We start from the raw sequence: 68,458 nt of genomic DNA, 5'->3' as shown, positions 1-68,458 counted from the left end.
CGCAACTTTGTTATATATATATACAAGTATATATATGTATATAAAGTTGGCGCCACTTCCTGCATACTGTGGAGTTAGATTTATTTTTATAAATCGAATCCCCAGGACGAACTCAAGTCGTCCAGGACGAACTCGTTAACCATGGTTATTGTTGGAAGCCTATAAATAGAGCTTGATGTTTTCATTTGAAAACAACTACACACTTTGTAAGTGCACACACTATACACATTCTCGAGAGTTAAATTAGAAGATCGTATTTATCGAGAGTTTGTAATAGAGTGATTGTAGTCTCTGCAGCCGACACTTGTGTTGGAATTTGTAGCACCCGAGGATTATTTCTAATACAAGAATATTCCCCGACTTGCTGGAGTTATTTATTTACGATTGATTTAACATGGACTGAAACAGATTATCCGCAATTAAATTAAATCGAAGAAATTGGTACGACGTATTCAACCCCCCCTTCTACGTCTGATTGGACCTAACAATTGGTATCAGAGCTTAGCTGATCGATATACAGATCTGAGATCCGTAACCAATCTGAAAAGCTAGCTGTCCGTACAATCGTAATTTTATCTGATAACAATGTCGACGCACAGTTAGGAATCAAAGTACCTCCATTTGACAAGGATGACTACAACAACTGGAAGATGAAGATGTTGCTGTACATCAGAGTTGCTAATCCCATGTTCATTGGGATTCTGGAAAATGGTCCATTTGTGCCTATGAAGATTATTCCTGAATCTGTTGAAAATGGTGTTCGTATTCCACAGAAGTCTGTTCCAAAAGAGAAAAGTGAATACACTGACACTGATAAGGAATATGTTGCACAAGATCATAATCTGCAACTCATAATTGTTGAATCAATGACCAAGACAATGACACATCTGATACTAAGTCTGAAAACTTCAAACAGATGTGGGATACTATTGAGGCATTGATGGAGGGATCTGAAGAAGTCAGGGAAAACAGATACGATATGCTAATTGCCAGATATGAAGCATTTCAGGCAATACCTGGAGAGAACATTCTCAAATCTACGAGAGGTTCATGTTGTTACTGAATGAACTCACCCTGCATGGAAAAGACTTATCCACAGAAAGAGATAAACAGAAAGTTCTCATTTGTGATGCCACCCCATCTAGTTGTTAAGACAGAGACCATCCGGGAAAGAAGCGACTTCAGGACTATGACTTTGGAAAAGCTGTTTGGAAAACTGAAGACGTTTGAGATGGAACTTGAACAGAGAAAGATCATATATGGTGGTGGATCAACAGAATCCAAGAGTATGGCCTTACAGAAGACCACTGCACTGATTGCTGATCAACCATACTTTGGTTATCAACAATTAGTTGAATATGGTATCAATGATCACACTGTTGCTCAGAGTGATTGTTCATCCATCAAAGCTGACTATCCTTCTACCATTACTGAGATTGTAGAAGCTGAAGTTGATGAAGTTTCTGAAGAACCGGAGGATGAGTTCTACACTCAAGAAGAGCTGGAGCAGCTGGAAGATAAGTCAATGGCTTATATGGCTGCAAGGTTCAAGCATATCAAGTTCAGGAAGAACCCCCGGTACAAGAAAACTTCAGGGAACAAGTTCAGGGTAAAGGAGGATACTCAGGCTCAGGGTCAAAGACTACTGGCAGTTTCAAACCAAACATGTACGACAAGAGCAAGGTCAGATGCTACAACTGCAATGACTTAGGGCACTTTGCAACAGAGTGCAGGAAACCCAAAGCTGCTCCTGTCAGAAGCAACTCATATGATAAGAAGAATTCTTATGAGGATCTGAAGAAAGAGAATGAGAAGCTGAAAGCTAAGTTGGAAGCAATGGTGGCCAAGCACAAAGGAAGGGCTTACATTGCTGAGGGAAAAAGCTGGGATGACACAGATTCTGATGATGAACCTGTCCAAAGCAATTATGCATTTGCATTAATGGCTGACACTGTCGAGGAATCTCCATCTCAGGTATCTCCTGAAATTTCTGTTGATGACATGACTACTGCTGATTATAAAAAGACTATAAATGAACTAGGTCAAGAGATGTATAACTTGCACACTAGTTTATTAGCTTCAGAATCAGATAACAGTAGTCTTTCTCTAAAGATAGCTAAACTTGAAGAAAGAGTAGATGAATTAGCTTTAGAGAAACTCATAAACACTAACCTTAAGATAGAATTGAATATCTAGAGAATAAGGAGAAGTGTAGTGCAGAAATTGAGGAGTCCCTTAGGTCTCAGATTGCTGACCTAGAAACTAAGCTTAGGGCCTATCAGAATTCTGCCTTTCTACAGAAAGAGATCTGGATAGTCAAAGGGTTGATAAGAAGGTTGCTATTGGCCTTGACTATAGTTCTTTGGAAAGAGCTAAAAGAAAGAAAAGAAAAGAGAATGAAGGCATATTTGTTTCAGCAGGAACTGAGAATGCTCCTGAAGGAACAAATATACCTAAAATTCTAAAGAACACCAAGACCCCTATCTTTAGAATGGCACAAACAGAACCTCTGATAGAAGAAGACCTTGTCATCAAGGAAGAGTTGAAAAATGAGGAAGTTGTTAAGCCTCAAGTAAAACAGGAATCACAAGATGTACCTTCTAATTCCCATGTCAGAGATGACTCCGATAAAACTGGATTAGGAAGTACTAGTTCCAACAAAAAGAAGAACAACAGAAATGGCAAGTTAGATCCTAAGAACACCAATTCTAGGAATTCTAATGCTAGAAAGGTTTTGTAATAACTGCAATTCTACTAATCATCTTACTCATGCATGTAAAGTGATTAAAGTAGATAATTCTGTTCTAGCATGCCAAACATTGTTAACATGAATGCTGTTCATTTGCCATGTGGTAGAGTAGGTTGCATGCAATGTGCTATGAATATGATGTCTGCATGCTTTACCATGTTGAATGCATCTTTTTTCTGCACCATCTGCCATGAATATGAATATGCCTGCACCTTCTGTTGCCCCTGTGGCAAAGACTGCTAGTCCTTCTAAGAAGAAGGAAACTCCTAACTCCAAGTCTAAAAGCACTTCTGCTAAGACTAAAAGGAGAAGAGTCCAGTCACCCCTGAACAAGCACATGTTAAACAAGTTCCTGTTGATAATCCTGTTTCTACTAAATCACCTGGACCCAAGAACGTCTGGGTACCAAAGAAAGTTTAATCCATTTGTGAATGCAGGGCACAGGAAAGAAAAGAAAAGTTGTGTGGGTTCTTGATAGTGGTTGTTCAAGACACATGACTGGTGAAAAGTCCCTGCTCACAGATGTGGTGATGAGAACCGGCCCAATTGTAATCTTTGGAGATGACAGCAAAGGTTTTACAACGGGATATGGTAAGCTGAAAGTTGGAAATGTCATAATTGAAGACATCTCTCTGGTGGAAGGACTCAAGCATAATTTATTAAGTATCAGTCAGTTCTGTGACAAAGGATACGACGTAATTTTTCAGAAGGAAGTTTGCTTAATCCAGAACCGGAAGAACAAGGATCTTACACTCCGTGGTGTAAGAAAATCAAGTTTGTTTATAGCCGACATAGACTCAGCAAGTAAGGGGGAGGTCAAGTGTTTCTACACCAAGGCCTCTGCTGATGATAGTTGGTTATGGCATCGGAAGCTCTCACACTTGAACTTTAAGACTATGAACTCTTTAGTCAAAAGGGAACTTGTGAGAGGATTGCCACAGAAAGAATTCTGTCAAGAAGGACTCTGTGATGCATGTGAAAAAGGGAAGTCAAAGAAAGCATCACACAGGAGCAAAGGCATGACTGATATTGGTTCACCCCTTCAACTGATTCATATGGATCTGTTTGGACCAGTCAACATTCCTTCTATATCAAGGAAAAGATATGCTCTTGTGATCGTCGATGACTACTCAAAATACACATGGGTATTATTCTTACATTCAAAGGATGAAGCAGCACTCGTCATCATTGATCATATCAAGAAGATTGAAAAGGAAGCAGATCTGCCAGTAAGGGCAATCAGATCAGATAATGGAACAGAATTTCGTAATGCTGTTCTTAATGACTTCTGTACTGATAAGGGCATTTCTCGTCAGTATTCAGCTCCAAGGACTCCACAACAAAATGGTGTCGTAGAAAGGAAGAACAGAACCTTGATTGAAGCAGCAAGGACTATGATTAGTCAATCAAGACTTCCAATCTATTTCTGGGCTGAAGCTGTAAGCACTGCTTGCTACACTCAAAATCGTACCCTGATTAACAAAGATTTGGATAAGACTCCTTATGAAGTAATGGCCAACAGAAAACCATCACTGAGTTACTTTCATGTGTTTGGTGCAAATGCTTTGTGTTAAAAGAAGAGCATTTGGGAAAGTTTGATGCCAAAGCTGAAGAAGGCATTTTTCTGGGCTATTCTTTGGAGTCTAAGGCCTACAGGGTTTATCTGATCAATGACGACAAGCTGATTGAAAGCATCAATGTAAGATTTGATGATACCAGACTCCCAAGTCTTCAAAAGGAAAATGAATCTGATTCTCTGGAATTTGAGAATTTAGAAGACATCTACTTAGGAGAAGATGAACCTGAAGCTGATATAAGAGATCCTAATGCAAATGAAGAAAATGCTGATCCTGAACCATCTGGAGGAAGTATTGGCAACAATACAAATGATCATCATGGTCACAGTGGTCAAAGTGGAGGATCAACAAATAGAATCTACATCAGCTCAGGGGGAGTAAGTCAAAGTGGATCCACTAGTCATCACACTCAACACAACTATGATTTTGGTGAATCATCAAGATTGAATCTGCCAAGACAAAGGGTATGGAGTAGAGACCATCCTGTTGAACAAATCATTGGTGATCCAGACACAGGAGTGCAGACTAGAAGAGCAACTCAGAATGAATGTAACTTTGCTGGATTCTTGTCTCAGACAGAACCAAAGAAAGTTGAAGAGGCTCTAAGTGATCCAGATTGGGTATCTGCAATGCAGGAAGAACTCAATCAATTCGAAAGGCAGAAAGTTTGGAAGCTGGTGCCAAGACCTAAAGGAAAATCTATAGTTGGCACCAGATGGGTTTTTAGAAACAAACTGTATGAAGATGGTATTGTTACGAGGAACAAGGCAAGACTGGTTGCAAAGGGATATTCACAAGAAGAAGGAATTGATTATGATGAAACCTACGCTCCAGTTGCTAGGCTTGAAGCAATCAGGATGTTCTTAGCATTTGCTGCACACTCCAACTTCAAAGTATATCAGATGGATGTGAAAAGTGCATTCCTGAATGGTGATCTGGAAGAGGAAGTCTATGTTGAACAACCCCCTGGGTTTGAAGACAAAGAATTTGAAGACTTCGTTTACTTTCTCTTCAAAGCACTCTATGGCCTGAAGCAAGCCCCTCGAACCTGGTATGACACTCTTTCCAAGTTCTTACTTGAAAATGGTTTCACCAGAGGTATCATCGATAAAACTCTTTTCCATAAAAAGCATAAGGATGATATAATTCTTGTACAAGTATATGTCGATGACATTATATTTGGTTCTACTAATGATCTTTTGTGTGAAAGATTTGCTAAGTTAATGCAGAGCAAGTATGAGATGAGCATGATGGGAGAATTGTCCTTCTTCCTAGGACTTCAAGTCATTCAGAAGCCTGACGGTATTTTTATCTGCCAATCTAAATACATCAAGGATCTTCTGAAGAAATATGGAATGGAAGAAGCATCTACTGCCAAAACCCCTATGCCAACTGCTGTCAAACTTGATCAGGACAAATCTGGTAAGTCAGTTGACATCACGAAGTATCGAGGTATGATTGGCTCTCTCTTATACTTAACTGCTAGTAGACCAGATATCATGTTCGCAACTTGTTTATGTGCTAGATTCCAGGCTGATCCTAAAGAGTCACATCTTATAGCTGTTAAGCGTATTTTTAGGTATCTTAAGGGAACCCCCAATCTAGGGATTTGGTACCCTAAAGATACAGGTTTTAATCTGGTTGGCTATACAGATTCTGACTTTGCAGGATGTAAGATTGATAGGAAAAGTACTTCAGGAAGCTGTCAGTTTCTTGGACGAAGGTTGGTGTCATGGTATAGCAAGAAGCAACACTCCGTGTCTACGTCTACAGCGGAAGCTGAATACATAGCTGCTGGAAGCTGCTGTGCTCAAATCTTGTGGATGAGGAATCAACTACAAGATTATGGACTCATGTTGGATAAAATTCCGATTCTGTGTGATAACACGAGTGCCATTGCCATTGCCAACAATCCTGTTCAACACTCCAGGACAAAGCATATTGATATCAGGTATCATTTCCTTCGCGAGCATGTCATGAATGGAACAGTAGAGTTACACTTCGTACCTACTGATCAACAAATTGCAGACATCTTCACTAAACCACTAGACGAATCCACTTTCTCTAGACTGGTTGGTGAACTTGGGATGTTAAATATGTCTAATTAATTAGACAAGAAATAACTGCAATTTGTTCGTAAGATTCACAAGTTTTAAAATGTACATATTTTCAGGACTTGTGAATTTACAAAGTGCATCCAGTATTTTACATATTTATCTGATAATTAGTTTTAATTGTTTGCCATGATTTATATGATTTGCATGATTTTATGTGATTATGTGATTAAATGCTAAATGGTAGATATTTAGAATTAATATTTTTGAATTAATTAAATGCTTATATTCAGTTAATGAATATTAGTGTTTATTTAATTCATATTTTAATTATATTTGATTAATGGATTTGAAGCAATTCAAATTATTTTAAGTTGACCATTAATTAAATTTTAATTAAAATATTTGCAGCATAAATAATTTAGATTTTGGTTGACTAATTTTAATTTGGTCCAACTTGATTTAAATTATTTGTGAATTCTTTCAACAGCTTATCGGATTATTTTGTTTTGATCAAAATAATTTGATAAAATGACTGAATTTTCGCTCTATTATCTATTGAAGCGCAAAGTTTGACTTCCTAGTCAAAACTTGCGCCTCTAAATGATTTAATTGAGCTGTTTGTGACTTGGAGTTAGATTATTTATCATTTTCACATACTAGGTACACTGGTAATACATACCTAGCGCAACGTTTGACCCGGTCAAACCTTGCGCCAAGTATGTATAGCCACTGTACATATGTGTGTAGTTTAGAATTTCGTCCAAGTCACCTAAGGGCATCTCTGTCATTTCCTTTCTCGCGCTTTGAGTGTTCGCTGTGTACACTATGGAGGGCAGTTTTGTCTTTTCAAAACTTGCGCCTCGGTACACTGTATGTGTATATGTGCACGACTTGTATCTTTTTCCTTCATCTCTTCAGCCATATACATACACAGATATATACACTCCACAAAACCTCTCATCTGCCATTTTCAAACACGAACTCGAGATTGTTTAATCGAACAAAACACCACCAAGATCTTGTCCATTTGTTGTTCTGAAACCAGTTTTGTGATCCCACTGACTAGGGCTTTAATTTGAACCGAACATCTTTACGATCCATTAACGTTTTTCGTAAGGGTTTTTTCGAACCTCTTGAACTTCTTGGACTGAGTTGTACGTGTTTTTGGCATCGATAATTTGCGAAACCGATACCATTATTCTTAGAATTTCAAGAAGTATAACATACTGTAATTTCATCAAAATCTGAAATTCTTGAATTTAGGGTTTTTCGGAGCGTTATTAATTAATTATTTTCGTGACAAAAAGTGAATATTTGTTCGTGTTTATTCGTGAAACGAAATTTATAATCATTTTTAATTTTAATTAAAAATGGCTGCAAATTTTGATATTCCGAAGACAAATTTCACAATTGTTGAGAATAATAATTTAATTACGCAAGCGAATTATCGACGCTGGGTTCGATATATGTCAGAATTTTCTTTTGCTAGGTTTGCTATGACAGAATCAGTTAACCTTAACAAATCTATTCTACGAGAGTTTTTGTCTTCTCTTTCTGTTGTAAATGCAGGACAAGTACTTGGACTTACTTGCACAATTCAGGGACGTACACTTTCTATCACTGAGAATACCCTGAACACTGCACTCCAGCTACCTACAGAGAATTTTGAAGCTGTTCCTGACAGAGCTGAACGAACTAATTTTTTCTATGCTATCCACTGTCAGAGGGAGCCAAATGGTGATCTTCCAGCGAAGATGTATGTAAAGCACCTGCCTAGGGAATGGAATTTCTTCTTTAATTCCATCTCCCATGTATTTGCCCCTAAAACTGGAGGATTCCATGGGATTACCAACTTCAATCAGGAGATTGGGATTGCCATTGCTCAAAACTCAAGAATCAATCTAGGACATCTGATTATGGGAGCTTTTCAGGACTCTCTGAGGAAGAACAGACATGTACTTCTATATCCTCGTTTCTTCCAGATTGTGCTGAATCAGATGTTGACACCTGCTGAGAGAGCTGTCTATCCAAATATAGACAATGTCATCTGTTCCTTCATGACTACAAGGGTGATATCAATGCTGGAGAATCATCAAGGGTACACCAACAATGAACCAGTGGTGATCACTGAGGCCATGCAAGCATTTCTGAATCAAAATGTGCCTCCACCACCAATTCAACATGTTGCTGCCCCTGTTGTTGCTGAAGAAGTCCCTGAAGAACAAGATGAACCAATCCCTGAGCCACTCATTCAAGAAAACATTCCTGAGGCTCAAAATATTCCTGTAGAGCAAGAAGTGATTGTGGAAGATGCTGCAGATGACTCCTCTGAAGCTAATGATCAATCTGATGGAGAGGATTCACTACAGGACAACTCTACTGACTCTGAGGATGAAGTAAATAGTCCTGTACAATCCACTGTAGCTGCACCAACGGATGATGTAATGGTGGATGTTGATGAACTTTTCTCTAACACTTACAATCCACTGCTACAGTCAGGTATTCCTTCTGACTCTGACAACTTGTCCTTTGATGCACCTGATTGGGTTCAGAATCTTTTGGATTCCAATCAGCTTTCACCACCTCTCACACGTGCCAGTGAATTTGAAATCCCCCAAATTCATAACCAAGGCACCACTTCCCAAACACTTGAAGCAGAAATATCTCAACCCCTCAGCCAACCACTTCAAATAATTGAGAGCGAGGGAGAAAGTGCCTTAGCTGCACCACATAAGGAGATTGTTTCTGAAACTGCAGCTCTGTCTCCTAGTCAGGAAAGGAGAATAGAACCTGAGACAACTGCAGATATGTCTATTTCTTCACCACCTCAGCCAAATACTATTCCAATGCACAGTGAGGTTGCACACACAGTTGAAGAATTGACGGTTGCGAACACTTTGTCGTCCATGTCAGGGATAGACACTGTTGTTTCTGATCCTTTTCAGGGTCAAGTGCCTTCACAGGCTTCTGGGGGAAACTTGGATGAATTGCCACATTCTACATCCTTGTCTACCCCCCTGGGAGGAACATTCCCAGATCCTTCAAAGGACTCTTCACCTCTTGAAGGTGAACGGCAATCTGTTTCTGAGCCCTTCGTATCAGGAAGTGTGCCAGTTACAGAGGACTTGTCACAAAGTCTTTCGCCATCAAAGGCAGTTGTGGGAAACCAGGGTGCTTCGCCAATTCAAGGATCACATCCTTCGAGCCCTGTGTCTACCCACCCTGAGATTCCAACTCAGGATCCATCAAAGGACTCACCACTTTTAAGTGGTCGGCAACTTGTTTCTTATGACTCAGATTCATCTGACGAGGAAACCGAGGACGAAGGCTTACGAACCTTCATTGCACCTTCTGTGACCTCTCTAGAAGAGGCTAAGAAGATTTCACTTGCAGGTACATCTAAGGATGCTGGAACTTCTTTGAGTGAGAGGGAAACACTTACAGAACTAGTTATACAGAAACCCTCTGACCCACTGAGTGTTCTAGCTTTGAGTGAAATGAGAGAAACACCTGCAGAACGTACTAGTGAGAACCCCACTTCCCAACCTACAATTGACTCTGCCATTCCAACTGTATCTGTGACAGAATTTGAAGCTCTGAAATTCAAAGTTCAACACTTAGAAGCTGAGAATCTTGTTCTACGGGAGGAGTTGGTAGAAATCAAAACAACAATGGAGCAAAGGTTGGCTGCCCTGGAGGCTAAGTTGCTGGCATCTCAACCTTCCAGAGAGGATTACTCAACTGAGGGGGAGAGAGCAGCAGAAAAAGCAAAAGGGAAGAGGGTGATAACAGGGGTGTCTGAAGAACTGATTGATTCTGCTCTTAGGCATCAATTCAGTTACACTCATGATGAATACATCCCTGAGTTTGTGGATGACAGGGTGATTAGGATGGTTGGTGCTGAGAATGAAGATCTTGAAGAAGGAGAAATCCCAGACGCTGAAGTCTTTGCTGATGAACTTGCATATCACAATGACATCTTTCCTGCTGAAGAGTTTGAAATTGCAAATCCACAAGACATTGCTAATGTTGCTAGGGATTATGCTGAGCAAAGGAGAGCAAGGGAGAAGTTAGAAAACCAAAGACGGATTCGAAGGGAAAGGAGACTTGCCAACTTACATAAAGATGGAGCTGAATGGGATGCTGCTAGATCTGTGTTTGATTTTCCAGAGGTCACTCAAGACAATGATGATGACGAAGTAAAAGATATCTTTGACTCCTTCAGGAACAACTACAAGGATTTACATGATTATCACGAGGTGTTAAATGATATCATTTCTACTGTGTCTGTTGCTGTTCTTCCCAGGAGAGGATGGATGGTGAACATATCATTTGAGCTACAGAGAGAAGGCCATGGACTCAAGCATGTGTCAAGTCAGTTTCTCAGAGATCTTTCTTTAACTGAGCTGTTTGTGGTAAGAAACAAGATCATCTCAACCGGCAGAAAGCATAATGAAATATTCAGAGATATGGTGGAAGGTTGGATATCTGATATTGGAGTTGAAATTCATGACAAGCCTTCAGTTATCAAGTATTTCAAGGATGGTATGATTCAGAGTATTGGACTCACTGATGAAGCTTTATCAACATACAATCCTCGTATACTGAAATATCTGGAAGCTCAAGTCAGGGAGAAGTGCTCAAGGACTAGCAAGGGAAGACTAACTGCTGAATTGTTATATGCTTATCGTCTGAACTTTGCTGCTCTGAGAGACTTAGACTTATCAGCCATCAATCGTCAACCACCATATCCACTGCCTCCACTCAACCCTGAAATTCCTGAAAATCCAAATGCACCTGTTGTTACTTACAATCCTACATCTGTAATATTCAAGAAGAAGAAAGACTCTGAAGTCACTGCTATACCACTCACAGAGATTGGAAAACTCAATTCCAAAAGAATCACTCGTGCAGTTGCAGCTGTTAAGTGGTCAGTGGTAAAAGAAGACAAGAGTGTGCTCAAAGATTTGATTGATCTTCTGGAAATAAGAAAAGCTGTAGAGACTGTCCACAACACTTCTAGAGTTCGTGCTCATCCATCAAGGATCATTATGAAAATTGAAGGAATGGAGATGAATGTCACTTTTAAGAAGTTGAAGAAGATGGTTCACCTGCAAACTTTAGAGAAGATGAAGAAAAATCTAGAGCAACCTCCACCTGAGAATACACTGGAGCAAGTGGCACTGAGTACCATTACAGCAAGGATTGAAGAGATTGAAAACAAGCTTACTCAGAAGAGAATAGAGGAAGCTGCAAAAAGGAAAGCTGAGCAGAAGCTGCTGAATGCAAGAGCCAAGAAACCAAGGACAGATTAGTTCAGGCTAGAGGAACAAATGGCTGCTTGTATTTACTTTTGAATTCTGGAAATTGTAAGATATAATCCAGACTGTACTTAGTATTATTTCCTGTTTAAATTAGTATGCTTTTTCATTGTGTCAGTTGAGTTATCCTCTTAAAGGATTTGCTTGTCGAACTCTAACAATCAAATAGGGGGAGATTGTAAAGCATAATGTAACGTAAATGTAATTACGATAACTCAACACAACAAAAGACAGGAAACAATACGTAAGTATAATACAGGAATCTACAGGTTGGAGATTCGATACGAACAGACAAAGACAATCAAGATATCTGAGACGAGCATCCGTCCACTGAAAGAAGTTCATTAATATGTTCAAGCCTCAGTGAAGAATAAAGTTCAATGTGTCTGATATCAATATTGCCTGAAGATCAAGTATCAAAGACCAGAAGATTCCAGTATAGTTAATTTGATTATTTATAATCAAATTTATCGAAGCAACATCTAACCCGGAATGACTGATCAAGTATATTATCAAGCAAAGGATTCAAAGGATTATTTCAGTTCGAGTCGTTCGTGAACCAGACCAGTGCACAGGACGTCAGGACGTACGAAAGTATTCAGTGAATTCGATCAACGAATTAATTGATCAAGTCAATCGAGCTGCTCCAGAATATCGTCAAAGAACTTATTAATATACATATGTATATGTATATATATTAATTGTGAATTACTTGAACATAAATAATTCAAGTAATTAATTAAACACAATTAATTCTATATATATATATATATATATATATTTAATAAGTAGTGCAAATGGAAGACTAAGGCAAAATATTCTAAGGCAATGGACTACACAGTGAGATGGGGCGCAACCTTTGACCAAGTCAAAGGTTGCGACTTCAACAGTGTCCAATGCACATATACAAGCACTGGAAATTTGTCTAAGTACGTGGACACCTTACTGGAGGTATATGGGCGCAAACTTTGACTCCAGTCAAAGTTGGCGCCACCCTCATACAGTAAAGCAACCTGAGCGCCACTTCTCACTAATTCTCTAAGTTGTTTACACTGTGAAGGCCACTCCACTAGAGAATGGAGCGCAACATTTGACCAAAAGTCAAATGTTGCGCCTCCTTTCAATACAGTCCCCTCACACACTTTTACTTGAGATTTATTCTAAGTAAAGGGAATGCAGTAATAAGTAAATGGAGCGCAACTTTGTTATATATATATACAAGTATATATATGTATATAAAGTTGGCGCCACTTCCTGCATATTGTGGAGTTAGATTTATTTTTATAAATCGAATCCGTCCAGGACGAACTCAAGTCGTCCAGGACGAACTCGTTAACCATGGTTAGTTGTTGAGAAGCCTATAAATAGAGCTTGATGTTTTCATTTGAAAACAACTACACACTTTGTAAGTGCACACACTATACACGTTCTCGAGAGTTCAATTAGAAGATCGTATTTATCGAGAGTTTGTAATAGAGTGATTGTAGTCTCTGCAGCCGACACTTGTGTTGGAATTTGTAGCACCCGAGGATTATTTCTAATATAAGAATATTCCCCGACTTGCTGGAGTTATTTATTTACGATTGATTTAACATGGACTGAAACAGATTATCCGCAATTAAATTAAATCGAAGAAATTGGTACGACGTATTCAACCCCCCCCTTCTACGTCTGATTGGACCTAACATTTGTAGTTGCATATATGGTTGCATATGCAACCACCGTATTTTTGGACAATATTTTCAAAAAGGTAGTATTTTTGAAAATATTTTAGAGATTTGAAAATAAGATTGGATAAGGTAGTATTTTTGAAAATAAGATTGAAAAAACAATATACAAGATAATTCCCCTTTAAAATTCTTAATTAAATAATATAAAATAGGAGCTCTTCTTCCAATATTTTAATGTTTCTGATAAATTATTCACTTAATAAAAAGGCGGGGATTAGGTGTTATAATTGGTATTTAAATATCTTAATTAAATAGTATAAAATGATGAGATCTTCCTCCAATATTTATATGTTTTAGATGATTTACTTACTTATTGAAATTGGTAATCGATCCTCCTCTGTCTCCGTTTACTTTTCTCGTTTGATATGTCGGAACTGTTCATAACAGGAAGACTACTGATTTACGTCTAATCTAAGAGGGGTGTATTGGATTGGGATTTTAAAGCATTTTTTTGCATTTATGAAATCCAAGGGTATTCGATTGGGATTGTTTGAAATCCATTAAAATCTTGAGGTATTCAATTGGGATTTCAAATTATGCTACAAAATTTGGTGGTATTCAATTGAGATTTTAAATTATACTTTAAAATCCGATGGTATTCAATTGAGATTGTTTAAAATCCATTAAAATCTGATGGTATTCAAATGCTTATGGATTTTTTTGCATTTCATAAAATGATGGATTTTGTGGCATTCTTCAGTGTATTTCAAGTTTTTTGAAATCCCATCAAAATCATGGGATTTTGAAGCATTGTGCTTAAATCCTATCAACTCTGCGACAATATTTGATCAAGAATCCGCACAAAATCAAAATCAGATACAATCCATTAAAATCCATAGACTAAAAACAATCCATTAAAATCCCAATCGAATACACCCCTCTAAGACTAAATATAGTCATGAGTAAATCATGTTTGATCCGTATTTGTGAATACTTTAATACGGTGAAGTTTTTATGTTTAATCCTAATATAAAATGAAAGATATTAACGAACAAAAGTGTGTGCAGGCAAGCGTGATAAATACAAATAAGAAAAGTATTAAGAGACACGGGGAGTAATAATTTTATAGTTATATTAATGTTGTTATTTTTTTTTTTTGACGAAAAGCGAAGAATTTAATAAATAACTGAAACTCAACCAAGACAAACCCTCGAACTGTCAATTACAACCTGATTAAGAAACAAAAAACGAGCAAAACATATAGCCGCTTTGTTTTCAAATCGCTTAACAAATAGAATATTTAAAGTTTTTAAACCAAAAAGTATTACAATCAAATCTCGAACAATCCAACCTACATAAATTATGAACATAGTAGCATCGCAATCGACCTTCACATAAGCAGCGGCATTTGTAGCCCAATGTTCAGAATTATCAGTTACATCAACTGATATTGGATCAACAAATGACCCCAAAACATGAACAATTTTATGTCGTGAAAGGTGATCTCTTATGATATTAACCACCATGCCATATTTGATACAAGCCTTACGGATCACCAAAATATCATGTAACTCCTTCTTAGAAACGTTACCGAAACCCGTAACAAAACACACGGAAACATCAAAACAAATACAAACATCCCAAAAAGATGGGCACGACCTTGATGACAAAGTACTCAACAAGAACTCACCCAAAACGATTAGATCTTGGTTTTATTGATAAAACTGATAAATAAGAGAGAAGATGGAAGAGCGAAGATGATTAATCAGGAGAGGGGATGAAGAGCGGAGAAGTGGCTGTTAGACCTTTGGAGATCGACCCTCAAAACTGCAATCCCTAGGAATACAGGGCAGTTTAAGTATTAATGTTCTTATTTAATACATGAATATTCACTGTTTGTCATGGTACAATCACATCTTATGCCTCTGCATGTGATTTCTCCATATAACATTTTTCTGTTATATTATCTTTTGATTTCAGATTATATAACAAATTACATGAGAGATTTTTATAAAAACTAAATGAAATGCACACTGAATATTATGTAAATTGGAGTCAAAATTAGTGAGTTATAAATGATCAAAGTCGGTCAAGAAGCTTGAATATATCTCACTCATTTTAACTTTATTTACGTGATTCAAAATCTATTTAATGTATTCTTTACAAAAAAAAAAGGAGTAATTAGCACTTTGCACCCGTTAACTTTTGTCCTTTTTGTGATTTGGTCTCGAACTTTGAATTATAGCAATGTACATCCCATAACTTATCAATTTCAATCACATTGCACCCATTTGACTAACTTCTGTCAAAAACTAACGGTCAACGTTAAAGGTAGGAAGTTTTTAATTTGTAATTAACACTTTGTACCCTTCAACTTTTGTTGTTTTTTCGATTAGGTCTCATTTTACAACCTTTTAACGAATTCACGTCAAATATTAACATTTAACGTTAAATGACACCTAATCACAATTCCAGTTAAAATAATTATAAATGCACCTAATCACAATTCCAGTTTGACGGGAAATAGTAACATTAAATGTTAATATTTGACGGAAATTCGTTAAAAGGTTGTAAAATGATTAAATTTTTTATGTTGGGGAATGCATTCTGCCAATATATAAAAATATGAGACTGAATCGAAAAAATGACAAAAGTTGATGGGTGCAAAGTGCTAGTTTCAAAATAAAACTTTAAGCTTTTAACGTTGACCGTTAATTTTTGACGGAAGTTAGTCAAACGGGTGCAATGTGATTGAAATTCATATGTTATGGGATGTACTTGTTGTAATTTAAATTTTGAGACCGAATCGCAAAAACTACCAAAATTACGAGTGCAAAGTGCTAATTTCTCCAAAAAAAAATGAGATATATAATTTATTTTATGGTCAAGGGCCGATCTTCACAAGGACAAGAGGGGTCAGTCGAGCCTGCTTACATTTTTGTCCATAATTTTATGAGGTAATTGCATATCGTACCCCCTAACACTACTAGAAAAACTGCCTATAACAACGGCTAAAACCTGATGTCTGAAATTTTTTTGTCCGATGTCTATGCGGGGGATGTTAAAAGTATATAGCTTAGACATCGGTTTTTAACTGATGTCAAAGGGAAGGTATAACAACGGTTGTACAAACCAACCGATGTTATTAAGATATATAACATCGTCTGGGACTAATTATTTTAATGATATATACTGATGTCTTTGTGATTAAACAACAAATTTATTTTTTAAAATGATTTTGAATACTTTTTTACACATCGGTTTAAAACTATTATGTGATGCTTTTTATATATCCAGATCATAATTTCTTCTATTCATGACATCACCATCTAAAAAATATGCACCACAATAAATTAAACAACAGCCATCGTACCAATTACCAAGTCAAAACTCTACTCATATATATCAAATACCACAAATTAAAGTAGCTCGTAATCCACAAAAATCACAGCTAGCTAGAAGTACAAATCGTTACTATATATTTGTTGCCTTTCTGAAATCATGGCCACCAAACTTGCTGCCTCCAGGTCGATATGCCCTCCCACCATCATAAGATGCAGATGTCTCCTCAATAGTGAGCCAGGAAGGAACTTGTTGTTTGACTTCCTGCATGAGCTGCACAAGAGTCTTGTAATGGGTTATGCCTGTTCTGCCATACTCCAGTTACGAAAGATCTCAAGGCACGTTCCCTTTCTCTCAGTCATCAAAAAGTATATCATACCACAACATGAAGGAAAACTTCAGGTAATATCAAAATTAAGAATAGAAAATCAGATATTTATTGTAGAATTAAAAAGATATTCAAATTCACAATAAGTTAATAAAGTTATTACAATGTAGCAGCCTCCAACGTGAAGTTGTATATTTACATATCAAGACAGAGAAAGAGCATCAAACTTTGAAATTCAAGACAAAAAAATTGCACTTACCATCTAGCCTTTTTCACCATGTATTGTGTTGCTAAAAAGCCATTTCTGCCTAACCAGCTTTCTATTGAATCAGCTCCCCTCTTGGTCTCCACAAAGATCAATGTCAAAGCATGCTACATTATGACAATTAAAGTGCTTGAATATAATTTAAACAGTCACTTGAACTAAAGAGTGAATGAGGACTGGTATTATATATAGGAATAGGTGAGTCTGCACAGAGACATACATGTACCTTGCCATTATGTAGTTTGAGAGGAAATCTGTCGCAAGTCTCTGCACACGGTAAAAATAAACAAGACAAGAAAAGTAGTGAGATGATAGTGGTCGCGCCCAAGAAATATAAATTAATACTAACATAAGCCACTTCTAAACATAACCCGTTGCAGATTTTTACCATAGAGAAACTATACAAGACAATTATGAAAACTGCATTCTTCTAATTATTACACCAAAGTGGATAACATTTTACATAATACAACTGAAAAACACATCTCTGCTGCTGGATTAGCATCTCTGCAGCTGGATTAGCATCTTCAAGAAAAATAAATTACTAGGAAAGCTTAAATTCTCACATGGATTCACCAGAATAACGCAGAGGTTATAAAATAACGAAAGAAGCTCAAACCCAAACACATAAAAACAAATAAGCTCAAACCCAAACACATAAAAACACACATAGAAATAAGTAATACCCAACTGAGTTAACTTGGTGAGTCCAAATCAACCCAATACTCAGCCTTCTTCTTCAATTTCCAACCATTCCATGCTGAGCTCAACTACTTCCTTCCAGACAATCCCCGTCAATGGCCCTGCTTCGAGCACAAAACTTCAACCTCTCCCAAGCACCACTGCAATATTTCGGAGCAACTTCTATCGGACCCGTACAACACGATATCGGCCTATCGCTAGGGGTGAGCAGGAAAAACCGAAACCGCAAAAAAAACCTAAAAAAACCGAAAAACCACACCGAAAAAAACCAAACCGCAAATAAAACCGAAAATAACCGAGATAAAAAACCGAAATTAGTGGTGCGGTTTTATTTTCGGTTTTATACTAAAACCGCACCGAAATTAACCGAACCGATATATATATATATATATATATATATATATATATATAAATAGTAATAAAACATTTTAGTCATTTTAAAATTTCACATCTAATTTTATATGGAGGTTCTTCTTCGTACTTGCATACTTGCTGAGTCACTTAAATAACCGGGCACCCAAATATTTGGAGGAGCGCTTGATCGAAAACTAGGGCTATTGTGATTTGCCACAAAGTAGAAATATTTCTGCTGTTAATCTGCTGATCAAATTTTATTATGAAACTTATTCTACCTTTTTTTTTTTATGTACTTTTTGAACATTTTTTTATTTGAATTTTATGATTAGTTGATTTTGGGTAATTTTATTGACTTGACATCATCTAATTTCTTGTCAAAATACGTATGTTTTAGTTTTTATTGTGTATTAAGGTTTTTTTAGATGAAAGTATGTAATGTTTCCTATATCCTTATATAGAAACAATAGTAAATAGTAACCGAACATATTGTACATGTTCATGAAAATTTTATATTTTTTTTAAAAAATTCATTATGCACAAGAGTAGAAAATAATAGTGGAAAAACCGAAAAAAAACCGCAACCGACTAATGGTTAACCGCAACCGAAAAACCGTTTTAATTGGTGCGGTTACGGTTAATGATGATTAACCGAACCGAACCGCATTCATCGGTTTGGTAACGGTTAATATCCGGAACCGCACCAAACCGCACCATGCACACCCCTACCTATCGCCATCGCCAAGACACAAATACCCTACAGTCCCCTTCAAATCTGGTTAACGTCGCCGCCGTTAATTAACCACCACCACCACCAATAGATAATAAAAACACATATATACACAACAAACACACATAAAAAGCTTCAATTTCTTCCTTCTTCAGATCCCCTTTCAAAACCCTAATTAGCCGACTACTTGTTTCTTTTAAATCGATTATTCTACTGTAGTGAGGGAGATGGTTAGAGAGGGAGAGATGGAAGAGGGAGATGGTGAGAGGTAGTGCTACAGCGGAGAGAGAGAGTTATCGAGAGAGGGGAGACAAAGTGAGAGAATGTCCGAGAGAGAAATAGAAAAGGGGGAGAATTTTTATGATATGTTTTATTTTTTGGTTGAGTCCAACGAGTGTTGTGTAATAAGGGAGAACTGTGCTGTGCTTTTTTTTCTTTTTTTAATACTGATAATAAGATATCAGTTATTTAAGAAATTGATGTCTAAAATATGGTTTAACATCGTGTTAAAAAAAATTGATGTTAAAAAGACATATAACAGCAGTGGTTTTATGAATGATGTTAAAATCCTGATGTTGTATCTAGTTTTTCTAGTAGTGTAACTATCCTTCAAAAACGATATCGTACTCATACTTTGAGAAACTCAACTCGCACCCCCTATCTTTACATTTCAAGAACGATACGCACCCCCCTCCGTTAAATTCCGGTAACTTCCGTTAATTTCCGTTAAAATACTCCCTCCGTTTCAATTTACATGTCCTTTTTGCTTTTCGAGGAGTGAAATTGACTAATTTTTGACCAACTATTTAGAAAATATTTATTTATTATTTTAGGAAATAGAAAGTTACATATTAATATAGACTAGATTTACTTTTTTGATGAATGTTTTTCAAAATTTTTGTTTAATTAAGCTATCCCCAAGTCAAAATGATTTTACATATCAAATTTTTGTTAAATAAAAGTGTATATATTTATAATAAATATCACAAATATTTATTTTTTATATTTAAAATAGCGTATATTTTAAGTACTTAATACACATATTACTAAAAATTTAAAATCATTTGATATGTAAAATCATTTTGACTTGGGGATAGCATAATTGAACAAAAATTTAAAAAAAAATATCATCAAAAAGTAAATCTAGTCTATTTTAATATATAACTTTCTATTTCCTAAAATAATAGATAAATATTTTCTAATAGTTGGTCAAAAATTAGTCAATTTGACTTCTCGAAAAGCAAAAGGGACATGTAAATTGAGACGGAGGGAGTATTTTAACGGAATTTAACGGAGGTGGGTGCATATCGTTCTTGAAATATAAAGATAAGGGGTGCGAGTTGAGTTTATCAAAGTATGAGTACAATATCGTTTTTGAACGATAGTTAGGGGGTGCGATATGCAATTACCTCTAATCAATCAATATACTTATATAAGGGAGAAGCGAGGGGCGTGTAGGAGCGCCTCTCAGATAGCTCCGTTCTATTTTTCCAATTTTCTGAAATTTTCGGATGAAAAATATCAAAAATAAGAGCTACTTTTTCTTTTGTTTCAGATTAATTGATATGGTATATATCTTGGCATTAATTAATCTGATTTTTCTTGAGATTATTTATGGAATATAGTAACTTGCAAGTTTTTTAATCTGATTCTGTTTTATATTAATTGATATGGTATATATCTTGGCATAAATTAATCTTATTCAGTTTCAAATTATTTATGAAATATAGTAACTTGCAAGTTTTTTAATCTGATTTTATTTCAAATTGTTTAATTATGAAAAAGAGTAGCACACAAGTCTCTCTGCACCTATATATAAATACCCGTTGTAGGGTTTTTCTTGAGATTATTCGTGCCTTTTTTTTTCACTCATGAATTATAGTCCAATTTTTAATTTTATATATTAATATTGGTATTGTATCAAGATGTTTGTAATACAAAATTTATTTTATTTTAAAAATATTAATTCTAAACGATTAATATAATTTTTATAGACTGCCACAAATTTATTTTATCTTACAAATATTAATTTTGAATCATTGATATAATTTTTATAGGCCGCCGCAAAGCGCGGCTTCTCAACTAATTATATATATATACTCACAGGATGCATATATTAAAATTGATCTCTTTAAAGTTTCTTTGTGCAATATTAAATTTTTAAGTAGGGATAAAGATATAATAAGTAGGGACAAAAAATAACGAGTGTGACTAGTTTTATGAGGGTAACTAGCTAGTCTTGCCCTAGTTTTTTTGAGTAAAGGATAGTACTAGATTTTGAGAAAAAACATCAAAATACTAGTATTGGAGATAATGTTGTGAAAAGATAAAGATCACATAGTTTGAATATTAATTTTTTTTGTGATATAATTTTGGCATCAAACATTCTAATCAAGAGAACATGACTTATTTATTAGATAAGGATTTAGATGTTCAAAAAAGATAAACAGGACATAACCTTTATTAAATCAGTCAGACTTGGGGGTGATTATTCGGTTTGGTTCATCAAAAACCGTACCGAATAACAAAAAAAAATTTGGTTCAGTTAACCAATCTATATATTTCGATCCTGTTTTCGGTAGCGAAAAATTTGAAATTATTTTTTTAGTTATTCGATTTATACCGCGATTGATCGAAAAATCGAATGGTTAACCCAATTTTCAATATTTAATAATATTTTATTAATATTAATAATATATATCAGTTATTTACAAGGTATTGTATACTACCATCAAGTGTCAATTTTTTTTTTTAAGTCCATAGCCTCCATAACCTTATCCACATCCATGCGGACGTATCGTTTCTTACCCATCTCTCCCAGCATTTTATTCTGGCATATGAACTCAGGTAAGGTGCCATTCACAACATAATGTAGAATATCACGTCCATACATTCCATAGCCCACTAGAGTATCCAAATAAACCACTTGTTCGGAGAAAATAGATGATATGCCTGTTAACTTGCCTTCATCAAGGCTTTTGATTGCCTCATCACATAGAACACCATTCTTATTGAAAGAGAAATCTGTATACATCTTGGTTTTCCCTTTTGCGGACGAATTAAACTGAGCAAGGTTAAGGTTCCATGGTAGGTTATCAGTTTTAAAGTAGGGGGAAAAGCTGACTCGTCCACGCCAAAAGGATTTCGTTTTCATTTGAGCAATTTTTTAGGGGAGGGTCATCGACCACCTCGCCTGGTCCCAAATATAGCTCCGTTTCTTATAGGAGAGGGGAAAACCATCCCCATGTCCCTATTTAATAGGAATCGCATGTCTCCAAGGTCATCCTGAACCTCAGAGAAGACAATGAGATTGTTCATTCCGTAATTCACCATGTATTCAACAGTCGAATTCATATGTCGGGTAACACATGAAATTCTTCGATAAGTCTTTCCTTCCTTGAAATTGTTTGCATGGATTGTGTTAAATAACCCATACGCCTCCAGCTGATTATCCTGCAGCATGATGTACTCTTGCATGCTTATAGTTTCAAAAATGCGCCGGTCAGTAGTCTCAATGTGAGTAAGATCCCATTTGTGTTTCTGAGCCATAATGGCTTGCTCCTCAGTTAAACAAGGAATCGGCCCCATGGCTGCCCAGAGTTTCTCGCCAGCATCATTCCGGACAACAACCCCTATACCACTAGTGTTTCCATTTGGTAATGGAACATGTGAAACCACACAATACACGTTGATTTTAACGAATGTTTTATCAGGAAGCTCCTAGAGATGTTCCATACTTAGAGTGAAAAGAAAGCAGAGAGAAGAAATAAACGAAAATATTTGAGAAGATTGGGATAAGTGTGAGCAAGAAGCGTGAAGTTGGTAGTAGTGTATATAGGACACAAAAGATGGTGGATGGCTCATTTATGCCCTCTAGAGCCGTGCACCATGTCAGTAGACCTGCACTATATCCCCGCCCTGACCAAACCAAATCTTGGATAGTACAGGAGCCTTGCTTTGCATGGGAGACTGATGAAGAAACTGAAGAACCATTGGGAAATAAAGTTTTCGGCGGTTCACTGACATGACTAAAGGAGACTATGGGGGTGTTTGGCTGGGCTTTTAAGCCCAGCTTCTAGCTTATAAGTCAACTTCTACTTATTTCGTAGTGTTTGGGTAAAGAAATTATAAGCACTTCTGGCGACCTATAAGCTGGAGTTTTGGAAGTTAGAAATGCTAGCTTTTTTCTTGACTTATTTTTTTTTTCGAAATTTAACTTCACAACGATGTGTATGATCATTCTAAAAGATAGTTTATAATATTAATTTTATTATTATTTTAGCAATTTTTATACCTAATAAGTCGTGAATTTTAATGAATTTATCCAAACACTTAAACAGCTTATAAGTACAAAATTACTTATCACTTTTAATCAAGAAATCACTTAAAAGCAATAAGTAACTTCTTTTAAGTTAAGCCAAACGGCCCCTGTGTAAAGTCTTCCTTTTATTTTTGAAAAACTGGTCACCTGCAAAAATATAAGGCGTCACGAATAGAAGCCCCTGATTAGATATGGGCCTCCAATTCAATCCATCAAGATGTGGCCTAGAAAGCCCTCATTACAAGCCTGAGAGCTCCTTTCTTTGCGAGCTGATCTACATTTATATTCAGAGTGCTCGGAATGTGTTTAAGAGACACATGCCCATTAAAAAGAGCAGAAGTATCAAAGTCTTGGACCAACATGGGATAATCAATACTCAGACCTTTGTAAATAGAGTTGATAGCCATGATAGAATCAGAACATATGACCACTTTTTGCATGCAAAGATTGTGTAGTAGGATTTCATTCATCACATATAAAATTGCCTCAATTTCCGCCTCATGTGCACTCAACACCGTCACTGGACCTGAGAAAACCAAAATAGTTCCCCTGTGTGTCTCACTATTGAACCTCCAATTCTCCCACAAAGCATACATGTCTAAGATTCATTCCAGGAACCATCTACCATACAAATAATCTCATATGCATTCTTAAGAAAAGTATGGAAATTATGAGTGTCCTGATAATGTTGTAGAGTTAGGGTTTTTATTGGATTTACCTTCCAGAGCAGAGTCCAACCACACGGAAAAATATGAAATATATCATTAATAATCAGTAATTGAAATTCATAATAAAATATGAAATAATGATAATTAAAATTTATGAACTACTGCTCCTATAAATTAGAGCCGCGTGAGGTTTGTAGGTAGAAGGTGAAGGTGTAATAAAAGTGTAACCTTGGGTGATATAGGCCACCTTGGTAATCAGTACGGGTGTCGGTATACAGGTATAGGCATAGGTATATGAATCCATTCCCGCAGTGCCCAGCTTCAAAGTTCAGTTTCCGACAATGCCCACCTTCTTGTTCATCTTCTTATTTTACCGACCTTTTTCATTCTCTCACCTTATTTCATTCTCTCTCCTCCACCCAACCTATCTCCTACATTTCAATTTAAAATAAATCATAATGTATAATTTTTATATTTCATAACAATATTAATTTTATTTTTAAAATATATTTACTGTAATTATATTATTATTACAAATTTTTATTTTTTATTTTAAAATCACTTAATTAATTTAAATTTCCTTATGGACATGTCACTAATTTTTAAAGAGTTTTGAATTTAATGATTATAAAAATAGTATTAATAATTTCTTTTTGAATTTATAATTATAGATTTTTAAATTATTATTATATTAATTTCTTGTGAATTGTCAAATCCAACTTTTGAGTGAGCAGCTTTTCAGTGGGTAGTCTATTTCAACTATTTTTAAAGAAAAATCATTAGCTTTTCAATGTGTTGTCACTTCAAAATTTTTCAGCGTGTTGTCCCTTCATATTATTATTGCTTGTATGAAAATATTCTATAAATAACATCCACCGGAGTTTAGAATCAAATAAACTCATATGGCTTAGTTCATGAAGAATCAACTATCAATTGGTCTTGGTTTTTATGCCATCTTCGAATATATGTATGTCAAAATAGAAAGGGTGTCTGTATTATTTCTGATTGACATCCTGGAATCATCAAAGCCATGAAAAGGGTGGAAAATGACTTTGCCGGTGAATGGGGCATACATCGATTTTGTTTGTTGCATGTACATAGCAATTTTAGTTCTGCTTTTCCAAGTTCACATTTGAAGATGTTGTGTTGGGTGGCTGGTAATTATCTCAGTTACGAAAGTTTGAGATAGCCATGACGCAAATCAGAGAGCTTAATCCTGATGCAGAAAGATGGTTGCGAAAGACGTAGTTCACGATGCCGAGGATATGATGATTGGTTGATGTATTCTAATTATATGTGTTTTTCTCTGGGTGTATTTTATTTCCTATGTAATGAATTTTATTTTAATGTTTAAGTGGTGTATTTTATTTCTATGTAATATATTATGTTTTAGTGTTTATGTGATGCATTTATTTAATATAAGTTTTTAATATTATGCAATATATTTATTTAATGATTTTTATTTTAATATAATTTTAATTTTATTTTAATAAACTTTAAATTTAAATTACAAATAAAAATATAAGGTGGAAGTTAAAATGGGAGTAAATATAAATTGGTTTAGTTAAAATGAGAAAAGAAGTGATGGAATAGGTGAAGAGAGAGTGGAAAAGGGTGAGAGAGTGAAAAATGTGGGTAGATTGGGAATTAAACGAAATGTTGGGTAGTCCGAGAAAGTAAACAACATGTTGGGCGCTGCAGCCTGTAGTAAAGGATTCTAGGTATAACTCGACTGTATTGCTTACTGGACATCTGACAACCCCCCGCCCCCCTCTTTTTTTCTCCTAGGTATAGCTTGACTGTATTGCTTACTGGACATCTGACAACCCCTTTTTTTTCTCCTTTCCCCTCCCCTTCCTCGGTAATCATGAAGTGCACTGTTTTTTGTTACTCTTGTTTCAATCATTATCTTTTGCTCGACTATATGTAGTATTTGGTTGTGGTGAATGATCCCGGAAGGAATGAAATGAAAAATGAATTGTATTATAGACAATTGTTAAGGAATTTTATTCCTTTCTCCATTTCATTTCTTACATCATGTGCTAGATTTGACACCTTTAATTTGAGATGAAATGCTCTATTCTCACATCCTCAATTTCTTCTCAAATCGCATCATAGCAATTTCGCACTTCCTTAAAATTTTTCAAAACTTTCTTCCTATCTCTATTATCTCTATTAGTTTCAAATATTTTTACTCATTGCATTGCATTCCATTCCATCCTCCTCGACCAAACACAATAATAGGGTTTCTCCATTATATTCTGAAAAAGAAGATGAACACCACTTCCCTTTCATCTTTTTCCCTCCCCACCGCTTCCTCCACTTCCTCACCATGTTCAAAATTAAAAGTATTAAATTTTATTTTTAAAATTTGAAACTTAAAAATTCTAAAACATTTTTTTACGAAAGATATTTAACTGGAAAATAATTTGATTTTTCAATACTGATATATCTTACCAGATAGAAACATTTTCAAAAAAATCAGAAAAATCGTCATCCCACCGCGTTAACTTTTGGCATGTTTTTGCAGCGTCCAACCACACGCGCCGCCGGCCACTTTCGGACCCTCACCACTACCAGTATTCCCATCTCCTCTGCTTACCCCACCTCCGAATCCACCCATCTTCTCCACAAGTTGCGTGATCTTTGCACGCGCCATCATCTCCAAGAAGCCATCACTCTATTCCACGACTTCAAAACACTTCATTTACCACAAGCGTATGCCACCTTGTTTCATGCCTGTGCTAACTCCAAAAGCCTCCAGCGCGGCGATGCCTTGTATCACCACATGCTTACGCACAACCCCTTTTGCGCAAATGACATGTATACAGCTAATCATGTGATTAATATGTATGCGAAATGTGGGAGATTGGAATGTGCACGGAAGGTGTTTGATGAGATGTCTGACAGAAATGTTGTTTCTTGGACTGCTATGGTTTCTGGGTATGCTCAACAAGGGAGAGGTGATGACTGTTTTGGGGTTTTTTCGAGTATGGTGTCTGACTGTCGTCCCACTGATTTTGCGTATGCAAGTGTACTTACTGTGTGTGATGGTGATCGTGGTAGGCAGGTACATGTACATGCCTTGAAAACCTCTTATGATAATTATGTTTATGTTGCCAATGCTCTCATTACAATGTACTGGAAGAATTGTTGTAATACTGGTGGTGGTGATGATGATGAAAAGGTTGAGGCTTGGATTGTTTTTGACGGCATGCAGTATAAGAATCTCATTACTTGGAATTCTATGATTGCAGGTTTTCAGCAGAGTGGACATTGGGTTGAAGCTTTGAATTTTTTTTCCTGGATGAGACATGATGGTGTTGGGTTTGATCGTGCAACGCTTCTTGGTGTCATATCTTCCTTATGGGGTAAAAATTGTGATGATGCTAGTTTGGTGTTGCAATGCTGTCTTCAAGTCCACTGTCTGACGATAAAGACGGGATTCGTTTCTGAAATAGGAGTAACAACTGCGTTAACAAAAGCTTACTCCAATCTTGGAGGAGATGTTGCTGAGTGTTACAATCTTTTTCTTGATAGTAGTGGAAATCGAGATGTAGTTTCTTGGACTGGAATAATAACCACATTTTCTGAAAGGAATCCAGAAGAAGCTCTCTTCCTTTTTCAACAATTTTGTCGAGAGGGCTTTTCTCCAGACCGTTATACATACTCCATTGTGTTAAAGGCTTGTGCTGGCTTAGTAACTGATAGACATGCATCCGCTATACATTCAAAGGTTATCAAAGCAGGGTTTGAAGATGACACTGTACTAGCGAATTCATTGATCCATGCATATGCAAGAACTGGATCGATCGTGAGGTCCAAAAGAGTATTTGATGAGATGGATTATCGAGATACAGTTTCTTGGAATTCGATGTTAAAGGCTTATGGCTTGCATGGACAAGCTAAGCAAGCATTGTCCACCTTTGATCAAATGAATGTCCAACCTGATGCAACCACCTTTGTAGCCCTCCTCTCGGCCTGTAGTCATGCTGGATTGGTAGATGAAGGTTCTAAAATTTTTAATACTATGGGCAGTAATTATGGAATAGTTCCTAAACTTGATCACTTTGCATGTATGGTTGATATACTTGGACGGGCTGGTCGTATTCCTGAAGCCGAGAAGGTTATTAAAGAAATGCCTATGGAAGCTGATTCTGTTGTGTGGAGCACTTTGCTTGCGGCATGTCGTAAACATGGTAAAACCGAGCTGGCTAACATGGCTGCCTCAAAACTAATGGAATTGGATCCAAAAAGATCACTAGGATACGTTATGATGTCAAACTTATATTGCTTAACCGGTAGCTTTGGTGAAGCAGGCCTTGTACGAAAGGAAATGAAAGGGCAGGGAGTAAAGAAGGAACCTGGTTTGAGCTGGACTGAGTGTGGTAGTCGAGTCCATGAATTTGCATCTGGAGGTTTAAGACATCCCCAAGGAGATGCTATCCGCAAGAATCTTGAAGAGCTAGTGAAGCAGTTAAAAGGTGTGGGTTATGTCCCTGAGACAGTCTTAGCACTGCATGATGTTGAAGAAGAGCACAAGGAAGAGCAGTTGTATCATCACAGTGAGAAGCTGGCTTTGGTGTTTGCCTTGATGAATAGTGGTCATTCTCAACGCAATGACGGTATTATTAGAATTATCAAGAACATTAGAATTTGTGTCGATTGTCATAACTTTATGAAGTTTGCATCTGGGTTAATCCAAATGGAGATTGTTGTGAGGGATTCCAATCGATTCCACCACTTTCGAGAGAGGGCATGCTCCTGTAATGATTACTGGTAACATAAGTTGATCTACACATCCAAATAATTAGGGTTGTAAATGAAAACAGTCTGAATGATTTATGATCAACCCGATTACAGGCGGCATTACCATCTAGATATCTACTAGGCAAGGGTCAAGGGCTGTTAGCTGCCAGAAACTGTCTTGGAAGAAAATTCAGCTCTTCTTGTGTGTCCCATACTTTAATAGCTGAGCTGGTTGAAAACGAGAGTTTTAGGTCATTTTCGCAGATAAAAATGTTTGCACAGGCGTAAGATTGTGCAAGAGAGGCAGTTTATGTTACTGAAACTCCAAATGGTGCCATGTTTATTTGTTACATGTGCGTAATGAATCAACTCTTAATGGTAAATGGTTAATACTGGTCTACAACTATCCGTCATTCTTTTTGGTTCCTTAGCCATAGTAATTAAAGATATGAAATATTTTTTTTTTTTTCCTACCATCATATGCTACAGTTAGGGTTAGGCACATATACCATTCTATGTTTTAGCGATGATTTACAAGTGCAGTAAATATAGGGTAAATGAACCAGAAATTTTCTGTACTAGAAAAGTTGATAATTGCTTTTACTTTTTCTTTTGCAGTTTGCTAGTAAGGTTTTTGCACTCTTACTTCTTTGTACTTGGACAATTCATGAAACATAGTGTTATTTACCCTGTGTGATAATTGTTTATTGCAGAACGAAAGAGATCCAAAGTTTATGTTTGTTACAATAAGTAACAGCTGCAAAGCTTAAAGTTTGTTACACATATAGCAGCTTTGGAAACTGTTATATACAGTATACAGATTTTACATCTGAGAAGCAGGTATTCTCTTTTCATGTATACTTAAAAACTAACAAAATGATAATAATCCTTAATAAAATACATTATTCTTTATTTATTTGTTTTTTTTGAAAACACACTTACGCACCAATCTTGTCTTCAAACCCTCCGGTAAGGAGAGCAAGGGTGATACCATTGACCAAGAGGTATGTTTCTGTGCAAAGTTAACATGCTTAGGAACACAGTATATGGTAAGCATAAATGGATTAGATGAAATCAGAAACCTTCATATTCTATCCAGAACACTTTATTTATGGAATTCTTGAATGGCAGAAACAGCTCCAGTAATGGCCTCAAATCTTCGCCTTTCCTTCATGATCATCTTGGCAACATCAAGAGCCTGCCGTTCACATTTTGCTCGTGTAGCAGTATCAGTTATAGACTCAAAATCCTCTACATGAGCTACCCCTACAATTCTCCTGTATTTTGAAGATAATCTGGTTAGACTATTGTAACAAACACTATATTTTAGAAGCACTGGAATGCATTTAAGAAAATCACATCAGGTATGTATATTTCGCATTGCAGCTGAAGTTTCTTGTTTGCACCCATAAATCAGTTGGTCCAGAAAAATAGAATCAGAATTCCGTACTATGAAAGATGGAACCATGTTCGATATGAAATATAATTACCGTCTGACCTTATCATTTTGGCAGCAGCAAATCCAAGAGTGTCATGGAGCAAATCTTTTATGTATTTCCGCTTCACAAGCAGCTGAAGCTCTGCATTGTTATAGATTTCTGGAAGGTAAGCTTCTCCAGAGCTATTATTAGAGTCATCCCAGAGAGCAGTAAACTTTTTATCAAACAGAGTCCATATCTCAACTATGGTCCTCAAAATCCACTCTTTGTATAGCTGCACAACACATATAATTTTATTCTGACAACTGAAATCGATCCAGATTGACTCTAAACTCTTGAACCTTATATCTTAGAAACAGAGATGGGATCAACATACTTTTCGATCATTCCCATGGTTTGCATGTCCATCCTGTGCAAAGTATGCCAGAAACAAGTTTCCAATGAAGGCTCCGATATCAAATCCCATTGGCCCATAAAAGGAAAATTCAGGATCTATGACTTGAGTCGAATCACGGGTGACCATGACAGAACCGGTATGGAGATCACCATGAATTAGAGCTTGTGCTCTTTCACAGAACCTGGAGACAGAATAAGTAAGCTAAGCTGGATATCATAATTCACATACAACAAAAGAGAGCTCTGTAGGCCGCATAGTACCTTGATTTTAGTTCAGCAACTTCAAGCTTCAAGATATTATCTTCCCGGACTGCTTGAGCATCACTATCAAGGTAAGGGGAAGTCCAGTAACTATGTTGAGACTCTCTGTAAGGATCAGAGAAGATCACTTGCTCAGTGAGCCTGCACATTTCCACATTTCCACAAAATTTCGCCACTGCAGAAAGGCCAATTGTCAAATCACTGATAACAAGCTTGCCACAAACAAGTTTCTTTCAAATTTTCATGTAGTTCACCTGAACTTCTGTGCTGCGTGGTGGTAAGATGAAGAAGCGACGAGAAGAAAAGAGTCCTCGCCATGAATTCTGACATGTGTTCTGCGAGCAGTGGATACTCAATTCCAGAAATAAGTCCTTTCCTCAAAACTATATGCGGAGGCTCCAAGTAGCGCATACCAATTACACTCATAGTTCTGTCATAGTAATAAACTGTGGGAACTGGGAACATGAGCAGGGCAGAGACGGCCCTGCTCTCTTAGGGCCTCGGCCTCGAAGTAAGAACGTTCCTTCGACATCGACCATGATTCCCCCATACTCCGTACGTAAGGGAGAGCCTACAAGAGACATTTCAAACACGTTAAAGAGAACATTCAAATACTAATACCAGTATAAAACTGAGAATTTGAAATAACACCTCAAATCATGTCATTTGAAATGAAATACATGTTTTCAAACGCAATCTAATTTACCTGCTTGATGACGAGAGAAGCAGAGGGAGTAGCAACAATAAACACGAAATTAAGATTGCCATCACCAACTTCTCTGATTTTCAAGTCATCGAGATTGTATCCCAACTGGGAACGCAGAGCTGGCGTGGCTTTTATATATTCTACTATGTACTTGTGGTCCAGTGGTCGGAACTCGTTGGATGATGACTCCATTGGTGGCTGGTGGCCGGTGGCTGTGGCTTGCGGGTGGGAAGTGTGTGGTGCGATTTATATAAAAACATGCATGGTTGAATGAGTCAGGGTACGAAATGGAGCGGCATGAACCACGTGGGTCCAATGGCTCCGGAAAGCGAAAGGCGGCTGCATGATTCTCTCATAATTTCCAGTAGTGGCCGTGGAATCAGGATTTTCAACTACAAAAACATTGAAGACCAGCCTAGACATTTTTACTTTTACTTTTCTAATAGTTGGCCAGATCATTATAAATATCAGCCTTTAACCCGTGCAAAGCACGGGCGGGTATATAATTAGTAATTTATTATTTATAATTTAAATTTTAACATCATTTTATTAGTATTTTAGTATTAATGAATTGAATTTTAATTAAATTATATTATTCAACTGATTATATTTTCTCTCGTTTACTTGAAAATGGACAAACCCGAATAAATATATATATACATTAGAATTTTAGTACATTTAATCCGAATTTAGTACACGTAGATTTAAAAATAAAAAAAATCAGAAAATTCAAATCTTTTCCAAACATAGCCGATCGTGTAATACCTTTGAAAGATCCGGTAATCCAATCAATCGAATTTCAACGTAATTTTCTAATCCTGGTTTTTTTGACAACAATAAATTTTAAGATTAGAGTTGAAAAGAGTTATGTAATAGTTGGTGTTTATATTGAAATAAAACACGTTAAAGTTAAAAAAGTTATATGAAGATTCTTGTTAAAAATAGATATTCAAAATTGTATACTTATAACATCATTAAAAAAAATTTAATGAAATATTATATGATAATATATTGTTATGAGTGTTTTTAATATTTGAAACTGTTTAATAATGTAAGACTAATAGACTCCATATTTGTAGAATTGTAGTACAAAAGGAGAGTACCAAACCAAAAAATATAACTAAAACCTTGGACTACAAATTATACACATGTTGCCTTATTATAGTATAGTATAGATTTATGTAAAAAAAAAAAATCTCAATTCTAATAGCATATTTCTTCTGGATTATAGTTTTGGAGCGGTTTTGGTCAATTTATAACTTATGACTATAACAGCATCTCCGACTGGCTCTCTTAATGAGCTCTTAATTTCAAATTTAAAAAGCAAGATAAATAATAGAGCTCCAATGGGCTCCTCCTTGAAACTATATAAAAATTTATGAGTTAATTACACTTTGTAACCCCTAAATTTGCTTCAAACGCAGTTTAATACCTGAACTTTAAAATATGACAATATGCACCCTAAATTTAACATTCTCGTGCAAGTTGTAACTCCTGGTTACTATTCCGTCCAAATCTGCCGTTAACTTTAACTGTTTGAGAGGTAACAGTGTGTATATTAGTTTCCAACAGCTACTTTACCCTTTGTGACCCCGCAAAAATTATGTATTATATTTTGAAAATAAATCTGAACACACACAACGATGTAAAAAAATTTTAAAATATATATCTGGATATAGAATCTGAAAATTTATTTATTTTTACATAAACGATGTAACTTATTTTAAAATTTTAAAATAAATACATTTTTTTCAAAGTATTTTAATATTTTTTACATCGTTCTGTGTGTTCAGAAATAATTTTTAAAATATAATACATAAACTTTGAGGGGCCACAGGGGGGTAAAGTAGCTGTTAGAAACTAATATACACACTATTATCTCTAAAACAGTTAAAGTTAACGGCAGATTTGGACGGAATAGTGACTAGGAGTTACAACTTGCACGAGAATGTTAAGTTTAGGGTGCATATTGCCACGTTTTAAAGTTCAGATACTAAACTGCGTTTGGAGCAAACTTAGGGGTTACAAAGTGTAATTAACTCAAAAATTTAATCATCTCTCCTCTATTTTAAAGAGCATGCAGGAGCTCTTAACATTTTTTTCATGAATATAATATTACTTTCCATCCAACTTTACCACTAACATTTCTCTCTTTTTACTTTTCTCTCTCATTTATATGAATAAAATATGAATAAGAAGCAAGTATAAAGAGGAGCGTTGGAGATGAAATCTTTTTCAATGTCCTAACTCACTATAGGACCCAAATATTATATTATATTTTAAAGAGTGATTTAAGAGCCCCACTAGAGATGCTCTAAGTTGGAATTTAAAATATCGTTTCTGTGATTTTGATTTATTAATGACTTATGGGTTATTAAAAGTATAATAATAAAAATAAAAGTGATTTATGGATAATTTATGACTTGTAGGATTTTTTTATAAAAAAATATTAAAAAAAGAGTCAGTGAAAAAAGTATCTTAAACTAACTTTTGGCCTTAAGTCGGATTCTGGCTTAGTTTTGACTTTGACCTCTGATTTATTACGCAAACAAACATTTTTCAATTTAAATCCAAAAATGACTTAAAACCCAGATTTTAAGCCGAGGCAAACAGGCTCTAAGTCCGTCTACTTTATACATAATACTACTTATAAGCAGTGTTGTAAAAGGCGGAAATTGGACGTAATCGATGAAGCACGGAACAAGGATTAATTGGAAATTAATTGAATTGATCGATGATTAATCGGAGATTTAATCAGTTTAGCGAGTTACGTAACATGGATTAATCGATGATTAATCACCGATTTTCAGAACAAAACTTATAAGATGTCCTAAAACGTATTAAAATAAAACGTATCATTTTGAAAAAAGTTCATATCATAACATGTAATTTTAGAATAATTTTTAGAAAAATAAAATTTAAAACATGATTAAATGTTAATATATTACTACATAACAAATTTTATATCTCAAGAACAATAGTATAAATAAGTTTATTAAGATTATTATACTTCTAATAAATAATAAATTTTAAAAATTTATATAGCCTCATGCGTGGCACGGGTGATAAACTAGTATTATCGTAAAATAAATACGTAACTTACTTATATAATTTTTACAATGAAAGTTTATAACATACATATAAATAATAAAAATGTATTATATTCACTATTTTATTCGAGAAACCAAAGCCAAAATATATTGTAGAAGTAAGATAATTATTTGTTCGTAAAAGAGTAATAAGATTAATCACATATTCAATGATGTTGATTAAAAATTGATGGACTACATTGAACCTCTAACTAGAGGTGAACAAAAAACCGAATAAACCGCAAAACTGACCCAACCCACCTCTTATTTCGCCCGATAAACCGAACTGTTCTAAACTGAAAAATAATGAGGTTCGTTTTTTATTAACCCGAATAGGTTGGGTTGGGTTAGGGCTTTTAATATATCAACCTCCACCCAACCCGTTTAAAATAGTCTTTAGAAATATAAATAATTTCAATAACCAAATCAAAACTTTGAAGTAGCTAGACAACTAGTTGGTTATTACAATATAAGCAATATAAGCAAAAGCATTGTCACATGTAAATGTTAAGGAAACAAGTACAAGGAGTTGAACCAACGCTGTACTCCAGTTTTTTTGCAATACAAGATACACTGTCAGTAACTTAAAGATGGAAAATATCAGGAACAAACTAACAAATATGCTGACAGACAACATTTACGGTAGATTTAAACACAACTTTTGTTTTTTTTTATATGTCATCGTAGCTGATTTTTTTTTTTCAAAAATGGCTATTTTTAAGGAAACTCGTAGAAGAAAACTTTTAGAAAATTAAATGCAACAACAGCGAGACAATTGAAAATAAACTCGATCAACCCGACCCGACCCTACCCGACGTACATATAATAGGGTTGGGTCGGAAATATTTTTCAGAGTTAACGGGTTCAGATTTTTATAAACCGATTATATTGAGTTGGGTTGAATTTTTATTACTAACCCGGCCAACCCAACTCATGTTCACCCTTACCTCTAAGCTATTATTTCGAATTCAGCGAACTTATAAAATATTTTGCTTAACCACAATGATCATATTAGTGGGTTATATTTTAAAAATAATATGTTATTATTATTTTATGTTGTTATAAACAACACACATATATTTTAAGGGACCAGGTCCCTGGCATACGGCTGCCAGGGACTGGTTATCCAACACTCCATTTCCTGGCCGTTGGATGCATATCCAGCGGCCAGGATCATATTAAAAAGTTTAATGTGTCCAGCGCTTTTTTAGCGCTGGACAGGGATTCCCACGTCCAGCGCTAAAAAAGCGCTGGACATGGGAATCCCTGTCCAGCGCTAAAAAAGCGCTGGACACATTAAACTTTTAATAAGATCCTGGCCGCTGGATATGCATATCCAACGGCCAGAAAATAGGCTGTTGGTTAAGCGGTCCACAGCAACCGGTTGCTGTGGACCGCTACCCATATTTTAATATGACAAATTGTTTTGCTAGAGATCTCAATCTAATCAAATATAATTAACATAAAAAATTGATAATAATTATAAATGTCAGAATGATAAACTTTATGTATATTACTGTAAATCATATTTTCCTGTAAATTTTTAGCCAAGAAATGCTCAATGTCATCCGGTATTTGAAGGTAAGTTACTGATTTTGTCTCTTTGCTCCCAAGTTAATTCAATTTTTTGTATAATTCTCGTACCAGCTGACGTGGATTAAAAAAACAGATATAAACACCAAATTTATTGACTTTCCCAGGAACACAGACTTTGCAAAAACAGATAAAGCCAAAGGCCACATTAACTGCTCGCCGATCTTCTTTTTCCCGTTGATCGGCCGGCGGAAATGACTACGCCGGAGTTCCTGATACTGCTGCTTTGTATCATTAACCTCTGTCCAAAACTCACATACGCCGGAGTTTCAGAAACTCGCCGGAGCCGATCGCCGGAGACAACTAGTTTATGTTCTCACCTCATCGAACCTTCCGGTTACCCTTGCTCCGAACATTCCGTAATCACTCTCTCTATTTTATTTTCCCAATTTATGTATAAAATGTTATTACTTTTTGAAACTCGTAAATTAGATACGAGCGTGTGCAAAGCAATTATTCTCGCTGTTTTCGAGCCTTTTATAGATAATATTTGTGTACATGATTGAATATAGTGAAAAAGAAAAGGTAGCACAGAAAAAAGGGGGAAATTGTTGTTATTGTTGAATTAGTACTTTTGAAAGAGGTTTCAGCAATTCTGGTTAATTTTTTAGTGAGGGAACTCTTATGTGTGTGTGTATCGATGTATTTCGGTGGTTCATTTCAGCGCAGGTTGGATATTCGAGCAGGCGAGGCTTGTGTTGGTTTATATTTTAGTATATCTAGATGAATTAATAGGTGTGTTGTTTTTGCAGACTAAAACAGAAGATGGATATTTGTTGGGTCTTCAGAGAGTGTCGTCCAGTATCGGAAAATTAGGAGGGCGTAAGGGTCAGCCGGTTCTGCTTATACACGGGCTGTTTATGGTAATGTTTCCTTGATGGTTCTTTTGTACAATTGAAGATATAGATTTTGTTTTAGAAGTAAAATTTATGTGCCTTTTTATCACTTCTATAGTCATTTAAATTAAATTATCGATACTAATAACATGTTATGACTTTTAGTTTAGTGTAAGTGTATTCACTGATCAGGTCCAAGGAGGTAGTAGGCAACCCTAATATAAAGAATTGTGGAATTTGATGTCACGGATTATAATTGAACCACAAATATCTGATACTCTGGAAATGTAAAATGTTGCTAATTTCTAGTAAAGTAAATAAGTTCTCGTAGTGATCAATTAGAAATAGAAAAATCCATTTCTGTCTTTTTAACATCAGTTATGGAATAGGAGCTGGCTTTGTTTAGCAACTGTATGACTAACCAGCTATATGAGAGAGAATTCTGTCCCTGAGCTTGAAAGTTGAAACCAGATGAGAGATCCCTTAAAATAGGACTAGTAAAAAATGTTCTCACATGGGAAGTGAGGAGCCTCTGCCACTGTTTACATTACTGCTTCAGAAAAGTTCAATCACAGCCTTACAACTCATCATCAAGGAGACTTGCAAAGCTCCTTCCACTGCTATTTCTATATATGTCAACTCTATATAAGTAAAAGGACTAAATTATCTGTTATTCAGCTGGTATGATCCTTTAGCCACAAAAAGCCTTTTTCTGATGCAATTTGTAGATTGAAGGATGTTAATTGTGTATGTGATGGAGTAAATTTGTCTGAAATGAAGCTGGTGGAAGCTAAAATTCTACATGAGATGCATTAATACTATTGAAGTAATGTGTGTGCATTTGTGGTTTTGCTTAGGTGTGTATGTTTATAATATGGAGTTGCAGATTTCTACTTAAATTACTTCCATGAATTATTTGAATGTTTTTTTGGTCAAGCTTTATTTCAATGTTTTGAACTGAAGTAGGGTGGTGATTCGTGGTTCCTGAATTCCCCGGATGAATCGTTAGGCTTCATTCTTGCTGATCAAGGTTTTGATGTTTGGGTTGGAAATGTTCGAGGGACACACTGGAGTCATGGTCATGCAACTTTATCAGTGGAAGATAAGGTACAATCATAGAAAAAGGTAGTGCGGTTTTGTTTTGTAATATTGACCAAATTATATATGCATATAGATAGATATATATTGAAAAAGACAATAGAGCTACATGAGTTAGAGACAAACTTCATGTTAACTGACAAATAATGATGAAAAGATGCCGAGTTCATCCCGTCAAATACTTTAATTCTTGACGGGATCCATTGCAGAGTTATCAAATTTTTGTATTGACGTAGTAAACATCGTACAGGAACATGCATAGTGCGTAATTTAAACAAAATACCTTGGCATAGCTGCACGACATGCTCATATAGCAAACTGTAATAGTGTTATTTTTTTAGCACATAATTGTTACACCTTTGTAAATTATGATTTACTAAACAGTGTAATTAAAACCAAGTATCTGTAATATTTATTCATATTTTGTGCACACGTCCCAAATTGCATACTGGTACTTAATGTTCTGCGTATCTACTCATATGGGATACCTACATGTTTTCACTATTCTTGTGACACTGATTCATAGAAAGATATTGTCTTTTGATATCTGACTTCAAGAAAGGCACTTTATGTCTAATGCAGTTATATTGCTGTACTTCTCAAATAAATGCAAGTGCTCTTGACAATATAACAGTGATTTGTACCGACCATATCTTTCAGTCAACTTCTTATGTTTACACAGCAAGTAGTAGTGACAGATTGACACCACTGCATCAGTAGAGTAATAGAAATCATAGGCTTCTAGCGTCTGCTGTTTGATGTGTGTAGGATGTGTTTAATCAGTCATCTTATCAACTTTATCAACCTTTGCTTCATGTGTTAAAAGGAAGTTAAATATAGTATTTTATTCTTGTTCTCTGTCTGGATGTTAGGATTTCTGGGACTGGAGTTGGCAGGAACTAGCTCTTTTCGATCTTGCAGAAATGATCCGTTATGTGAATGCTTTCACAAATTCCAAAGTGTTTGTTGTTGGACATTCACAGGTCACTCTGAGTCTAAGGTCACTTTAAATTTCCCTAATTTAGATGTTGTACTCTCAATCTCAACACTTGCTTGTTTTACACTTACAGGGAACAATTATGTCTTTAGCTGCCTTTACTCAGCCAGGGATTGTAAAAATGGTGGCAGCTGCTGCCCTTCTATGTCCTATATCATATTTGGATCATATCACTTCTCCTTTTGTTCGTGATCTGGTCTTTATGCATCTCGATGGGGTAGCTGAATTTGTTGTATCTGTTTAAAAATAGTTCAGCCTTCTTGTAAATTCTGATGTATTGATATTCTCTTTTCAGATAATGGTTGATCTAGGAATTCATCAACTTAATTTTAAAAGGTCAGATATTCTTATTTGTTTAAATAAGTTTCCAGGCTAACATAGCACTTAAAGGAATTTTGTGTTTCTTAATCTGTTCAGTGATTTTGGCACTAAAGTCATGGATATGATGTGTGACTCAAATATTGACTGCGGTGACTTGCTTGCTTCAATTACAGGTAGGTTCTCTTTCGTTACTCTTAATCTCAATAGCATGGAGTGGACCATTGAGTAAAAGATCCTATAGGCAGGCTTTACGGATTTTGAATCATTTGTGTAAATTCTTTTAAAACTACCAACTACCTAAATGTACAATTGTAGAAAAGCAGCTTTTTGAATGGCAAATTATGTTTTTATATGCAGTACAATTCTCATTCTTCTTTCTATGGTTATGGAGATCACTATCATCATTATTAATGACTTTTTTTGTTTACTTATAAGCCTTCTAGTCCAGATGTAGGCATACCTGTCCTGATCTGTCATCGTGTAGGCCAATTACTGTTGTTCTATATCGGTTGAATGAGGAGATTAGTTGGCATAATTAAAGTCTTCATATATAACAAAGAATTTATTTTCTATCCACTACATTTGCTTACATAAATATACATTCAGGCCTATTATCAAGAGTTCAAATCTAAAGATATTAGTATTTCACATGTCTCCAGGATAGTTTCGCATCAGAGGTCTAGTTATCCAAGTTTTATATATTGCACTTGACTCTTTGTGATACGGAAACTTATATCTTTATAGGGAAAAGTTATATGGACCACAATTTTATTAGAGACCTCGGAGACCATATATGTAATGCACGCATAACATGTGTTGCTTACAAAATATATTTTGTAATGTTCTGCTTGCAGAACATTTATAATCTCCAAAGTCTCTGATATAAGGTAGTCTCCATAGAACTCAACGCTATCTTTATATACAAATTAAGGTTGCACATGGGTGGCCCCTATGTTAATCAGACTCGAGCTAGAAGTGTCCGACATGGATACGTGTCCATGTGTTGGACTCGATAATATATTGAAAAATGTACATGTTTTTGGCCTTAAATAAGTATCCTCGTCCAAGTGTCCATGTCCAAGTGTCGAGTGTCCGGCATGGGTACTTCGAGGCGGAATGAAGAGTCCGACTAACATAGGGTGGCCCTTCTAGGTAGCCATCCAGTGTCGAATTTCTTTTCATATAATTTCTTCCTGTAACCTTACAGCATCGAGTTTCCCACTCTAACTCTAAAGAATATTTTTAGGTTATTTTGCTGATGTTTTTTTAAAAAATAGGATTCACTACTCATGCTCAAATGTGCTACATGAATGTTTTGGCTGATGCTAATTCTTTTGGTTCGAAATTCTAAAATTACTTTGGCAACTCAATTATTTCAGGGAAGAACTGCTGCTTTAATGGCTCTAGGGTGGACTTCTATCTTGATAATGAACCTCACCCGTCATCAGCAAAGAATTTGCAGCATCTTTTCCAGAGTATGTTCCTAATACTTTCTAGCATAATCTGTTACTCTTAAGTCTTAACAGCATTCCCAAGCTACTGAATTAAATGCAAGATCTGTTCTTTCCTCTTCCAATTTCTAAGTTGCTCCTTTAGAAAGCTATAATTATTCAACAGATGACACCCTTTTATGCTTTTCAAAATATATATTCGTATACTTGTGGCTGATTGCTCCGTCACCTGGACTCTCTGGCTTTGCTCTTGGACCTGTGTTGACCAGACCGGACATTACATGGGCGTGGGTATGTGATCTGAGTCGGATCTTTTATATTGATAGCAGACATGCCATCTTACAGACAATCTAAGTTCAAAATGATATACAAGGGCCAAGGCCTTATAACAACTTATTGTAGAGAGTAAGGTCCATGGGTGACTTCTCTAGTGTTATCCTTTGATTTTATGGTTTGGAATTTGGATAAGACCTAGGAAGCACGGACTCAGATACTGCGACATGGGACATGGGTACAGGTACATGAGGATTCGCCAATCATCGAAGAGTCTTGGATACGGGACTTGACAAAAAATTTAAAATAATAACAAATTGGATTTATATATGTCAAACATTAACTTCATTCATAATAATAATAGAACTGTGTTACAATAAGTGGTAACTGGTGATCAAACATAAGATAATTGTAATGCAATTTCTTCCTAGAAGAATGACCATCTTCCTTAGAAAGAACAACCGCCAATTCTGGTTCATCAAGAGAGAGATTTGCACCTCTAGGACACCTGCACTATCTACATGTGACAAAACAATCTCTTCCAACATCCCACATCTTACTTTTTCATTCCATATATGAATGGGTTTTACATACATACCTCCACAAAGGAAAATTGGTATCAATTTCTTCATTTGCAGTGTGACTAATTGCACATGAACTATATATAATACAAACTACTAAAATAAAAATTAAATGTAAACCAAGAGACGCCATCCTATATGACTTTACCTACCCCCTTGATGACATCACCCAAATAGGACCCACCCCGGCCCCCACTTAATCCGTCGTGGGCTTACTAGAGCCTCATCAAGGCTTCAGACAGGCTCCAAACAGCCAGGAGCCTGAACTTGACCCCATCCGGTTCCACTAGGCTACCATATTAGGCCCCACCCAGGCCCCGTATAGGCCCACCTTTGGGTCCATCCCTAGACCCCACAACCCTTCCCATTCCTCTTAGTTGCATTAGTTTGTAGTTTATTTTAGAGATTTGTATTAGAGTAAGACCCTGTCTAATATATATTGGCCAACATGCTTATATAAAGTTCAGTATGGTAGTATATTATTGTAGATCACTGACTTTAACATAGATTCTATTGTTGAATATATAGAAAATGTAAACTACGGTTTATATGTCTCATAAATGATTTAACACTTTAAATTTGAACAAAAAATTAAAGAACACATAATATTTTATTTCACATAAAAACATTACAGATGACATAAAATATTTTTACAAACTGACAAAGATATGAGAAAAAGCTTATATTTATCCGATGATTTGTTATACAAACAAGCTCCTGTATTTATAGGTACAGCAGAGCTAATTAGCGCTAAAAATCAGCAAGCAGATCTCACTATATCTGCCTGGAAATCAGCCTACAGAATCCCCAATTATTAGCCTAAGTCAAGCCTAATACAACTGTACAAATCACTGATTTACAGCTAGTAAATAACAGCTATATACAACTGCTAAATAACAGCTACATTATACTGTAATGATAATTATATTGACACCCCCCCTCAAATTGATGCTGGTAAATCTAGTAGCATCAATTTGCCATTAAGAAACTTGTGCCGTTGACGTGTCAAAGCTTTTGTAAACACATCAGCTGTTTGAAGATTAGTACTAACATGAGGAAGTTCAATAACACCACGAGTAAATGCATCTCTGATATAATGACAATCAACTTCGATGTGTTTTGTTCGTTCATGAAATACTGGATTGGAAGCTATCTGAATGGCACTTTTGTTATCAGCATGGAGTGGAGTAGGATTAATTTGAGAAGCTCCAAGCTCGGAAAGAAGGCCACGTAACCAAACAATTTCAGCACAAGCTGCAGACATGGCTCTATATTCAGCCTCCGTGGAAGATTTTGAGACATGATCTTGCTTTTTACACTTCCAAGTGATCAATGCATCTCCAAGAAAAGTACACCATCCAGTTGTAGATCTTCTAGTATCCGGACATCCAGCCCAATCAGCATCACTATATGCTGTCAAATGAAGATCAGAATTTTTTGGAAAGAATAGACCACGCGTAGGTGACCCAATTAAATATCGAATAATACGCTTCACTGCAACAAGATGAAGATGCCGAGGTGATTGCATGAATCTGCTAACTATATGGACAGCATATGAGATATCAGGCCTAGTAATTGTTAGATAGATGAGGCTACCAACCAATTGTCTATATAAATAAGGATTAGGCAAAAGCTCCCCTTCATCTTTTCGATATTTAACATTCACTTCCATTGGTGTATCAACAGCAGTAGCCTCCTTTAAACCAGCCAACTCAATAAGATCTCTGACATATTTATGCTGATTTAAGAATATACCTTGATCTCGAGAATGAACTTCTAGACCCAAAAAATACTTAAGATCCCCAAGATCCTTCATTTGAAATGTACTATGCAACATATTCTTGAGTTTTGATATGAGCACAGTGTCACTGCCTGTGATGATTATATCATCGACATAGACCAGAAGAAAGACCATACCTTCTTGTGTCTTATGAAAGAAGAGAGATGAATCATATTGGCTTTGTGTAAAAGAGAAGTTGATGAGAGTATGGCGAAACTTATCAAACCATTCTCTAGGAGACTGCCTCAACCCATACAAAGTGCGCCTTAACCTGCAAACTTTATTTGGAGCTATCCATGCCATGCCATGTGGAAGTTTCATGTAAATTTCTTCTTTAAGATCCCCATTCAAAAAAGCATTTTTGACATCCATCTGATGTAAAGGCCAAGATTTAGAGGAAGCAACAGCAAGAATGGTTCTTACAGTGGTCATTTTAGCAACTGGTGCAAATGTCTCTTCATAGTTGATACCATATTCTTGTTTATTGCCAAGTGCAACCAGCCGAGCTTTGTATCGATCTAATGAGCCATCAGACTTGAGTTTCATACTATAAACCCACTTGCTACCAATTGGCTTAACATTTGGAGGCAAGGAAACAACGTCCCAAGTATGATTTTCTGCAAGAGCTTGAAGTTCTGTTTCCATTGCTTGTTGCCAACACTCATGTTCCATAGCCTGTTTATAACAAGTGGGAATAGAGATGGGAGATAAAGTAGTGGACATGGCTACTGGATTTGTATAACCATACCTGTCGGGAGGTTTTGAATTTCTAGAGCTTCTCCGAACAGGAGGTGGATCATTGGAACTCGGTAGAACAGGATCAGGTGCGTCCGAAAGAGTCGCAGGAGCCATAGTGGGAGATGTGCGTCTATGATAAACATGACCTGGTTTAAATCTTTGTGATGGGGCTGATGACTCGGGAAAATGAGGCAATATAGCTATCGATGGGAGTTGTGAAGTCATTTGTGTGCAAAAAAATGACTGATTTTCAAAGAAAATTACATTTCTAGACACACGAATACGACGAGTATTAGGATCATAGCAAAGAAAACCTTTTTGGGTACCACCATATCCTAAAAAAGCACACTTGACAGATTGTGCAGTAAGTTTGTTCCTTTCATGTGGCTGAAGATGAACAAAACAAACACATCCGAAAATATGAAGATCAGAATAATCTGGTGCATCTTCATATAAACGGAGGTAGGGAGATTCATTGTTTAAGGTGGGAGATGGTAATCTGTTTATCAAATAAACAGCAGTAGACAGGGCTTCACACCAAAAATGAGATGGAACACAAGACTCGATGAGGAGAGTTCGAACGACATCAAGAAGATGACGATTCTTTCTCTCGGCCACACCATTTTGTTGTGGAGTTGATGGACAAGATCGTTGTGATATGATTCCATGATTTTGAAGGAAAGATTGAAATTCATTTGATGTATATTCACCACCCGAATCAGATTGCAAAATTCTGATTTTTGCAGAAAATTGTGTCTCGATTAAAGCATGGAAAGTTTGAAATGCTTTAAAGACCTCGCTTTTATATCGAAGGAAATATACCCAAGTATAACGAGAGAAATCGTCTATAAAAGTTACAAAATACTTGTAATGTTGATGAGATACCACTGGTGAAATACCCCATACATCTGTATGCACAAGTTCAAAAGCTTTGGTGGTGTGAGATTTACGTGATGGAAAAGGAAGTGTTTTGCTTTTACCAAGTTTGCAAGATGCACAATGAATATTGTCTGTATTTGAAGAATTCGAAACTTTATTCCCAAGCAAACCAGATTTAAGTAAAATACTAAGAACATGAGAATTTGGATGTCCTAACCGCTTATGCCACACTTGATTATTACAATCAACGGCATTACAAGAGACATAATTTGACACTAGAGAAGGTGATGGGAGTAAAGGAAAGAGACGTCCCACTTTAGGCCCCTTCGCGATCATCTTCCCTGACACTTGATCCTGCACAAAACAACCAGAATTTGAAAATTGAACGGTGCAATTGTTATCAACTAACTGGCCAACAGATATAAGATTAGTAGACAACTTTGGGGACACAAAAACTGTATTCAGAGAGGTTGAAATATCACCAACAGCAGTAATAGGTAAAGAGTTACCATCAGCAGTTTGAATATGAAGATCCCCTTTATACTTTTGAACATTATTTAGAGGTACTGTTGTGCTAGTCATGTGATTTGAAGCAGCGGAATCAAAATACCAAGGCTTATGGGCAGAATTTTTGTTACCTGAAATTCCTAAAGTTGAAAATGCATTAACTATCATCTGCTGGATCATTTCAGGAGTAACAGAGGACTGACCAAAGTTCGGAGCATTTGAGGATCCAACTGAGACATTGTAAGCAGTCTCAGATTTCTTCGGAGGCCGGATTGGACAATCTTTAATAGTATGCCCAGCTTTCTTGCAATAATTGCAGAATTTTTTAGTGCAATTAGTAGCAACATGTCCAAATCCTTTGCAACTGTAGCATTGGATATTACTCATATCTCTTCCACCTCTATGCTTTCCTTGGGCAACATATGCAACAGGAATTGGAGAAGAATTCTGTGATTTCTGATCGATGAAAGTTTGTGTCATGAGCCGTTGTTCTTCTCGAAAAAGCTCACCTATGCAAGTATCGATTGAAGGAATTGGATTTCTATTCATGAGGTTGGACCTGACTGGTTCAAAATCTCCCCGCAATTTCATTAAAAACTGATCACGTTTGCTCGTCTCGTGTACACTTTGGACAGCAACTAGTCCTTCAGCAGAAACACTCTCATACACAATATCAGTGTATTCATTCCACAAATTCTCAAAAGAAGAATAAAACTCTTGAATTGTCATGCTTCCCTGACTTAGTTGTCCCAACTCAAGCTCTAATTGAAAACGTCGGGCGGCGTTGCTTTGATTGTAAACTTTCTTCAAGTAACCCCACATATCTTTAGAAGACTTGTAAGGCCTGAGATTGAGAATCATAGACGGTTCCATGCTCCCGAGAATCCAAGACATTATCTGAGCATCCTTCACCTTCCATTTCGCAAGTTTCTCCTTTTCTTTGGAGTCAGGTGCAGATTCCGTTCCATCAACATAGCCCCATAATTCTTTTCCCTTGACAAGAATCTCAAATTGGAAAGACCAAGCAGAGTAGTTCTTCCCATTAAAACAAACAAGAAAGTTGTTAGATTGCTCCAATGACATGATTCGAAAAGAAACAAGAACCAAGAGATGAATTCCAAGAAAGATGACTAAAAAAAAAACACTGATTATTAAGGTGGACAAGAAGTACAAGAGCAGATTTTCAAATAACCGGCTCTGATACCATGACAAAGATATGAGAAAAAGCTTATATTTCTCCGATGATTTGTTATACAAACAAGCTCCTGTATTTATAGGTACAGCAGAGCTAATTAGCGCTAAAAATCAGCAAGCAGATCTCACTATATCTGCCTGGAAATCAGCCTACAGAATCCCCAATTATTAGCCTAAGTCAAGCCTAATACAACTGTACAAATCACTGATTTACAGCTAGTAAATAACAGCTATATACAACTACTAAATAACAGCTACATTATACTGTAATGATAATTATATTGACACAAACAACCTAAAATAATTATAGGACATAAAATAATTGTGGAATACATCAAAATAATGAGGGACATGTACATAATTTATATTAGTAAATAAATAATTACATTTCGCACAAAATAGTACGGAAGAAATTAAAAATAACATAAAAAAATAGCAAACACAAAATTTTGGGAAGTGATATAAAAAAAGGAAGAATATAAAAATTATAGGTAGCACTATAAATTTTTAAAAAAATATAAATTACATGATATAAAGAATTAATGAATACGAAAAACAAAAAAGAGAAAATTAAATAAATTGAAACAAAAATTTTGACAAAAATTTCAAAAGTTATGTAATAAAAAGGTTACAAATAACATGGTATAACTTAACAATTACAGAACACAAGACGCAAGTAATTACTAAATTTTTAAGTGTTTTGTAATAGTTTTTAATGTTTTTATGTTATGTAATTTTTTTAGGTGTACTTTAAAGTAAAAAATATTGGCATTACAAAAAAAACTATAATATAATTTAAAGAAAAAGATATAGAATATTAAATATTATAAAACTAAATATATATGATATACCAAAAAAGTAGAATATTAAATATAATGTATAGAACACTTAGTTTGTTTTTGTTAACAGATACTTCCTCCGTCCCACCCAATTGTTTACATTGGGTTTGGGCACGGAGGTTAAGAAATATGTATAAAGTAGTGAAAAAGAGGAAGAAAAGTGGGTGAAGTGGTGGGACCCATCGATTTTTAATATATAAAAGAGAGATAGTGGAGTAAAAGTAGTGTGAAAAGGAAGGAAAAGTGATAAAGTGGTGGGACCCGTTAACTATTTTGGGAAAGTTTTGTAATGTAAAGAAATGGATGGGACGTCCAAAAGAGGTAACTGTAAAGAACCTGGTGGGACGGAGGGAGTATGTTTTTCTTATCAATATACAGCTATCCTTCGGGGATTGAGATGTTAATTTATTAAGAGCATCTCCAACAGTGTCCTAAGGAGGTTCTCTAAATATATGATAAACTATTCAATTTCTAGAAAATAGAGAATATATATTGATTGACAACTCCAACAATAATCTCTATTTGTGTTCCCTATTATTATTATTATAATATTAAATTCAAATATTTTTAACCAAAAGATAACAAAAAAAATGTGGGAAAAAGTGTACAAAAGGTGAGAGTTGAATATTTAATCATTAAAAATCAAATGAGGAATGGGTTAGGGATTACCTATCTATGAGGAATGGAATGGGTTAGGGATTACCTATTTATGAGGAATGGAAAATGGATTCTAATGTTTAGGGAATGAGTAAGAACTCTGCTGGAGTGAATTTTTGTGCATATTCCTTAAAATTATAGCTTAGGACATCATATAGCTAATCCGCTGGAGATGCTCTAAGTTACTCATCTAAGCTAGTTCCCCACCAAACCTCATGTATGTGTGTGTGTGTGTGTATTTATATGGTTGTATGTATATATGGATGAGTGGATATATGGTGTATGTATAGAAGATGCATATGAGAGAAAAGAGATAGATGAGGAAAAAAAAGAGATGGACATGCATACAACACCCAGTTTAAAGAGTTGGTGCTTCCTAAAATAGGACGTATATAATCACTTGTATTAGTTTTGTTTTGTAGAAGACGCTATATTTTAAAATGTAAAAGAATTAAAATAGATTGATGTGTACTTAAGTCACTAATATGCTGAGCCCCGTACACCCGTGTCCGATTCTGGATGTACACCCGAATATCCCTAATTACCTAAAATTAGGGATCTGACACTTAATCTCCCCCTGTGTTTGACAGGCGACACAAGTATCAAAGTCCAGCTGTCCAGGTAACATATGGCAAAATATATTAAAAAGTATTATGACATTTTATATGGTTGTGAGAAAAATTAAATTTTCCTTCATCTTTGTTTGGTGACAACATTCGACTTGGTTCTTGGTATTGCTAGATTAGGTTAGTAGGGTTTGAGAGTCATCCTGATCAATTGCGGGAACAAACCCCTCCTAAAACCCTACTTTATAGTGTGGCATTTGGATATTGACAAGTCTAAAATCCCTTTAAGGTTTACCCTTCTCCATTCTTTCATTGGAAATGAGGGTTAGCTACCGGAATGGGTCCCTGCTAAACACTGTTAGCAGGGGCTGGTGACTCGTTGACACCTCCGGCGTGAATAAGTTTCTGTTGGAGAAAAAAAGGGAAATGGAGTGGATATAGGCTAATATATTATGAGTGTGTGTGTTTAAAATTGCCTAATTCCTAAACCTTGGAGGCTTGGACTGTTGGTCTATTTATAGGCCAGGAAATTAGGATTTAAATGGCCGTTACCTTATTAAGGATCCAGATTTTGCGACATGCAATTTTATCCCATAGCTGGCTGGATGGTGCCTCTGTACTATATATGCGATTTTTGAGTTTTGGGAACAATTAAACAATACGCGGGGGACAAATCAGCATGTCACAAGCCTGGGAAGTCTGTATTAGTACACCCACAGGCCACATCCAGGGCGGTTGGTGACAGATGGAAAAGATCACACGTTCTTGTCTGCTTGGCCGAATGTGGTTGAGTTAGTCCGGTGGCAATCGCCGGATGATGCTCATGGATTCTGGGTTGGTCCTGTTAAATTTAAGGGCCTTATTTTATGGGCCTGATTATATTTGGACCATCAAATTATATGGTGTTGACTTAGTTCTGATATGAAACAGTTCATCTTGGACTTACCAAGTGTACTCATGTTGGCTGTGGTATTTTGCGATCAAAGATGGGTATGTTTGGTTTCCTTAGTCGTGAATATTGTTATTGAAGTTATTTTAGTGAAAGTTAAATATTTTACTGCAAATTTTTCTTAGTCCATCTTTTTTATGATTAATGGTATGTGTAACAGTCTTAAAAGTATAAATGTGGTCTCCTCTTTTAAGGTTAAATCTTTTTTTTTTGGCACCACATTTCCTTTGGAAATTGTAAACCTGCTCTCGGCCGCCTTAATTTGTTTAAAGAAAAGAGGATAACATAGCTTATTTGAACTTGCTGGTTCTTCACTCTATTTCCTGCTGCTTATATCTAGTTGTTATGGTAATCTTCATTAACAGTGATACGGAAAGGTACTTTTGCGAAATATGACTATGGATTGATTAAGAACTTGAAGACTTATGGTCAACTTAAAGCCCCAAGTTTCGATTTAAGTCAAATTCCTGCTTCACTTCCAATCTGGATGGGCTATGGAGGAAATGATGCTTTAGCAGATGTGACTGATGTGCAGCGCACTATCCAAGAATTGCAGTCGAAACCAGATATGCTTTACTTGGAAAATTATGGTCACATAGACTTTCTCTTGAGCATATATGCTAAGGGAGATGTCTATGATAACATGATCACATTTTTCAGGTCATATGGAAACTATAGTAGTGCAAGTTCATAATTATCAGTTTTATGCCACCAATTTTATATGTAAATGTTCTGTACATAGACATGCCGATATATTCAGTGCAGTCGTATGCTGTGTTCCTGTATTACTCTCCCACTTCCCTTCCATTGTAACCATTGTTGTACTTCAAGAAGAATGGTGAACTATTATCGAAAAATGTTATTATAAATTTGCAGAAACTATGTAGCTTTAGATTATCTAGAGCTTGTACATATCGAAAAATCGCATATGATGATGAGCAGAAAACTGAACAATCTGATAAGCCATTATGGTCCATCAACCCAGGTTTAGTGGGTTTGGCCAGATCCCATATAATGTATGATCCTTTTAGGTTCATGAAATTGCAACCAACAGATTTGTCTACGCCTCTGCTTCATCCTCACGTCGACCTTGCCGAACACATGCATGCATAATTCTCACAGCCATCGTTGGTAGACGTCATTATCTTTCTAAAGTCGAAGGTGGCCTGGCGTTCCAAGTTCAACTTATTCAAGGCATTTGCCACATTGGCTCCTAAAATCTGGCGGCGTCTGTATCAATATTAGACTTAAATTCTCACACTCAATTGATTCTAATAGTATAATTTAGGTTATTGGTCAACTTTCTTCATAGTCGTGTCACTTGTGTGTTTATAAGTAGCCAAGCGATTTCGCACAAAACATTTCAAATCTCCTCCCTATTACGTACCAAAGTGTTCCTAGCTAGCTAAAAGCTCTCAATCGTTCGACATGGCTTCGATCAGGGTCATACTTTTCATCAACTTCTTACTTCTCATTTCGCTTCTTTCGTCTACTAAATCTTCGAGCCGGCCTTTGGCCGAAACATTTTCGGCCAAAGCGGTGCAGTTGGCACCGTCGAAAAGCTCGGCCATTGGTGCCAGTGAGCAATCGGGACCGAGTCCTAGAGGTGTAGGACACAGAAAGCACAAACGACTTCCCACAGTTGGAAGTATGGATCAGTCAGGCCCGAGCCCTGGCGTCGGACATTAATATGTGAAAAGCATGTGTTTGTACGTGTATAGTTTTGTTTTGTTATTTTTAAGAGAAATGTAAGGGGTCTACGTATGTTGATAGCATATGGAAATGTTGCATTGGTTCTTAGTTCATGTACAAAATGTTATTCTTCAGTATTGTTACAAGTTCAAAGATTTATTAAGTTTATTATATCTTTCAGTGCATTGGGGTAAACATTTGAGAGTTAAATTGGAATTGCTTTATCAGGAACACTGCATTATGAATTTCAGTTCAGTGTCGAATCAAGAAATCATCTTCAACTGCATTATATAAATTACAAATGTCACGTATCACTTGAAAAATCGAATTACAACACAGAGCTAGACGATTAAAAACACAATATAATATATTATATAGAACATGAAAGGAAAAATCATCAATATAAAATATATACACACATCAGGTCTCGTTTGTTTCGTCAACTTTAAAGTTGCATAGAAAATTGAACTTCCTTCTAAAGTTGCATCACAAAGTTTCAAGTTAAATAAAATGTGTGTATTTGATTCACCACTATGTCATTAGGAGTTGCATCACAGAGTTTCAAGTTAAATAAGATGTGTGTATTTGATTCACCACTATGTCATTAGGAGTTATAGAGTTAATTTTGGTCAGTAATTAATATTTTTATATTAAAAAGCTATGTAACTTGAAATGATCATGGTGAACCTAGGTAATTAAGTTTTCATGTTTTGAGGTAACTACAAAAATCATGGAATTTAAAGTTCCTTTATCATAGTTGATACTCCCTCCGTCCCTTTTTACTTGTCCCTTTTGAAAAAATAACGCATCTTAAGAAAATGTTAGTTGGATATCTTGTTTTCATACATATCCCTAATAAATGTAATGGATTAGATAGAATTGTGTGTATATATATGCTTGTCAAACATTGGAAGTTGTTACTTTTTGAAAAAACATACAAAAAGTTGCTTTGAAAAGAGAAGTGGACAAGTAATTTGGGACAAATTTTTTTTTCAAAGTGGACATGTAAAAGGGGACGGAGGGAGTATCATCTAACCAAAAGACTTTCATCCAATTTATATCCGAGGAACTTCTAGTTATGTACTTGAGTTACATCGAAACAAACTTAGGTCATAATAAATTCTGACGGTCCTCATTACTCTTTCAGAAGTGAAACGAAAACTGAAAACTAAACTGATTTTTTGAAATAAAGAGTCAAACCGGACTCGAATTATTAAAAACCTAAATCAGAATTGAAATGTCTACATACAACTATCTTAGCTTCTCTCCTAACCCTAATTCTCTCCAGCCTCTCTCTTGTCGTAGCCGACTTGGGCTTCCATCGGTTTTCACCGGTGGAAAGCCTCGAATCACTTGATTGTTTTGTTTTTCTTCCTAGTTTTGAATAATACATCTTCTCGGAAAATAGATCTAAAACTATTAGAGATTTCGCTGTCTCTCTTCCAAGAGTGTGAGTTTTAGTCCGATTTCTCTTGTTTTTGTGGTTCTGCTCCTGATCTATTCTCGGGAAGAATTCTTAGATCTAAAAACATCGGAGATTTTGTTGTCTTTCTTCTCTATTTCAAGCGGGTGGATATTCAGTCCGATTTTAGTTTTGTTTTTCGCTTCTTAATTGTAAGCGGGGTCTTGATTTGGTGATGAAAGTTTGTATGGAATCGCTGTTTTGGTCGATAGCTCAAACGATAGCTTTGTTAGGGCATGATGAAGAGGGTACCAGTAATTCAACGAAGATGCATGAAGCGGGTACTTGTATTTGTATATACATTTTCTTCAAAATATCGTTTAACTGTCTATTTATGAGAACAGACGATTGCAAATTACTGTTTGTTCGAATCGATCATTGGTGTAGATGCCGTATGACTTTTTATTATTAGATTAACATCTTTGTTTAAAAAAAAAAAAAATTAAAATGTCTTGTTTAATCCAATCTATACTATACTATAAAAAGCCAACATGGGTATAATTTGTAGTCGTACAAAATTTTGGTTTGGTACTCTCCTCTAAAACTAAAAGTCTACAACATGTAGATATCTATTAAACAGTTTCATATACTAAAAACACTCTTTATGAATATATACTATACTATAAAAAGCCAACTTGGGTATAATTTGTAGTCGTACAAAATTTTGGTTTGGTACTCTCCTCTAAAACTAAAAGTCTACAACATGTAGATATCTATTAAACAGTTTCATATACTAAAAACACTCTTTATGAATATTAATATCAATAAACTGTCACATATTAATATCAGAAAATTATTTATGGATAGATAATAAATTGTGAAAGCTAAATTTCCGTTAGAAGATATAATCAGTTGGTTAATATAATTTAACTAAAATTCAATTCATTAATACTAAAATACAAATAAAATGGTGTTAAGATTTAAATTATAATTAATAAATTACGAATTATATACCCGCCCGTGCTTTGCACGGGTTAAAGACTAGTACATATTAAAAGCTAACAAGAAGCGTAACTTTGAAGAAAAATTACCTTAATTGAAATATACATTTTCTCATGCACGCATGCATGTTTGACTTATTTCGGCAAGGTGGTTTATTTATACACACAACAGGAAAGCATAACTACTCTTTCATATATAATCATATGACGACTACTGGGTTTATAAACTATAGTACGTGGAATGTGGTTTGGTAAAATTACGTAAAAACTATTCGGAGCAGTAGCATAAAAAGAAACGTGGCCAAGTGGTAATAAGTAAGCTAGTAAAAGAAGAAAGAAAGGAAGAATATATATTTGTCAAATGAAAATATAAGAGAAAGAGAAGGTGGCATGATTACTTGTTGGACTGTGGGACGCAAGTACTAAATCCAAATCTAGCTCAAAGGAAACGGTAAAGGTTAGGTAGTCATTAGTCAATGAGACCAAAATTAATCCTACTAATACACATAGAATATTACTCCCTCCGTCTCTTTTTATCTGTCCATTTTGGAAAAAAAAAACACATACCAAGAAATAATTGATTGTATAAATTTTTTCATTAAATACCTCTAATTAATATCTTGAAAATGGTGGAATACCCCTACTTTATGTCTTGAAAACATGAATTCAACCAAGTTTTAAATAAGTCAAGTCTTGAAAATTGAAATTATGGAGATGTATTTGAAAAACTATCATTAAATTAGTTTTGAAAATATAAATGGACACATAAATAGGGACAAATTTTTACTTCTAAAGTGGACAAATAAATAGGGACGGAGGGAGTACAAGCATGTAATCATCCCGAGTCCATAATTTAGTACATATCTGATCCGAACATGTATTATAGGGCGGTCAGAAAACTAGCATTTTTAATATATATTACTTTCTCCGTCCCATTTTAACTGCTTTTGACTTTTTTACACGTATTTTAAGATGTTAAAAAATCGCATCTAAACATAATTATTCTTTATAAAATTTATATCAAATAAAAGTTTAGAATCTAAGTTTTTATTTGATATAAGAATTGAATTTTTTTATTGAGTATAAATATTATTTTTTTACGTCTTAATATACGTGTCAAAAAGTCAAACATCAGTTAAAATGGGACAGAGGGAGTAGTTAGTTACTTGTGTTCACCAAGAACTCAAATATTTTTATTCTTGCAGGATGTTATAAATACATTTCCCGATCGATATTTCTTGTCGAGCTCTTAATAATAATAACAAAATCTGAACAGTTTTTTTTTTTTACTTTCGACTTGAGCACTATTCCGTCCACCCAAATGTTTATATTTGAGTTGGGTATAGATATTAAAAAAATGCGTAAAGTTAGTAAACAAATAAGAAAGGTGAGGACAATGATAGGAATACGACTAACTGATATATAATGTATAAAATAAGTAGTAGGGATAGTTTGTTTTTATATTATAAAATCTTACAATATTTGATAAGTTTTGATAAAGGAAAAAACTACGCGAGACATATCAAAAAGAAAACCATAAAAATGATTCGGACAGAAGGAGTAGCAAATTGATATATATTAGTTGTTGATTGGGCTTACACTACTGCATAAACATGTAAATTTGACCCAAAATTTGGGTGCAGAAAGGGGTGAGCATTCGGTTCGGGTATCCATATACCGAATGGATATATCCAAAATATTTCGGTTTGGATATCGAACCGATAAAATATAATTCGGTATATGGAATGTGTTTAGATAATTTCGGAATTTCGGTTTTTTAAAACGGACTTTTGGATTTATCCAAATTAATCGAAAAATCCAAAATTTTGTAAAAATAATCTTTTATACTATTCTCATCTACTAATTTATATAGTTATGTTGTAACTTATCTTTTAGGTTTTTTTGAAACATAATAAACAATATCAAATTTAAAACATTATCTATGTGTATGTTTATCATTTGGTTGTCTCTAATAAGCTATGATTTAACAATTTATTTCTCTAAGATAAATTATGATTTGCACTTTGTTTTATTTAAATAAATGGTGCCTTATGTTCCTGTAGTTTGACTAGTTAATATGGTCTAGAATGAATATTATAATTTCATTTTAAGAATTTTGTTTTCTTTTTGATTTTGTTATACACATGCAGTTTGTGTTATATGCACAATTAAGGTTGTGTTATATGATACTTTTTGTTGTTTGGTTTTTTGGAAAGTTTGGAATCCGATCCAGATTAATATTAATGGTTTGGTTTCCATCCGAAATTAATTCGGTTCGGTATTTGGAAATGAAATTTCACATTTTTGGAAATTTGGATATCCAAAATAATTCCGGTTCGGTAACCAAATTTCCGTATACTCACAAAAAATGTTTTTCTTTAAAGTTTGGCATCACCTTTTTGTTTTAATTAGCCATAATTCAACCTATAAACAAATTCTATCCAATTAACCAATCCAATCATACAACTATGGAACCAAAATAAACTAGGGAGGGGGCAACAAATGTAAAAGTAAACACCTTCAAATATATAGCATAGATCAGACCATACAGCGATTTTGGATGCTGAAGTTTATAGGTTCTGCAGCAAAATATGTTCAGCCTACTGGAAGTTCGGCTCCCTTTAATTTATAACCACTATGTTCAACCACTTTTCAAAAACAACCAGTTCTTTTTCGAGCTTTCAAAACTAACCAGTCTAATTCATTCGAAAACAGGCGACCCAAACCATTTCAAATTCCCTGTACGGGACGCCCTTCCAAAGGGCAACCCATGCATGCATGCATGGCCATATGGGTCACCCTATACACGGGCTACCCCGGCCTATTTTTTTTTTATAAAAAAAAATCATTAATCGGATAATTCTTATGCATTATTTGTGATATTATATTTTATATTATTATATTATGTAATGATATAATATAATATTATAGATTGTAATATTTAAATATTTAAGCTCATATTGAAGTATAATTTAAAAGGTAATTAATTATATATATATTTCAATGACCAAACAGCGATAATCATCCCCAACTACCGTTAAAGTTACGAGTCGGATACACCGCTAAAGATTTCATTAAAATGAGAATTCTAAGTCCTTAGTGTTCTCAATCCTTGGTGATGTCCACAATATAGTCGGAACCATATTCTTCATCATCATCTTCATCGTCCTCAGCGTCAACATCTCCCCAAATTGCCCAATAATCAGCTTCATCACGTGCATCAAGTTTAGCCTGCAATGCATCGCATTCTTGCTTAATTCCAGCCATGTATCGATTGTAGTGAGCATCAGAAAATGGGATACCCAACCGACGAAGTCTGTCATTAAAAAGTTTATCAACTTCAGGATAACATCTCCCCTCGTCCTCAACCTCCTGCTCTGTCGGCACCCAATCTTTGCCATTTCGGGCTCTCCTAGTAGAAAACTTGCGTTGCAAATAGTACGCATGATCCCACTTGATCTTCAACGTCTGTGGTGGTTTGCTTTTAGGAGCTACTGCAGGTCGTTGGTTGTTTTGGTTGCTGCGCATCCCTCCCAACAATAGCTCCGGTTGTTGTCTTCTCTGTTGTTGTTGTTCCAGGCGTTTTTCGTAGCCGGGGGACATTGGCCTTTTACCCTTTTCCATCTTGGTGCAGTTGAAGTGATGAATGAAATATTGTTTTTGATGTATTTTCGTAGTTCAAATGTAGAAACTGAGTTCAATGTATGTGTAGAAGGCAGACTGGATGACCTATTTATAAGACAGCTCGCCAAGGAATTATTGTTAGGCAAAAATTCAAATCCGACTGTATTCTGAAGTATCTTTTCATTAAATGCATGCTTTGATTTCTTTAAATGCATGCTTTCTATTTGCATGCGTATTTTGATGTTCCGACATGGTTCATATGTGTACAGTAATAAGCCTGACATATTTCACATGATAGCCTAACTCCAACCTCTACCATGTTCGAATTTGTAATGTCGTAATGCATTTTATTTATTAGCTACTACAAAATTTGAAGTGCTGTGTTGTACTGTAGCTTTAAAAGTTTGAAATGACAACTCTCTGTTGCAGTGTTGTTTTCTTTGCAGTCTTCTTTTGCAGTGTTGTCTTTATTTTGTTTAAAGTGGTGAGAAGACAACTCATATTTATAGTTTTGAAATGACAAGGCAAATTCTATACAGGCCTTTATTGCTAAAATGACTAGATCATGCACTGAAGCACGATAGATAAATGTAGAACAATTAAATTCGTGACATTAACTTGAAAATATGTCATTACAAGTGCTTGAAACCAAATTGCGACAAATTTAACAACACAACATTTAAATCACGAGAAAAGCCACAAACAATGCGATAATTAAACAAACTAATCCTACTACGGAAGTCAATGCCTTATGCATCTTCCTGCTTCTCTCCAGGATAATTGCATTCTGGAGTTCTTGCACCCTTGTCTCATAAGCGTGAAGAGTGTCCTGCAGATGTAGACGCTCATTATTCAATCGAGTAATTATAGCATCGTCCTCCAAAGGCTCATCATCAAGCCATTTGAAATAATGACAGCTATTTGCCTACAGTGAAAAATTGGACTGTTTTAAGCACAAAGAATGTAAACATATGATGTATATTCCAAAACTTTACTTACATTTCGAGAACCGCAGCAGTAAAATCTCTGAGCCATCATCTCGTCATTCCAACAAGTTCGTATTTCAGCCCTCAAACCACAATTACAGAGGTGGTTGCTTGATGCAACGAGAGAGCTTGAAGACAATGATATCATCGAAATTGTAACAAAACAAAATAAACAAAAATTTTCAACCTCCACTGATTAGACTCTACAAACTTTCTCACTTTATAGAATAGGTTCACATGATCAACAGTCAAGATTAGACCCACGTTTTCATACTGCCACTCTATAGATTAGACTACACACTGCCAAACCATAGCATGTATTAAAAGAATTTCCGAGTTAGGGACGCCCTACCATATGGCGACCCATGCTCTGATGCATGGCCATATGGGTCGCCCTATACATGGGCGACCCTGGCTTATTTTTTTTTATAAAAAAATTCAATAATCGGATAATTTTTATACATTATTTGTGATATTATATTTTATATTATTATATTATGTAATGATATAATATAATATTATAGATTGTAATATTTAAATATTTAAGCTCATATTGAAGTATAATTTAAAAGTTAATTATATATATATATATATATATATATATATATATATATATATATATATATATGGGATGGTTCAATGAGGAACTAAGTTATCTGAGTAACCTGGTAACTACACATATCAGCCGCACGATTATATGTGGATTAGATTACTGTGCAGTTGGTAACTAGTGTCATGAGACACGTGACCCACGTCTACAATCAAAACTAATGCCCACTTTTATATTTAAAAAATTATATTCTTTACTTTCATTTATATTTTACTCTTTTTATTTTAAAAATACATATGTGTTCTGTAACTTTTTATTATATTTTAATTTTTACAATATAAATTTTATTGTATTTTATATAAAATAAAATACAGGACATTGTATATGTGTTCTGTACTGAAAATACAGAACTAAAAGAATTAAAATGTTAAATACTACAAAATAAAATTATAAAAACATAAATATTTTTAAAAACAAAATAAAATTATAGAACATTAATATATATAATAGAATGCAAACATAAACACATAAAATACAGAATATATGAAAACATACAGTACAACAAAATACAGGACATTATATATATATTTTTTATTCCTACTTTTTATATTTTTAAAAACCCTCATGTTCTGTATTTTATATAATTTTAATTGCTTTATTTCAAAATTATATTTACAATATAGAAATAAATATGTCTTTGTTAAAATACTTACAACTCATTTTATATAAGAAAACATAAAAGATAAAAGAATATTATAAATCAAAGAACAAAAATTTCATTAAAATATAGAGTATAAAACATACAGGACATTGTATTTGTTGTACTTTTTTTTAATTCTTCATTTTTTTTTCTTTTTATCACGTGTCTACAGAACTTGTGGTAGGTGTTTACAGAACTTGTTAGGTTTGAAGACAAGCGCTTCCTACTTTTACGCCTTGTCTTTTTTAACTGTCAGAAAAGTTACTAGGTTACTATTTTGTTGGATCCTCAAGGAGAAGCCCCCTCTATATATATATATATATATATATATATATATATATATATATATATATATATATATATATATATATATTTAATTCAAGTTTTAGTAAGTATCTAATTAATAATGTTGTAATTACATACCTAGTAATAAAATTTTGAATTTTTGTAACCTATATGTTTCTATAAAATACCATTAGGTTTTTAGCCATTGTCACACATACACACATATTCCACATCGACTCGTACAAACAAAGCTCTGAATGGAGAACCATAAACGATCGAGAAAGGAAGACGAGGGGATGGAGGAATGGGCTTGTGAACAAACAAAAGGCGAGCTTTCAATTGCTGCGGCAAGGGCATTTAGGAAGATAAAGTTTGTTGCGGAGATGCGGTTGTTGTAGTATCGAGAAGAAAGAAAGGGCAGACATTGGGTGCCGACCAAGGATGAGACCGACACTGAGGTTATGTATGGAGTAGGCAGGGCGTTGCGAGAATATCACTTCAAAAAAGATAGAGATACAAATAATTCTTTCTTGAGAGGACGGATCACGGAGGAGCAAAAGGTAGCATTGTTGGAAGAGAGCTGGGCAGAATACGTTAGACGTGAGTCATTTTGAAGTAGTTGTAATGTTGTGTTTATGCTCTTACTAAGTGCAATTTCATTGAAATAAATATAATGCAAGTACAAACAACTAGATTTATCGAAATAAAAGCAAGAACAAGATATATTATTCGGAATCATCAGAATCAGTTGCCTCTTCATCGGACATCGGCTCATCGGACAAGTAATTTGGATTTTGAAGAAGTTGACATTCTTCTTCAAAAGTCATTTCCCTGCCGCTAGCAGTTGCCGAATATTTTACCAACTTAAGCATGTAGAAACGACAATGACGTAACAACATTTTGTTGTTCTCTTCCCTTATTAGTCCCACAGCTTCAATGACCAAACGGCGATAATCACCCCAACTACCGTTAAAGTTACGAGCCGGATACACGCCTAAAGAATCGCGGACGGGGAGCTTTGCACCGAGACCAATCAGATCATTTCTCAACCGATCCGATTCTTCAAGATGGAATGCCCACTCGCGCCGCACTCCAGCGAAATACTCTTTGGGATCGGTGTATCTCAAACTATAGTAGTCGTCATCCATTTGTCGTAGCAACCAAATTCTAGAGGATGAGAACATTTCGTGATGAGAAGATTTAAGTTTGAAGTTGTAAGTGTAGACACCTTCAATAAACATGAGTACATATAGACTAATAATCCACTGTATGCATGTGAACTAGTTGAGTTGGAAGGCTAGGGTTGCACAGCTTTCATGGACTGTAGCCATGTGAAGCTACTTGAGTATAGTGGTGAAGGTGTCTGAATCGGTCCATGTGAAACAGCATAGATTCCTTTATTGTAACCATGATAAAAGTAGCAGACATGGTCTTTTTGGCAGAGATTCAGAGACTGTACCCATGTGAACCCTATAATGCACCCATGTGAATTATTTTTTGCAGAAATTCGGAGACTGTAGCCATGTGCAGCCATGTAATGCTTCGGGCATGTGAAACTGCATAGATTCCTTCGGGGTCAGATTACAAGACTGTAGCCATGTGAAGCCTATAATGCACTCATGGCAGAGATTCCATTATTTTCTTCCGCAATAATGGTAATCTGGTGAGTAAACATTTGTATGAAGGGAGCCTACTTGGGAAATTGGGCTTATAAATAGTGGAAAACTTGTTCACACTTTTTAAACAAATCTTAATTATATGGATCCAATAGGTGAGGTTGTTCAAGGGGATACGTGCTACTATGAAAGGCTTGCCGTTCATAGTACTTATCGAGGGACTGGGCCTAATGCTGGAAGAATGATGTCCCGGTGTCCACTATGGCCAGAGGGGTGCGGATACATGTTTTGGATCGATGACCCACTTGAGGCGCGTGCTACTGCAGTGCTTACTGAGATGACTAAGGAGATGAGCGACCTAATATGGGATCATCACTTTGCAAAGGAGAGGATTAGGGAGAGACATGATGAAGACCTTAGATCTGTGAAGGGAAAAAAGAAAGGGGAGGGTTGTTCAAAAAATAAAAACGAACGTTGATTTAAGTTGATGTCCTAGTAACATGCATGTGTTGTTGTGTTTCTTATTATGTACGTACAATAATACATTGTCCTTCCCCACTTTACGAACCCAGTCTTATGTATTAAGTTGTTTATTTTTTAATATTTTAAACTGATGGACTTATCATTTTCACCTATAAATAAGTCCCTCCCTCATCATCTCGCCTTCATCACTATCTCAAACACATTATAACATTTATGGATTCCGTTGCTGTCGATAAGTGCTACTGTGACAAAGTCAGTAATTGTGGAAGACAGTAAAAACTTAATAAGAAGGTTGTTTACCAATGACTGTGTGGCGCCCTGTGTCCCCTGAAAAGCATCCGCTCTAGGCCAGAATGTTGGGTTAACCATGTATCTACGTGTAACCTCGAGGTACCAAGGCATGTATGCGGGAGAGCAACCATCGCCCGGCATGAATGGAGGAGATGTCATAGCTCGGTCAAGGGACGTATCCCACAAACGAATGTATGTCTCCCTGGCGCCCTGCCAGTCAATGGACTCGTTGACGACGTCGTGCAACTCCTGATGATTCCTACGTGAGGAGGATGTGGGTATGTCCTGAATGAACCCAAACTACCTCGTGACCCTGTCAGTATAACACCACTCGACATATGCCATGTACATCAAAGGAGTGGGAGCTGTCCACTGCAAGTACAATGTCTGATCGGGCTGAAACTCATCATCTAAAGCTGCATACGGCCTCCACAAAAACTGTTCCACACCTATGTTATCCAACTCGTACCGGGTGATACGACTCTGAGAGTGCGGCACCTGAGTATGGGTAACTGAAGCCACCCACCTACAACAAAATGTTTAGATTAAGGAAGAGAAGTAGTGCATGTGCAATAATTGATTGCGTTTATGAGAAGAGTAGCATATTACATACCTAAGCGCAAGTGGGTAAGTGAACTGGGGTTGAGACCTGTGTCGTGGAGCTATCGTAGGGAATCGCTTGTATATCCACACCTGGTATCAAAGTACATATATGTGCACATCAAGTTGTATGGGAAAACAATTTGTTAAAACTAAATGACAGTAATGGGATTAAAGAGGGTACTTTCATGCGTACCTGAAGTAATGTGGCATACCCATTGAAGTCGATTTTGACTCCCCTGCTCGCATCACACATCTTCCTGTATAGGTAGGAAATAACAGCACTACCCCAACTATAACCACCCAGGCTCTCCAGGTCATCTAGTAACCGAAGAAGGCTTAGCTGCACATAGTTCCCGCTGCCACTGGGAAACAACGATCCAATCACACAAAGTAGGTGTGCCCTGATGTGAAAGATAAATTGCGCACCAAAATCCTCAGCCAACTCGTCCAACCGGTGACATCTGCCAAAGTGTGTAATCAACCACTGGATCTTCAAGTTGTCCTTCCTCAAATCATCGTTCCCAGGAGACAGTCCAAGTAAATCCCGTACCAAAGCCACCCTCTGGGCTAGAGTGGAGGTGTACCCGTGCAGGATAAGTGGTCGGCCAGTGGTCCGTAAGCCGAGAATGTGATGAACATCCTCCAGTGTGATGGTGGCCTCTCCAAACGATAGGTGGAAAGTGTGCGTCTCTGGACGCCACCTCTCGATGAAGGCTGTGATCAACCCCTGTCATGCCTGACCTTCCCCAACCTGAAAATTCATCCAAAACCCGCGGCCGTGATGACAGTCACTATCGAGTCATGCGGCCAGTTATTTTTAACTGTGTTCCAATATTCACGGAAGTTGGCCCTCACTCTCAAATCCTCCGGTGCCTGGCACAATTAAAATGCAAAATGTGTGAGCAGTTTATCATAAAGCAGACGTTTTATTCTAATAAATAGCAGTAAGTCAGGTCATTACCTCTCTCCTGTTCCACACCGCCTCGGACCTGTGATCGTTCTGCAATGTCAACAAGTTGCCATTGACAGGGCCGGGACCGTAAACTGCGGTATCCATCTGCGCCAACAAATAAATTTCAATTTTATATTTACCTATTAATTCAAAAATTATATTATATATTAAATCGAATATTATATTTATATATTTATTCGAATATGTTAAAAGTGATTTAGTTCGATATATTTATATTTTTGGATATTTTAATTCAAATAGAATATTTATATATGTTAATATTCTTTTATGAATATTATATTTATATTTTAATAATTATATATTAAAATATTATATGTTAATATATTATATCCAATATTAATATTTATATATATTATACACGAATATTTTTAATATAGATATTTTAATTCGAATTTTATAATATTCGTAAAAAAATATTATATTTATATTTTAGTGCGAATTTTATATATTAATTCCAATTTTATAGTTTTATATTAATTCGAATATTTTATATATATATATATATATATATATATATATATATATATATATTCAAATATGTTAGAAGTGATTTTTTTCGATATATTTATATTTTTGGATAATTTAATTCAAATAATTTATTTATATATGTTAATATTTTTTATGAATATTGTATTCATATTTTAATTTATTATATTCGAATATTACATGTTTATATTATTATATGTTAATATTTTAATATATTATATTCGAATATTAATATTTATATATATTTTAATTCGATTATTATATTTAATATTTTTATTCCAAATATATTATATTCGTATATTATAGCATATAAATTTTTAAAATAATTCTATTTTAATTCGAATTTAAAAAATCTTAAAATCCTAAAATCATGAACTTAGTCTAAAGATCTAATTTAGAAATTCCTAACAAGTACCCTTAATTTCAAACATAAATCTCTAAATTATTAAACTATTTCAAATTTCTAAATTTCATATCAAATCTCATATAAAATCTCAAGCATGCAAACTCTAGTATATCATACAAGAAATTAATTAAAATCAAGGCATTATACATATATATATACACAACTTTTGAGAGAAGATTAGGATAATACCTTCAAATTAATGCTAATCGGGGTTGATTTGAAGCTTAAAATCAGACTTTTGACGACCCTATCCTCCATTTTCAGCTCTCCGGCGACCCTCTCCGAGCCTCCACTCGCTTTCTCCTCTTTCTCCTCTTTCTTCCGCCGTTTCTTCACTCAGCAGCTTTTTCACTTGTCTGTTGTTTTTATGCGTGGGTAGGGTTTGTTTATATAGCTGAGGACGCCATTTGAAGAGGCGACCCCTACGGGGGATTTTTCAGGTTTGGGTCGCCGTTTGGAGGGGCGTCCCGTACTGGGAAATTTGTCATGCTTGGGTCGCTCGTTTTTAAAATAATTAGACTGGTTAGTTTTGAAAACTCGAAAAAAAACTGGTTGTTTTTGAAAAGTGATTGAACGTACTGGTTAGTTTTGAAAGGGAGCCCCGAAAGTTCTGCAACAAAATATTCAACCAAATGAAGTTTAATAAAAACAAGAGTTATGCATCTACGTAACTGTCAGAAATGTTTAGTCTTTAAAGTCAAATCTCATAAGATTAGTTCCAAAAATTAAGTTTCCGATAAATCTCACAACTAATAAAGGGAAAATCTTTTCTAAATCACCATCTTCATCTTAGCCATTGTTTTGAGAGGGATCAAGATTTATAGGTGCCTTTTCAATATTAGTCCCTGCAATACAGAATATGAGAATAATAGGAAAATACTCCTTCCGTCTCTAAATACTTTTCCTGTTTGTACTTTTCACGTTTGCCAACACTCACTTTTGATCGTTAATATCTTTCATTTCGTAGTAGTATTAAATATAAAAACTCCATCGTATTAAAGTACTTGTGAATACGAATCTAACAAGATCACTCATGACTATATTTAGTTTTATAGATTAGATGTAAATTAGTAATTTGTCTCATGTTATGAACAGTACCGACATCACAAACAAGAAAAGAAAAAAGAAACGGAGGGAGTACTTGACAATACAAGTCCCAGACTACATCGAAGTGTACAAAAGTTCACCTTGTCTTCTTGTTCGCTACCAGATTTTTTGATATAATTGTACTGAAATTTCTTTTGTTTTCAAATATATAGTATATAAATATAGATTGTCATAGAGTACTGTGGTGGTGGTGGTAGTGTTGCTGATTTAATGAATATTGCATACCAGCCCTTGAAGGAATACCAGATAAAATTAAGTACTAATATTTTTACACTGATAAAATGATCCAACCAATTTGCACTAGAAATAAAATGGTACAAGGCCAGCAACTTGATTGCTTTTAAATCACAACTTGATTGCTTTTAAATCACAAGATATAATTAGTCATAAAACTAAACCCTCAACAAGTCTAATGGCTCACAAATCTTTTCAGCTAATCTTAATCTCTGTGGCTGTTCATGAACATCTTCCCAGTGAGTCCACAAACCAGAGCTTCTTTGTTCACTTTCATCTTTTTAATTTCCTCCACAGCTTCCGCGAATATGACACCCATGCCCATATGCAAATGTGGCTCGATATGACAGTGAAATGCCCAGACGCCTGGATTATCAGCTTCGAATCTCAGTGCAGTCCAACCATATGGATAAACCACCACAGTGTTCCTTAAAGGCGGATCCACCGTGTTAAACAGAGTCTCATTTGCATCACTGAACTTCCCTTCTCCATATCCCAGCACCCAGAAATCATGCCCATGCAAATGCCAAGGGTGAATCTCGCTGTGGCCTTCGGTCAGCATGTTGGCGTTTTGAAGAACCACGTCGATCACCTTATTGGATGGCAGCTTGTACACTGCATTGCTGTGGATTGCATTTGTGTCACGCGGTGGAGGGTAGTTGATGTTGTAATTTGGACTATTGTAATGATCCGGAGGACTCTGTTGAGTGAATGCATTGTCTATACCGTACTTGATGGCTCCCAAGTAAGGCGTGCTTGGCAACGTTAAGGAAATGTTGTTGATCGTCCACTTTGTGTAATTATTTATGTAGTTTTGTGTGTTGAGAAGCACAATTCTCCTGTCTTGTTTAAGCGGAGGGGGCTTATAGTTTAAATAAGATTTTGGGCCTGTCAGAGCTTTGATACTATTTGAAAATAGTTTGCTATGGGTGTAATTATCCCAGACAGGATGAACCGGAGGAGCTGAACTTGGGTGCTTTGACACGGGGGTCATGGGGTAGTAATTTAGGATTGCCAAAGCTGGAGGAGTTGGAGGTTTGCCAGGCTTTCTTCCTCTTATCCCTATCGAGATCCAATAATTTCCCGAGGGGGGGCCTTGATTAGTATTCAGCAGAACTGAATAGCTTTCTCCGGAATAAATATCAAGATCATCAACTAAAAATGGCTTCACATAGTTTCCATCTGCCTCCACCACTTCTAGCTTGTGACCCTATTTCCATGTCAAACAATAAAACATAAAAAAAAGAATAATAAAACTTTCCATTTGAAAATTTCACAATTTATTTGCTCTTCCATGTTAATATATAGAAAATTTAGGTTCCCCAGAGGCTTTGAATTACCTGGATCATGAAGTTGAGCGAAGCCAGTGCAGTAGTACTAGCTAGCCTTATCCGATATTTCTTGTTTGGCTTCACTTGGAGAATCTCCGGCTTACATTGCTCTTTCTCCGTGAAATTGCAGACGTTTTTAGACTCATCAAAATGTGCAGCGATTGAGCAATTGTACTGACCTTTTCCATTGATAAGTAAAGACTACAAAGCATTGTAACATGTATTACACAATAGAAACCATGAATTTTTCTTGAATTGCATAAATAACAGTTAAAACTTAAATATTGGCAAAATGTGCAGCTAATAATATTTTTCACATTTAAGATGACAAGTATTAGCAAGCAGAGTGACCTAATTGTAACTAATTAACAATATCAATGTCACTGTTTTATTCTCTCAGACAATCATTTATCACTAGGAAACATATTTACCTGGGGTTCGCCTATGAAAACAAGCGGTACTCCAGAAAGATCAACCTCTTGTCTATGAACATTCTGATGCCACCAGTCACTCAACAAAAGATTAAACTCTCCATCGTATTTAAATGGTTGTCGGTGTGGTTCTGCTTCGTGCACTATAAGAGATCCATACAAACCAGCTGACCTTTGCATTCCGTAGTGCCCATGGTAAAAAAATGTTCCAGCCTACAAACAACCAGCATTACATCTTGCATTAATGTTTCTATAATTCCGGTGAGAAGGAAGG

The 68,458-nt window shown here is 35.5% G+C and overlaps 3 protein-coding genes, 1 long non-coding RNA gene and 1 pseudogene across 7 annotated transcripts in view; 2 read left to right on the top strand and 3 right to left on the bottom strand.

Moving 5' to 3' along the window:
• Positions 1-16,679: 16,679 nt before the first annotated feature.
• Positions 16,680-19,689, bottom strand: LOC135150830 (uncharacterized). The gene is made up of 4 exons (XR_010289213.1): positions 19,095-19,689; positions 17,996-18,202; positions 17,536-17,576; positions 16,680-17,416 (listed from the first exon to the last, which is right to left on the bottom strand). It is a non-coding gene; the product is annotated as an uncharacterized LOC135150830 (long non-coding RNA).
• Positions 19,690-26,364: 6,675 nt separating this feature from the next.
• Positions 26,365-32,174, top strand: LOC108205420 (pentatricopeptide repeat-containing protein At1g71420). 4 transcript variants are annotated; one of them, XR_010292147.1, is made up of 3 exons: positions 26,365-28,709; positions 29,547-29,673; positions 29,965-32,174. XR_010292147.1 is itself a non-coding variant. In XM_064093646.1 (2 exons), exons 1-2 carry the CDS (start codon positions 26,603-26,605, stop codon positions 29,585-29,587), a joined length of 2,148 nt encoding a protein of 715 aa, XP_063949716.1. In that variant the 5' UTR covers positions 26,365-26,602; the 3' UTR covers positions 29,588-32,174. The 4 variants fall into 4 exon arrangements, 2 of the variants coding, with proteins under 2 accessions (XP_063949716.1, XP_017230859.1); XR_010292146.1 differs by adding an exon at positions 28,948-29,186 and having other exon boundaries at positions 26,365-28,863; positions 29,547-32,174; XM_064093646.1 differs by having other exon boundaries at positions 29,547-32,174.
• LOC108205422 (methylthioribose kinase-like) lies at positions 29,879-31,827 on the bottom strand (annotated as a pseudogene).
• A 4,236-nt stretch (positions 32,175-36,410) lies between the features above and the next one.
• On the top strand, positions 36,411-50,862 carry LOC108204518 (triacylglycerol lipase 1). Its single transcript, XM_017374005.2, has 9 exons — positions 36,411-36,676; positions 37,070-37,180; positions 38,120-38,260; positions 39,124-39,234; positions 39,322-39,465; positions 39,544-39,584; positions 39,666-39,742; positions 40,949-41,044; positions 50,349-50,862. Exons 1-9 carry the CDS (start codon positions 36,512-36,514, stop codon positions 50,675-50,677), a joined length of 1,215 nt encoding a protein of 404 aa, XP_017229494.1. The 5' UTR covers positions 36,411-36,511; the 3' UTR covers positions 50,678-50,862.
• Positions 50,863-66,470: 15,608 nt separating this feature from the next.
• Positions 66,471-68,458, bottom strand: part of LOC108206205 (L-ascorbate oxidase) — a 2,647-nt gene continuing 659 nt past the window's right edge. The window contains exons 3-5 of the mRNA XM_017376431.2: positions 68,185-68,397; positions 67,763-67,954; positions 66,471-67,632 (exon numbers count right to left, since the gene is read on the bottom strand). Of these exons, the coding sequence (XP_017231920.1) occupies positions 66,628-67,632; positions 67,763-67,954; positions 68,185-68,397 (1,410 nt within the window). The 3' untranslated portion in view covers positions 66,471-66,627. The remainder of the gene's footprint in view (positions 67,633-67,762; positions 67,955-68,184; positions 68,398-68,458) is intronic.

Source organism: Daucus carota, chromosome 1, assembly GCF_001625215.2.
Source record: "Daucus carota subsp. sativus chromosome 1, DH1 v3.0, whole genome shotgun sequence".
Classification (NCBI taxonomy): Eukaryota; Viridiplantae; Streptophyta; class Magnoliopsida; order Apiales; family Apiaceae; genus Daucus; species Daucus carota.
This window is presented reverse-complemented; position numbering and strand designations above follow the sequence as displayed.

Coding starts and splice junctions, on each gene's coding strand:
- LOC108205420 (XM_017375370.2), top strand. CDS start 26,603: ATGTTTTTGCAGCGTCCAACCACACGCGCCGCCGGCCACTTTCGGACC. Junction 28,864..28,947: donor TGCTCCTGTAATGATTACTG/GTAACATAAGTT, acceptor ACCCGATTACAG/GCGGCATTACCATCTAGATA.
- LOC108204518 (XM_017374005.2), top strand. CDS start 36,512: ATGACTACGCCGGAGTTCCTGATACTGCTGCTTTGTATCATTAACCTC. Junction 37,181..38,119: donor TTATACACGGGCTGTTTATG/GTAATGTTTCCT, acceptor GAACTGAAGTAG/GGTGGTGATTCGTGGTTCCT. Junction 39,466..39,543: donor TCTTTATGCATCTCGATGGG/GTAGCTGAATTT, acceptor TTCTCTTTTCAG/ATAATGGTTGATCTAGGAAT.